This window comes from Canis lupus, chromosome 9 (genome assembly GCF_011100685.1).
Source record: "Canis lupus familiaris isolate Mischka breed German Shepherd chromosome 9, alternate assembly UU_Cfam_GSD_1.0, whole genome shotgun sequence".
In the NCBI taxonomy this organism is placed as follows: Eukaryota; Metazoa; Chordata; class Mammalia; order Carnivora; family Canidae; genus Canis; species Canis lupus.
Window position 1 is genome coordinate 6,822,610 of NC_049230.1, and position 60,948 is coordinate 6,883,557.

General features: G+C 53.1%; 2 protein-coding genes across 20 annotated transcripts; both read right to left on the bottom strand.

Annotated features, from left to right (window-relative positions):
• Nucleotides 1-3,766: 3,766 nt before the first annotated feature.
• Nucleotides 3,767-30,084, bottom strand: CD300A (CD300a molecule). Of its 9 annotated transcripts, none has more exons than XR_005364221.1 (9): nt 29,889-30,072; nt 19,195-19,405; nt 15,836-16,159; nt 14,943-15,111; nt 12,296-12,447; nt 8,453-8,490; nt 7,945-8,052; nt 6,276-7,133; nt 3,767-4,718 (listed from the first exon to the last, which is right to left on the bottom strand). XR_005364221.1 is itself a non-coding variant. In XM_038546685.1 (9 exons), the coding sequence occupies exons 2-8, from the start codon at nt 19,253-19,255 to the stop codon at nt 6,996-6,998; spliced, it is 990 nt and encodes a 329-aa protein (XP_038402613.1). In that variant the 5' UTR covers nt 19,256-19,405; nt 29,889-30,078; the 3' UTR covers nt 6,129-6,743; nt 6,967-6,995. The 9 variants fall into 9 exon arrangements, 8 of the variants coding, with proteins under 8 accessions (XP_038402613.1, XP_038402611.1, XP_038402616.1 ...); XM_038546685.1 differs by lacking the exon at nt 3,767-4,718 and having other exon boundaries at nt 6,129-6,743; nt 6,967-7,133; nt 29,889-30,078; XM_038546683.1 differs by lacking the exon at nt 3,767-4,718 and adding an exon at nt 20,700-20,808 and having other exon boundaries at nt 6,129-7,133.
• Nucleotides 30,085-37,304: 7,220 nt separating this feature from the next.
• On the bottom strand, nt 37,305-59,436 carry GPRC5C (G protein-coupled receptor class C group 5 member C). 11 transcript variants are annotated; one of them, XM_038546692.1, is made up of 5 exons: nt 59,282-59,436; nt 45,305-46,387; nt 42,664-42,758; nt 40,380-40,529; nt 37,305-38,745 (listed from the first exon to the last, which is right to left on the bottom strand). In XM_038546692.1, exons 2-5 carry the CDS (start codon nt 46,353-46,355, stop codon nt 38,713-38,715), a joined length of 1,329 nt encoding a protein of 442 aa, XP_038402620.1. In that variant the 5' UTR covers nt 46,356-46,387; nt 59,282-59,436; the 3' UTR covers nt 37,305-38,712. The 11 variants fall into 11 exon arrangements, with proteins under 11 accessions (XP_038402620.1, XP_038402623.1, XP_038402628.1 ...); XM_038546695.1 differs by lacking the exon at nt 59,282-59,436 and adding an exon at nt 56,551-56,716; XM_038546700.1 differs by lacking the exon at nt 59,282-59,436 and adding an exon at nt 54,049-54,237.
• Between the last annotated feature and the right edge of the window lie 1,512 nt (nt 59,437-60,948).

The window sequence follows — 60,948 nt, forward strand, 5'->3', positions numbered from 1 at the left end:
TTTTGTTTTATGCACACGGGTGCACATGTGTGTACATGTGTGTGTGTGTGTGTGAGTTGTGTTGTATGGGAAAAGAGCAGTGGACAGGTCCCTAGTAAAAGAAAGACTTCCCCTAACCCTAACCACAACCCCTCCATTCCCACAGGAGAAACGATTCTAAGTTCACGGATTCCTCTTTCCAGGTTAATGCTCTGATCCTTCAGCATCTTCAGCATCAGTTGCTTGAGTGTAAGAGGGATTAGCAGAGGTCAGTGTAGGGCGTGATGGTTTGACTCAGAGGACTATGGAGTAAAGGCAACAGGGGAGGAGATTGTAGACTCTCAGTGGGCAGGGGCAGGATTTTATATCAACTGCCTTTTATTGTTACTGTATCATGTGATCTAAGCAAGCACCCTGCTATATCATTGTATCCTTACCACCAACATAGGGAGAATTTAGGGTTTTTTCAATTATAGGCTTATTTCCCATTTACAAATGAGAAACTGAAGAGGGATATATATATATATATATATATATATATATATATATATATATATATTTGTGTGTGTGTATCATATATATGTGTGTATATATATACGTGTCATGTCATATCGATGATTGATAAATAGATGATAGCTATGTAGATAGGAAGGTACAAAGAATAGAGATAAATGTTGTATAGATGTATGCTATTTTTAAATATCTCAGGGAAGAAACATAAAAAATATTAACATTATTTCTAGTTGACTGAGGATAAGAATAATAGCTACACTGATTTTCATTGTCCATTCTGAAATTTTTACAGAGAATGCCTGTAAATTTTTGAGTTCTGAATCATGTAATACATTGCCTAATTTCCAATAAATAAAATTTAAAATATGGAATCAAATAAAATCTTGGTCGTGGCATTTCCTGACAAATCGCCCTAGAATGAATCTTTGTTCAGGGAAAATTCATCAGGTTGCTACTCTTCATGATGTGATTAGAAGATGCACATCCACAGGGGCCCTGGAAGAAGACTATAAAATAACTTTTAAAGAAATCTGGCTTGACAGAGATTGTTTTTCCCAAAGTCCTTTGGTATGCAGAACTTCCTGAAAGGGAGCTGGACAAATTTGTGTAGATTAGGGTGACAAGACCTCAGGGGGAAAAGATGAAGAACCAGCACACCCCCTTGTGCCATTAGACTTTCTCTGGAAAATTGGAATGGTCCTGAGACCCACTGTCGGGAGTGATATTAAGGACTCCCAAGGGGTAGCCACCACAACAGGTGGTCTACACTGGGAAATTTATCCCATACCATGCCTTAGAGATTCATGGGGCCGGGGAGTGGGGACAGTGTGTGACTATGACAGAAATACCCTCTTGATCTAGCTCCTACTGTCACTCCATCCAATTTTGTTGGATGGTTGTGGTTGTTACAGCAGCTAGCATCAATTACACTTAATTATACCCTAGAACTTTGCATTTTACAAAGGATTTCTTCCTAATTGGTGGAAATTAAATAAAGATTTAAAATCTACTGAATTTGAAGAAGAGTCCTTCAAACACCCCCTTAGGTCTTAGATCCTACCTTCTACCATAGCCCTCTCTTTTAAATCATGTTCAGGTTTATTTCTCATACAGCATAAAGTTGGATAGGAAGTTACAGCAAGAAGATTTAACAATTATACATATTTATGCACCTAACAACAGACAGTTAAAATGTATGAAGCAAAAATTGACATAACTGAAGGAAGAAACAGATAGTTCTGTGATGATAGTTGAAGACCTCAATAGCCCACTCTCAATAATGGATATTATTGAGATAATATGACAGGAAATAAATGAGGAAATGGAGGACTTGAACAACACAGTAAATCAGTGGGATCTAACAGATACGCACCCAACACTCTACCCAACAACAGCACACACATTCTACAGTGCACGTGGGACATTTTCTAGGATCAACCATATGTGAGGCCATAGACTACATCTCAGTAGATTTTTAAAATAGATATCATACAAAGTATTTTCTCCATTATGGGATGAGGTTAGAAGTCAATAACAGAAATATATCAATACAGAAATAAACCCCGAAAATTCACAAATCTGTAGGAACTGAACAACACCCTCTTACACAACCAGCGAATCAAAGAAGGCATTAAGGGCAGCCTGGTGGCTCAGCGGTTTAGCGCCACCTTCAGTCCAGGGCCTGATCCTGGAGAACCAGGATCGAGTTCCACGTCAGGCTCCCTGCATGGAGCCTGCTTCTCCCTCTGCCTGTGTCTCTGTCTCTCTCTCTCTCTCTGTCTCTCATGAATAAATAAATAAAAATCTTTAATTAAAAAAACAAAGAAGGCATTAGAAGTACTTGTACACAAATGACAACAAAAATGCAACATACTAACATGAGATGGATAAAAAGCAGTGCCAACAGAGAGATTTATGGCTATAAAGGCATATGTTAAAAAATGAGAACGATCTAAAATTAAAAACCTAACTTTATAATTTAGGAAACTAAAAAAAAGAAAAAAGAAAAAAAAAGAAAGAAAGAACAAAACAACCCAAAAGCTAGTAGAAGGAAGGAAACAATGAAGATTAGAGCAAAGATAAACAAGATAGAGAATGGAGGGGGGGTTACCCAGAAAACTAATGAAATCAAAACCTGTTTCTTCAAAAAAAAAAACAACAAAACTGACAAAATTTTGCCTAGATAGACAAAACACACACACACACACACACACACACACACACACAGAAAGAAAACTGAAATTACCAGAATTGGACTTGAAAGTGAGAGCATGGCTGCTGACTCCATAGGAACAGATTTACAAGAGACTGTTATGAACAGCTATACATCAACTAAATAGGTAACCTAGGTGAAATGGGCAAATTCCTAGACCCTAGCAAAACTAAGTCAAGAAAAAGAAAGTCGTGGGGCAGCCCAGGTGGCTCAGCGGTTTAGCGCCACCTTCAGCCCAGGGCATGATCCTGGAGACCCAGGATCGAGTCCCACGTCTCCTTCATGGAGCCTGCTTCTCCCTCTGCCTGTGTCTCTGCCTCTCTCTCTCTCTCAATCTTTCTCTCTCTCTCTGTCTCTCAGGAATAAATAAATAAAATCTTAAAAGAAAAAAAAGAAAGTCTTGGGGCACCTGGGTGGTTCAGCCAGTTAAGCGACCAACTCTTGATTTCAGCTCAGGTCATGATCTCAGGGTTGTGAGACTGAGCCCCACAGTGGGCTCTGCCCTCAGCAGAGAGTTGGCTTGAGCTCTCTTTCTCTCTCACTGGATCCCTCCCCCTACTTGCATGAGCTCTCTCTCTCTCTCTCTCTAAAAGAAGAAGAAGGAGGAGGAGGAGGAGGAGAAGAAGAAGAAGAAGAAGAAGAAGAAGAAGAAGAAGAAGAAGAAGAAGAAGAAGAAGAAGAAGAAGAAGAAGAAGAAGAAGAAGAAGAAGAAGAAGAAGAAGAAGAAGAAAATCTGAACAGACTAATAACAAAATAAGGAAACTGACTTGTAACTGAAAATATCCTGATGAGATAAGCCTAGAACCAGATGGCTTCCCAGGCTAATTCTACCAAATATTTAAAGGAGAATGAATACCAATCCTTCCTACAATCTTCCAAAACCCAGAAAAAGAAGCATCATTTCCAGACTCCTTGTATGAGATCAGTATCATCCTGATACCAAATCCAGCCAAAACACTGAAAGAAAAAAAATACTATAGTCCAATATTCCTTATGAACATTGATACAAAAAAATCTTCAACAAAATACTAATAAACTGAATTCAGCAAAATGGTAAAAAGATTACACACCATGACCAAGTGGGATTTATTTCGGGGATGCAAAAATGTTTCAATGGAAAAGCTGATCAATGTAACACACTACATGAATAGAATGAAGAAGGAAAAAATGATCATTTCAATTGACGCAGGAAAGCATTTGGCAAAATTCAACACTCTTTCATGATCAAAAATACTAACAAACTAGGAATAGAAACAAACTACTTCAACATAATAAAAAACCATGTATGAAAAGTCCACATCATACTCAATTGTGAAAGTCTAACGGCTTTTCCTCTAAGGTCAGGAACCAGGCAAGGATACCCACTTGTGCTTCTTCTATTCAGCTTAAAACTGAAAGTTCTGGCAGAGCAATTAGGCAAGAAAAATAAATAAAAGGCATCCAAATTGGATAGAAAGAGGTAAAATTATCTCTGTTTGATGATGATATGCTCTTACATGTAGAAAACCCTCAAGGTTCCACCAAAAGAGAAAAAAAGTTAGAACTAATGAATAAATTCAGCAAAGTAACAAGATACAAAGACAACACACAAAAATCAGTTGCATTTCTACAGATTAACAATGAACAATCTAGAAATTATGAAAGCAGTTCCGCTGACAGTAAAATCAAAAAGAGTAAAATACTTAGGAATTAATTAAACCAAGAAAGTAGAAGACTTGTACCATGAAAACTATGAAACTACAAAACTACAAAACAAGAAATTAAAAAAGACACAAATAAATGAAAAGATATTCCATGTTCATGGATTGGAAAGTTTAATATTGTTAAGATGTCAAAACTTAAGATGTTAATACGGAGGTGTCTTAATGGATCATCAGTCAATTAGGGTCTGCCTTCGGCTGAGGTCATGATCCCAAGATCCTGGGACTGAGCCCTGTGTTGGGCTCTCTACTCAGTAGGAAGACTGCTTCTCCCTCTTCCTCTGCCTTCTCATGCTCTCTCTCTCTCTCATTCTCTGTTAAATAAATAAATAAAATCTTTTTAAAAGGATGTCAATACTACTAAAAGTGATCTACAGATTCAATACAATCCTTATCAAAATCCCAATGACATTTTTTGTAGATATAGAAAAACCCATCCTAAAATTTATACAGAATCTTATAGGACCTCATGGAATAGGAAAAACAATCTTGAAGAAGAACTGGGAAAAAAAAAGAGAGCCCACATTTCTGGTTCCAAAATTTAACTACAAAACCATAGTAATTAAAAGACAGTGATTCTGGGGCACCTGGTTGGACTCTTGGTTTCCCCCCAGGTCATGATCTCGGGGTCCTAGGATAGAGCCCTGTGCCAGGCTCCACACTCAGTGAGAAGACTGCTTGAGATTCTCTTTCTCTCTCTCTCTCTCCTTCTGCTCATCCCCCCCTGCACACACGCTCTCTCTCTCTCAAATAAATAAATAAATCTTAAAAAAAAAAAAAAGACAGTTATGCTGACATGAAGTCAAGCATAGAGACCAATGGAGTAAAATAGAATCCAGAAATTAACCCTCATATGTGTGGCCAAATTATTTTCAACAAGGAGGTCAAGGCCATTCAATGGGGGAAAGGACATTGCTTCAATAAACATTGCTAGAAAAACTGGATGTCCACATGCAAAAGAATTAAATTGGTCTCTTACCTAACAGCATATACAAAAACAAACTCAAAATGGATCAAAGGCTTAAATATAGGACATAATTTATAAAACTCTTAGAAGTAAACATAGGTCAAAAGCTTCACAGCATTGAATTCAGAAATGATTTTTTTGGATCTGACCCAAAGGTCAGAAGCAACAAAAGAAAAAATTGACAAATGAGACAGCAAGAAAATTAAAGTTTTGTGCATCAAAAATGCTATCAACAGAGTAAAAAGGCAATCTACAGAATGAGAGAAAATAATTTCAAATTATGTATCTGATAAGGGCTTAATATCCAGAATATATGGACAACCAAAATTCAACAACAAAAAGACTCATTTCAAAACTGAACAAAGTCATGTAATGTAATGAGCACTGGGTATTATGTAAGACTGAAGAATCAGTGATCGCTACCTCTGAAACTAATAATACAGTATGTTAATTAATTTAATTTAAATTTTAAAATATACATTTTTAAAAAACTAGACAAAGGACTTGAATAAATATGTTTCAAAAAAAGACACACAGAGGAAAAGATGCTCGCTGGGGAATGCCAATCAAAATTACAATGAGATACCACCTCACATCCATTAGGGTGGCTACTATCAAAACAAACAAACAAACAAACAAACAAACAAACAGAAAAACAAGTGTTGGAGAGGATGTGGGGAAATTGGAACCCTTGTGGCCTGCTGGTGGGAATGTAAAATGATGTAGCTGTTGTAGAAAAAAGGATGACAGTTCCCCAAAAGCTTAAAAATAGATTTATCTAATGATTCAGCAGCTCTACTTCTGTGTATATACCTAAAAAGAATGGAAAGCAGGGTTTCAAAGAGATAGTTAAATACCATGTTTATAGCAACATATTCACAATCGTTAAAACATGAAAACCAACCGCGTGTCTATCGATGGATGAAAGGATAAGCATAGGGTGATATATCCTCACAATGGGATACTATTCAGCCTTCAAAAGGGAGTTTTCTTTAATACAGGATTGCAGACACATAGCAAGCATGGCTTAAATAACTTTTTTCTTCTCTCAAGATATTTCAAACTGTCTTGATATGTCTTAACATTAAAAGTAAGATTAAGAGTCTAGAGAAATGTGCCACTGGGTCTGGAGGCATGGACAAGACTCTGCTCTCTCTGTGCTTCAGGATCCTTGTCCATGAGACAAGGGAGACTCCATCTTCAGGGCCTTTGTATTCTCCCGAGCTCTCCGCCAGTTGTCCCCATGCCGCAGTGATCCCAGGCACTTCCATGGAGCTGTGATTTATAAAGGTATTTGGAGATACTATCCTATGGGAGCCACGTCTTTTCTCAGAGCCACATGGGAGACTGAACTCCCACTCTCCACATACAGCTGGAAGGAAGCAGAGAAGAGAGGAAGGATGTGACAAGAACTGGTGGGATGGAGGGTTCCTTGCGGGACCCCACTGGAATCCCATTCCCACTCATTGTCAGGGAAGCCAGCCAGGCTGATGGCGCCCAGCTGCCTTGTTGATGACCGTCCAGGGGAGCAGGCTGAGTGGGATGTGGGTGAGGGCTATGGGGGCTGTCCCTGGGCTTCTGTGGCCCACAGAGACCTCCAGATGGTAGGGCTGGTGACACAGACTTATGTGTTCTTGATCACGCTGTACTGTGTCTCCTGCTCCAGGGTCCTCTGGGAGCGAATCCTGTTGGCCTTAGAATCCTCACTCTGGAAGTCAAACACCACAGATGAGTAGTAGGGTTCTTCCCTGGAAGCCTTCTGCTGAGAGAGAGAGATGGAAGGTTCAGGGAAAGATGGGGGAGGCATGGGCCCCCAGCTCAGGATGGAGATGGGGGCCACCCAAGGGGGGTGTGGGGGGATCTTCACAGTGCAAATGGGGATGCATCCTCTCCTACTGTCCCTCCCACACCCCTGCTTCACCCTACCTGTGAAAACACAGCACAAAGTCCCAGGCATCAGACCCAGGCTGGGGGATGGTACCTGGGATCTGCTCATTAATCATTAATCACCAAGTTAGAAAAACAAGGATGTTACTAGTCTCAGGGCCACATGTCTGGTGCATATCTCCCCTTCATCTTCTCCAAAAACTAGCCCCCGAAACTCTCCCTGAACTCTTTCACTAGCAGGTGGGTCCTGACCCCAGGGTGGGGGTGGGAGGGGAGCCTCTTCCATTTTCTGCTTTATAGTCACGATGCCTAAGGGTTGACCTACAGGGGGTCATTGATTAAAAATCTGAAAAGCAGAGTTGATACCCAAGAGATGATGGTACCAAAACAGTGGGAAATCTCAGGCGTTAACACTTACACGTGGTATACAGTGGGTGCTTAATAAATGCAATGCTTTACTGACTGTTGAGCATCACTGGCCACCTCGATAGCCCCGTCATCTCCCACCCCAGCTACAATGACACCAAGCTCTGGCAGGATCGACACCTTCTGTGTGGCCCTGTGCTGGAGGGGGCACAAGATCACCACGCCGGCCTGTCATTTCCCTCTCTGCCCCCTGCCACTCCAGGGTGGTGCCTCTAGCAGAGCCCAGGACCCCCATGTGGGAGCCAGGCCCTGGTACTCACCACTGTGCTATATTCCACCTCCACCTGCCTCGGTTGCACAGGCTCTGCCCGAAGTGGCCACATTGGCAGCTCCAGATTCGCATAGCAGAGCTCCCCTTGCTGAGTAGCCTGGGTGGGCAAGAGATAGGGGGTCTTGATGGGGGTCCACGGAGCCCCTCCATGGTCCAGCCCAGAGGAGCCTCTGTTCTTGCCTGTGTGCGGACATCTCCCCTACTCCCTTTATCCTCTGGGTGCCCCAGCCTCCCCGCCTGCCTCCCCCTTCCCCCGCTCTGGTCTTCTCTGGGCAGTATTTGAATGCCCCCCAACGTCAGCATCGAAGGACTCTCCCTCATTCCACTTTCTATGGCCAGAGCTCCAGAGAGGACCCAATGACCAGATCTTCCGGGGATCATTCTCTCTGCTCTGGGTGAGCACCCCACTCTATCCATCGATGATGCACTCAGCCCTCCACTGGCCAGTGGGATTGTTGAAGCTCCAGCCACCTCGGCACACCTCCAGCCCGTCTTACCTGACCAGGGGTCCGGAGTGGCTCTGAATTCTCACCAGCTAAAGAGACAAGAGAAGAGTTGGCAGTTTGAATCCCAGAACAAGGGAGGAATGGGGATCCCTATGAGCCATCGGGAGGAATAATTTCCCTAGAGACTTTGGCCCTGGGGACCTGCCACTTGGGGTCTGCCACAGGGGAGGAGTTCAAGGCTTTGGGAAAGAGTGAATCGGTTGAAGAGGGAAAAGACGAATGAATGAGTGAGTGGAGGTGTGAAGAAATGAACCAGCGGGAAGGCACCGGCTTGGGGAAAGTGGCCAAACGAAGCTAGTTCTCAAAACAGTCACTCGAAGAATGTTCCCAGGTGGTAAAAAACAGGAAAAGGACATCTGTTTAGGGACACCTGTTGGCAGGATGAAACAGTTCTGGAGATCTCTTTCACAAAAACATGAAAATGCTTAACATCACCAAACTGTAAGCTTAAGAATGGTTAAGAAGGTAAATTTCATGGTAGGTGCTTTATACCACAATAAACAAAAAAAGCAGAACCAAAGGCCCTACCCCAGATGTATGGAGTCAGAACTGCTGGGGATAGGTTTGTGTTTTAGGAAGCCCTAAAATTTTTTTAGGGATGCTTGGGTGGCTCAGCGGTTGAGCATCAGCCTTTGGCTCAGGGCATGATCCTGGGGTCCTGGGATCGAGTCCCACATTGGGGTCCCCACAGGAAGCCTGCTTCTCCCTCTGCCTGTGTCTCTGCCTCTCTCTTTTCTCTCTCTCTCTCTCTCTCTGTGTCTCTCATGAATAAATAAATGTAAAAAAATTTTTTTTCTAATTAAAAAAATAGTTCTATGTCCTTTGGGAGACATAGAACTGCAGCAAACCAGGAGAGGTCACAGGGGTCATCTGTTGTACTCCCTGGCCTGGGGGGCAGGCAGTGCTGTCCCTCACACACAGGAGGGTCCCGTGGCTCCAAGGGGGTCACGGCTCAGGGCACACAGCCTCAGGCTTCCAGCACCTGCAGCGTGGCTCTGCAGGAGTCCTGCCTCGGGGTCAGGCTCTGCACATCCCTGGCCCCTGCCACCCAGGGACCCAGGAGCTGGTGGGCCGCGGGGGTGCGCACAGAGCCACAATGCCTTTGGTGTAGCTGCATGGCCAGGCCACCCCCAGAGCCCACCTCACTCCATGCACCAGGAGGAGATACCGCCCGACCCTCCAAGAGCCCCAAAGTCGAAGGTGAGACACATGGACCCTCAGGGGATGTATCCTTGGGAAGTGTTAGGGACCGGCCACCTGGCGCCACGGAGGGATAAGGCTGGTGGGGAAGAGACAGGGGGACCTTTCTTGGGAGGGAACGTGGCAGTGAACCAGCTGGACAGTAGCCAGCTGGACAGGAAGCATGCGGGAGGTGGAGGCCCGTCTCCCCTGGTCACACCCATGTCCCCTAGAGCCCCGCAGAGCTTGGCATCACAGCAGGTGCTCAGGACAGCAAGGTGAGGTGAAGCAACCGCCAGCAGGTGTGACAGGGCAGGCGGCAGGCTGTGGAAGAGGGGCAGGGACCATGAGGGGACAGGGGCTGAAACTTGCAGGGATGGGGCCGAGAGTCAAGATACTTGAACAGAAGCCTTTTCTCCTGTTCCAGAGGATCAGTGAAGCCAGGTGTAATCCCCCCCCCACACACACACATACTGTTAAACTCTGCAGTAAGAGACTTCTAGAACATTTCACAGCAGCAACAGAAATGATAATAGGTTAAATGGAAAAAAAAAAAAGCTGTAAAAGAGAGATTGTGGTCTGAAGCAAACCATAAGGGAGAAATCATATCTGCATAAATAAACACTGAAAAACATCTGAGGGGGCCCCTGGGTGGCTCCATCCGTTGAATGCATCTGACTCTCTATTTTGGCTCAGGTCAGGGTCTCAGGGTCATGGGATTCCCCCTCCCCCCGCCCCCAGTCAGGCTCGGTGCATCATCTGGGGAGTCTGCTTGAGGAGTCCCTCCCCTCTGCCCTCCCCCACATGCATGCACACTTGCGCTCTCTCAAATAAATTTAATTTAATTTAAAAAAAAACCAAGGTGCTTCTATTTTTCTTCAACTCACTTTGTACTTAAATAAACTTATTTTAAGGGGAAGAAAGAAAGAAGAAAGAAAGAAAGAAAGAAAAAGAAAGAAAGAAAGAAAGAAAGAAAGAAAGAAAGAAAGAAAGAAAGAAAGAAAGAAAGGCAGCTGGAAGGACACACCTCAACCGTCAGTGGCTGGTTTTCCCTGCATTTCTTATTTATTATGGGATGTTTCCTTCCTTATTCATTATGGGGGATGTTTTCTTTCTTTGTGCTTTTACTTATGTTTTGAATGCTCTACAACCATCCTATGTCCCTTTTGTAGAAGGAGGCTCTCTGGGTGAAAGGGCAGAGAGGGCTAGAACCCACAGGTCTGAGGCAATCAGGGCTGAGAAAGTCTCGTGGGAGGTCACCACGCATGGGTCCAAGTCAGGAGAGGGCACTCGGAAGTGATGTGGGACGAGCAGCCGGGGAAGAGGAAGTGGTTTTCCTTCCCTGCTTCAGGCACACACATGCTAGGGCTGACTGTGCGTCTACAGGCCTCCACGGTGGGGAGGGGTGTGGGGCAGAGGGGGCGCCTCCCGGCCCTTAGCTCAGCCAGGCTCCCGGAGCACTGCGTCTGCGCTGCACACACCACAGATGCCCCTGAGTCATGGAGTCAAGGCGTTTTAGAGTCGAGAAGGAAATGTAAGGCTCACATGCCATCTAGGAAAGAAATCTGCGCTCCTTTGGGTGACAGCTGGGCCCCCAGCCAGCAACAAGATGGTCACATCTGTTTCTTTCTGTGCCTTGCTTTATTTCATGAGCCCTTTGAGTTTACTAAGTGCTTATTTATTGAGCGCCAGACAGAGTGCTGGGTGCATTACAAGTGTTCTCTCTCTCTCTCTCTCTCTCTCTTTAAGATTTTATTTATTTAATCACGACAGACATGGAGAGAGGCAGAGACACAGGCAGAGGGAGAAGCAGGCTCCATGCAGGGAGCCCGATGTGGGACTCGATCCCAGGACCCCGGGATCACGCCCTGAGCTTAAGGCAGATGCTCAACCCCTGAGCCACCTGGGTGTCCCATGTGTTCTCTCTTTTAATCTGAGCCCAGAGGAGAGCAAGTGGGCACCAGGATGCCAAAAGCGTCTGGGGTGCCCTTGTAGCTGGAGATAGTAAAGATAGGTTAACAAATACCAACTCTGTGGGTTTTCAAGTTATGGCCCCTGACCATGAGGAGTAGCAAAGGCTGGTGGGGAGACCGGCAAGGAAGCAGGTGGGGAGAATCGGTGGTGAAAGGGGCATGATGGTGCATGTACAGAGGTGCAGCCAGGAGGGGCCCCCAGTTACATTTGGGGAGCCAGGAGAAGGAGCCAGAGGAAAAGAAGTCTGAGGGCCTTGGAGGCCCACCAGGACTGAGCCGGCAAAAGGAAGCAGAGAAGGTGCTCTAGGGGCCCAGAGCAAACGCAGGAGAGACTGATGTCATAGCTGCTACCAAGTTGTAGGAAGTCGGGCACAGCTGCCTTCCAGAGTGTGGGCAGGGGGTGGGCAGGACCGGTTGTGGAGAGACCTGGACTTGTGAAGGTGTGGGAGGTTCTAAACAGAAGAGGGTGATGGCTTCACAGACAATCCTCCAGGGAGCCGCCTCCCACAGCCTGCATCCACCATAGCGGGGACACCTCCTCTGGGGTCTGGTCTCTGGGGTCACCCAGGGTGTGCGGTCTGAGGGTACACATTTGATGCCCATTCTGGGGAACAAGGACACAGAGCCTCGAAAATGAGAGAGTGTGCCCGCTCACCCTGCACCTGGCAGGGAGCTGACTCACCTTTGACCCGTCTGTGTCTGCGAATCATCCTCCAGGCCAGCAGCGAGCTTCCCCCCAGCAGAAGCAGCAGAAGTGCCAACAAGGAGAGGAGTACTTGGAGCCTAGAGGGGGACACAGGGCCGTGTCGAGCAGGCAGGGATTTTGTAGGCCCCCCGTTTATTTGCAATAGATAGATAAGGTCACATTTCAAAAAAAAAAATAGTATAGTCTCCTTTGTACACACATGCAGTGTACTTAAGAACCTTCCAGGGGCCCCTGGGTGGCTCAGTTGTTGAGTGTCTGCCTTCAGCTCAGGGTGTGACCCCTGGGTCCTGGGATCGAGTCCCACATCGGGCTCCCTGCAAGGAGCTTGCTTCTCCTTCTGCCTCTGTCTCTGCCTCTTTCTGTGTGTCTCATTATTCAGATAGAAGAAGATCTAAATGTACATTACTTTCCCCTTTCTTTCACACAAAGGAGGCATAATACAGCACTATATATTTTTTTTACTTAGCAATACATCGTGGACATCTCTCCATGTCTGTGCATAAAGAGAACCCCCACTCTTTTCCACAGCTTGCATAGTATTCCACAACAGAGACACACATTCCATTCTTCCCTCTTAATTGGCATTTCCCACAGTCTCTTGCAACTACAAACACCGCTACCAAAGATCACCTTGTAGCTCTATCATTTCTTTCTTTTTTTTTTTTAGACTTATTTATTTGAGACAAAAAGCATGCAAGTGTGTGCCTGCATGAGTAGGGGGAGGGGCTGAGAGAGAATCTCAAGCAGACCCTTTGCAGAGCCGGACACGGGGCTCACTCAGTTCCACAACCATGAGATCGTGACTTGAGCTAAAAATCAAGAGTCGGACACTCAACTGACTGCACCACCCACACGTCCCGCAGTTCTGCTGTTTCACACTTGAACAAGCTGCAGCAGGTGGGAAGCTGACTTTGGGTCCCCCACTTGCCAGGTCCTTCTTATACGTCTAGTTTGCATTCATCACGTTCTAGTCTTTCTCCTAAGATGCACCTCCCCCACACATACCAAATTGCCCAGGCTCCAAGCCACACAAAACCTAGCTCTGCCCCTGCATGTGCATCTGCAGTCAGCTCTGGAAGTGGTGTGTTCAGGCCTTAGCTAATGTTAAGATTGTTGCTTGGGTTAACAGGAGGCCCATGGAAGGGCTTCAGGGTGTCATATAATAAGGAGTCTGAATGGGACGCCTGGCTGGCTCAGTTGGTAGAGCACGAGACTCTTGATTTCAGTGTCTTGAGTTTGAGCCGCATGTTGGGTGTGGAGATTACTTAAAAAAAAAAAAATCTGGGGACGCCTGGGTGGCTCAGCAGATGAGTGTCTGCCTTCGGCCCAGGGCGTGATCCCAGGAGTCCTGGGATCAAGCCTCACATCGGGCTCCCTGCGTGGAGCCTGCTTCTCTCTCTGCCTGTGTCTCTGCCTCTCTCTGTGTGTCTCTCATGAATAAATAAATAGATAAATAAATAATCTGAATAGGCTTTGCCCTGGCTCCTGGAGATGAGGCTCTAAATCCCTGGGAATTCCCTAATAGTAGGCATGCCTTTGTAATTCAAGGACCCCTTGCATGACACTTGAGTTTATGCTAAGAGATGAGGTGAGCCAGGATTGGGGCTGGGCACCAGAAGAACCAACCCCACGATTATAGAAACCTGAAATTCAGGGAGCAGATCCACAGGGGCTGGGGACTGAGTTCAATCACGTGGCCAATGATTCAACCAATCACACCTGTGTAATGGAGCCCCAGCAAGAATTCTAGGCACCAAAACTAGGAGGAGCTTCCTGGCTGGTGAGCACATCAATGCCCAAGGCAGGTGTCGTGCCCCAACTCCCCCGGGAGTCAACAGGGAAGCTCTGTGCTCAGGTTCAACCTTCTAGACCTTACCCTATATGTCTCTTCATTGTCTGGTACTGGCCCTTATTTATCCTTTATGATAAAAGCATATTTGTAAGTACAGTGCTCTCTTGCATTCTGTGAGCTATCTAGCCAATCATCAAACCCAAGGGGTTCATGGACACCTCCAAATTCATAGCCAGTTGGCCAGAAATGTGATGGCCAGGGGATCCCCAAAGTGCTCTGGCATCTAAAGCCAGGCAGTCTTATGGGGCTGAGCCCCCAGCCTTCGGGACCTTTGCTAACTCCATGTGGTCAGTGCCAGAGCTGAATCACAGTGCACAAGGTGATGCCGGGAAAAGGAGTCTGGGAACCTCAGAAATGGTTTACAACTGCACGAGTTTTTCTGGAGAGAGACTCTTTAAGCATTGTGGGATTCTCCTGGGGGTTTATGCTCCAAAAGATCAAGAATCAGAAGTTTGGAGGAAGAACCCAAGACTCTGCATCATATAGCCTGGGCTGAAGACCAGCCTGCCTCTCCTAACTACAGGAGCCGGCAAGCCGCTTAACCTCTCTGAGCCCCTGTCTCCTCCTCTGGAACATGAGGCTGGTAATGTCAAAGTTCTAGTGAGATCAGAACATGCATGTAGGACATTTAGCACCTGCCTGGTAGGATCATCAGCCCTTATTAGAAGTCCCTTTACCTTCCATTGCCATCTCGGCTTCTCCCTGGCCCTGAGCGACTCCTGAGGAGAGATCCCAGCTCCAGGACTGGGGACAGGGGACAGGGCACCTTACCCCAGACTCTGACTTGGCTGTAATTCCTCCTGGCTGCTTGCACTGTGGGTGGCTCCCGTGGTGGTCGGGGCAGGGGATGAGGAGGACCAGTACAACTTGGTCTTCATTTCAGCTGTGATTGTCGAGATCTGAGTTACAGTGATGCTGGCAGATGAGGTAGACATTGTTGCTGGCGTGGAAACACAAATCAGAGCCCGGATAGCTCTCTCGGACTCTCCCACTCACTACTTGCCAATACATTTTTTGTTTGATTTCACACAAAATGCTCACTCAGGGCAGGGGCAGGATGGAGGATCCCGGGGGCAAAGTCTCCCCAGGGCCCTCCTGAGCCAAGTGAGCATTTCCAGAAGGGACATGGGCACTGCACTGCTCGCGCTCAACAGTCCTGATTCCATCCTGTGGAGGAGGGTCAGGACCTCGGGAGAGCCCCTTGGTCACCCCTGCACTCCAGCTTCATCCCCCTCTGGCCACAGCCACAAGCTGCCTGCCTGAGACCTCTGTCTAACCTGCAAACCTGACCATCCTGGTTGGATGCTGCACCCAGCACCTTCACCGCCTGGCGCCACCTGCCTCTCCACTCAGCTCCCACCTGCCTGCAGCGCGGCTCTGGGTGTCCGCAGGGCTGGCACCAGCGCTCTCCCTCTCGTCTTTGTACACCTTGCCTTCTTGACAGCCCCTTCTCAAGATTAAGCCAAAAGGCCAGCTCCTCCAGGAAGCCTCCCTGACTCTCTGTCTCCTCCTCCTACACAGACACAGACACAGACACAGACACAGACACAGACACACACACACATACACACACATGCACAAGCTCGTAGCAGCCATTCCAACCTGAGACCCTTCAGGCAGCCCAGGTACTGGTACTAGGGGGCATGTGAGTGTGCACAGCTCACCTGGGTTCACAGACACCACAACGGAGAAGGTGGGGTCAACCCACAGTGTGTCGATCCCACACTTGTATGTTCCTGCATCGCCTTCTGTGAGGTTCTTCAAGGTCACTGTGAAGGTGAGGTCTGCAGGATGGTCCCTGATGGACACGCGGCCTTTCGTCACTTCTCTCTGTGACTCTGTGGTCTCCACGATCTTCTTCCACACACATGGGCTTTTGCACCAGTATTTGTCATGGTCTCTGAATCCCTCCTTGTACTGACACCGCACGCTCAGGGATCCCCCCACGGTGCCCGACACGGAGTCGGGGCCACGCAGAGACGAACAGCCTAGAAAACAGCCGAGTGTGGCCCCTCAGCAGACGGGCCTGGGTCAGGGGCGCCCTGGGGGTCACCCACCAAAGTTGCCCCATCTCGCATCAGCCACCCCCTTCCAGAACCTCCCCTTCCTCTTCCGTCACTCCCAAGATTTCTTTTATCACAGCAGCCCCTTCCTCCAGACCCCAGGGTCATGAGGTCTCATCTCAATAAACCCCAGTAAAGCCCAGATGAACAAGAGAACCCTCCAACTCAGGAAGTCGGGAGAGGAACACATGCATGTACCCCCTACCTGGGAAGAAAGAATAAGGTCGGAACAGAAATTAGGGAGCTAGGTCTGGGAAACGAACAAGGGGTGGTGGAAGGGGAGGCGGGCAGGGGGGTGGGGTGACTGGGTGACGGGCACTGAGTGGGGCACTTGATGGGATGAGCACTGGGTGTGATACTATATATTGGTAAATCGAACTTCAATAAAAAAAATATATATATATATTTTTAAATATATATATATATTAAAAAAGAAATTAGGGAGTTAAGGAACAGAAAACAGTGGAATTAGCATATACATTGGAAAACTGATTTTTCGAATGGGAGAGACAAACATTCTAGCGGTAGCCAAATCAAGAAAAACAGGAGAAACACATATACAATGTATAAGAAGAATAACCAGGGTTATTGGAAAGCCTCTACCAATAAGTCTGTAAACTTAGATGAAACCGATGATTTTTCTATATTTAGGAAAACATAGATTACCAATATTGGCCTGGAATATATATATATTTTTTGTGAAGATATATATTATCAAGTGAATATGCCTATTATCAAGGAGACCTTTCCTGGTGATGTGTGAGGTGCAGCACATATCAAAACATCACAGGGGGGACGCCTGGGTAGCTCAGCAGTTGAGCATCTGCCTTCGGCCCAGGGCGATCCTGGGGTCCCAGGATCGAGTCCCATGTTGAGCTCCCTGCATAGAGCCTGGTTCTCTCCCTGCCTGTGTCTCTGCCTCTCTCTCTCTGTGTCTCTCATGAATACATAAATAAGAAAAAAAAAAAATCATATTGTGCACCATAAATATCCACAGTTTTTATTTATACCTCAATAAAGCTGAGGGGAAATGCAAAACAAACAAACAAACAAACAAAAAAACCTCTGTCTTTCAAAAAACAAAAAGAATAAAACCTGGACAGTTTTGTAAGTTAGTTCTCTCAAACCTTCAAGGAACAAATAATTTCAACTTCATTTGCACATTTATAGAGAATATAGAAGCAGGAAAACCTCCCTAATTCTTTTCATGAAGACAGCATGATATATTGAGACTAAGATGCAGCTGAATTTCTTTTTTTTTTTTTAAGATTTTATTTATTTATTCATGAGAGACACAGAAAGAGAAAGAGAAAGAGAGAGAGGGGCAGAGGCACCTCGATCTCCATCCAGGCATCCCTGAATTTCTTTTTTTTTTAAGATTTTATGTATTTATTCATGAGAGACAGAGAGAGAGAGAGAGGCAGAGACACAGGCCGAGGGAGAAGCAGGCTCCATGCAAGGAGCCCAATGTGGGACTCGATCCCAGGTCTCCAGGATCACATCCTGGGCTGAAGGCGGTGCTAACTCACTGAGCTACCTGGGCTACCCCCTGAATTTCTTAATAGAATTCACCACTTTAATAGATCAAAGAAGAAAAACCAAAATAAGAAATAAAATAAAAAGAAGAAAAAATAATCATCTGCATAGATAGTGTGAAAGGATCCAACACCCATTGCTACCATTTTTAAAAACATCTTGTAGGGACGCCTACCAGTGGGATTATTCTCATGAATAAATAAATAAAATCTTTAAAAAGAAACAAACAACAAAACAAAAAAAGTCTTGCAAAGAGGCACAAGTGGATGCCTTCTTTACACTTAATGCGAGACACTGGACACCTGCTCTCACCAGGGACAAAGCAGGGATGGCCACCGCCACCTCTGTCGTGGGCATCATTCTGGCTGTGCCAGCCTGTGGCCAGTGAGAGAAACAAAGGAGACAGACGGATATCCAGAAGGAATGACAAACTCCCATGTAGGCAGACCCCAGGAAAACACAAGGACTCCCTGGAGTGGGTAAGGAACAGACTAGCCGTGCTGGGGTGACTGCCTCCAAATTAATACACAAAAGGAATAGCTTACCCGTGGACAACTAGTCAGCAAACAGAGTCGAAGAAAATGTGCAATTTATAATCGAGATAACCAAAAGGAATTTAAGTACCCCAGGGACAGACCTGCCAAGGCTGGCCCGCTGGTGTGTGGAGAGCTCCTGAGAGGCTCAGAGGCCAGATCCCCAGAAACAGAAAGCCCCTGCTCCCTGGAGAAGCCCTAAATCCCGGGACGCCCGGGTGGCTCAGGGGTTGAGCGTCTGCCTTTGTCTCAGGGCGTGATCCCAGGGTCCTGGGATCGAGTCCCGCATCGGGCTCCCTGCAAGGAGCCTGCGTCTCCCTCGGCCTGTGTCTCTGCCTCTCTCTGTGTGTCTCTCATGAATAAATAAACAACATCTTTACCAGAAGAAGAAGAAGAAGAAGAAGAAGAAGAAGAAGAAGAAGAAGAAGAAGAAGAAGAAGCCGCCCTCCATCTCTTCCCTCCCCGTGGCTTCTCTGCCCTCCCCTTCGCTCCCACCACCTTCTCTGCTCTGTCCCCACCTCCTTGCCTTGGGGAGACAGAGACCCTGGCCCTCAGGCCTGGCCTCTCCCCATCACAGCCTGCTCCTGCCAGTCCCCAGCCCTCCCTGCACAAGACACGGGTCCCTACCCTCAGTGGCCTCTGGGGCCCTCTCCTACCCACTCTGCTGCTACCTGCCCTCTCTTCCTTCTTCCTGTAATAATTCATCTGAAACTTCCCACAAAGCCCATCGGGGCACCCGCTGTGGCCCATGGAAGGTCAGGTGGATGACCTGGGCCTCGTCTGGCCCCTCCAGGGTGCAGCCCTTCCATCCGTCCACATCTGTGCTGGACAGAGCACACCCCGCTCTGAGGTCTGGGGGACCGCCGCCTCCCCTGCAGCCCTGCCCCTCACCTGGGACCCAGAGAAGCAGCAGAGCCCAAGGCAGCCATGCAACCCCGCCGTTCCAGACCATCTCTCTGGCACAGATGTCACCTGCAGCAGAGCCAGGCGGCTTCGTGGCGGCTTCGAGGAGGAGGAGGGCCGAGTCTCCAAGGCTTCCACTTCTGCTTTTCTTCGTGCCGGTTGCTTCCTTGTTCAATATCTTTAGATTCTATTCCTAGAGCTGGTCAGAAAGTGAAGGGCACTGAGGGAGCAAAGCCTCTGGGGACGGTGACGGGCGAGCCCCACAGGACCCATGCCCCGTCCTACCCATCCCAGCTGTGTCACAGATCCCACAGGCATTTCCAGTGCCGGGAGCCCTCCTGCTCCCCCAAGCGGCACAGGCCTGCACCCTTCCCCCCTCCATCACAGCCCCAAGACCACAGGGCCCAGTTTCCTTCCTTCTGGGCACAGTAATTCCTCTGGTTTCCTTGCGGTCAGGGTGAGGAGCCAGTGGGGTGGAGCCAGGGCCAGCGTCCTTCTCCAGGCCTGGTGGCACCTGCAGTGAGGCCGCCCCAGAGCGCTCCCCTACTATGAGCTCCCAGCTCAAGGCCCAGACCCCCAAGCTGGCACAGGGACCTCAGAGTCCCAATGATTCTTAGTCTTGGACACATGTCCTCAAGCTGTGACCTTCCTTCCTATGCAGTTTGTACTGGTCCCAGCTCAGGGATTCAGCAAACTTGCAGGGACCCCTCTCACCCTGGTTCACCTGGACCTTAGACTCCAAACACAAGTGCACACACACACACACACATCCTTGTGATGAGTGCCCTCAGCTTGCACAGTGTGGCCACATGAGCATAGGAAACCAGTCCTATCATGTGACATGTCATCTGAGAGCTTGTGGTTACTCATTCCCAGTACCACTCAGAGGGAGCCCTACACTAGCTCTGGAGGCCCAAGAATGCCCTCCCCCCCTGCTCCTTGGGGCATTTTCACTTTCCTGCTCCCTTCTGGCCACAGGAGCACCTTTCCCGGGAAGGTACAAGAGAACCAAAAAGACTCGCCCATTCTCCTTTGCAAGGTTCCAAGCACGGAGTTAGGTAGGCACCAGAAAAATTTCTAGGACAATGCAGTCATAAATTAAAAGACTCATGAAGGGACGCCTGGGTGGCTCAGCGGTTGAGCGTCTGCCTTCGGCCCAGGGCATGATTCTAGGATCCCAGGATCGAGTCCCATGTCAGGCTCCTTGCATGGAGCCTGCTTCTCCCTCTGCCTGTGTCTCTGCCTCTCTCCCTCTCTCTCTGTGTCTCTCATGAATAAATAAATAAAATCTTAAAAAAAAAGAAAGAGAAAAGACTCGTGAAGCTCCAAGATCAAGATCTTGAATGGAACAGGAGACTGTAAGAGAGGTGTCATCCTTAGTGGTGTACTTAGTCTAATAATTATCAACTCTCCCCAGAGGTGCACCTTTTCCAATTTAACCACCAAAAGGCACTGCTATGGTCTCGAATGTCAAGGTTAGGAGGGGGACCCACCAGACTGAGAAGCAGGAGGCTAGGATCTCCTGTGGCTTGTCCACTTGGTGCTGGCACAATTGTCGGTAAAATATGTGGCTCCAGCAAAATGTCAGTGATCACAGCTGATCTGTGGTAGTAAACAGTATAATAATTATAAAAATACTCGAATGGGAGGTAATAATGTTGTTAGGCCAGTCTTTCCCCAAGGGAATACATCTTCACTCTAATGGAAGGCAATAGGGGAGTGCCTGGGTGGCTCAGCGGGTTAAGCATCCAATTCTTGATCTCGCCTCAGATCTCAGGGTTGTGAGTTCAACCCCCACCTTGGGCTCCATGCTGGAGCCTATTTAATATATAAAAAAAATTTTAAAAATTAAAGAAAACAAGAAAGAATGGCAACAGGAAAATAGGGTTCAATAGGGAAAGAGAGATGTGCTTCACAAGTCTGTGGGGTGCGACTCCTCTTAGGATCACAGAGAAACATCTGGACTCCTGGAGGAGGAAGGCAGGGGTATCAGTCCCTGCTGCATCCACACTGCTCACCCCAACGGGTCCACAGACATGAAGGAAGAAATGAAATGATGCATAATTGCCACACGAGGGGCACCTGGGTGGCTCAGTCCAACCTCAGGTCATGATCCCAGGGTTGTGAGATCAAGCCCCATGTCGGGATCTGTGCTGAGTGTGGAGCCTGCTCAAGATTCTCTGTCTCCCTGTCCCTCTGCCCCACCTCGTGCTTACTCTCTAAAATAAATAAAATATTTTTTAAAAATTGCCACACGATGTCAGAAGATTAGGGAAGTGATACTTTCCCCATCACACCCTAATAACCACATGTCTACACGATTTAGGGGAAGACAAGCCTGAGAGCCCCAGGCCTGAGCCCCCTTTCTCAGGGTTGAGGTGTGGGGGGGAGTCCTACAACCACAGGATCTTTCATCAAGTTCTGAGCCTCTTCCCAGTGTGGACGCACATGCTCGGAGGTCCGAGGGACAAGGGTGGACAGCGTGGGATGGGGACTCTCTGGGCGGACATGGTAGCAGCAGCCACTGCATTGAGTCCCGTGAATGGCAGGGGCCCCAGAAAAGACTTGGGGGCCATTTAGTTGTGAGGCCACTCGGCAGAACTTCCCTTTCCGATCCTTCACAGTCCCAGAACTGCCCTCTCCCCGGGGCAGTCGGTGGCTCCCACCCCTCTCCCTCTTCCTTTCTGGAGCTCAAGGCCCCTCCCGCACTGTGGGTGCCCCTCAAGCTTGGCCAAGAGGCCAAGAGGCTGGGAACTGAGGGCTGACCAGCAGGAAGCAGCCACATGACTGGCTGCTGTAGAAGAGGAGCTGACAGTTGGGGGAGTCCGTAATGAGAGGGGAGGGGGGACCCAGCACCTACTATGTGCCAGGTGCTTCGTCTCCAGGGGGTTAATATCTTCAGGGATCACTGGAGGTAAAAGGGTAACAGGGAATGAGAAGCAGTGGGGGAAGCGCAGCAGGGAAGGACCGGGAACTGGAAGCATCTGGAATCCGCCTGCCGCTCCGCTGGACTCCCTGGGACCACCTGCACCCACCTGTCTGTCCACCTCAAGGGAACCCACTCCCGCATGGCTGGACCCTCTAGGGACCCAAGCAGCTTGGCAAACCCATATTCCAGTGCATTCCATAGCCCCAGGGTCACATCCAACCAGCTAGTCATGGCCCATAACACACTCCCCTGCTTGGCCCTGGGCACGCTGTGTTCTAGACAGAGATGGAAATGTGGGTGAGCAGCTGGGTGGTGGTCCAGGCCAGAGGCCTGAGTGCGCAGTCTGTCCCCCAGAGGGCTCCTGAGGCTTCCTGTTCACAGAGCTGCTGCTCTCACAGGTGCCTAGAGCTGGAGGGAATGTGAGAATGTCTGCACCCCGGAAAGAGGACCAGCAAGGAGACCTGTCCCACAGGGGTCTGCGGAGCACAGCGGAGTATCCACTCGGGGCCTCCTCCTGGGTGTCCCCGGAGGGGCGCCCTGGGGCTCCTCGGAATCCCAGCCAGGGGGACTGGGGCATCAGCAGTGGGAGGGGCCTGGGTCATCCCCCAAGGTCATTCCTTCACCTTCAGCCTCCTGCACGTCCCCTACTCATTCATTCAAGGCTGCACTCAAGTCATCCCCTCCAAAGGCACGCCTGCCTCCTCCAGGTGCCTCTGAGCCCCTCCTGCACCCCTGTCCCCCGCAGTGTCTGTTTCGGCGTTTGCTTGCCCAGGCTGGGGTGTCGCTGAATACCCTCCTTCGCACGGTAAGACTCCTTGAAAGCAGGGAGCCCCAGGCTCCATGCCCACCGCACTGCCCAGGGAAGGGAAACCAGGACTGGGGACAGGTACAGAGAAGCCAGGCCATCGAGGCCTCTCCCGTCCTCATGCCAAACTCCATCCTCAGGAGGAAGAAAGGGATAGAACTTAAAAGGGTGCGAGTGTGTTAAGATCCATCCAACTGAGCCCTGAGGATGTGAGCTTACCCTAAACCACTGCTCAGCAGAAACTAGGTCCGAACAGAGGCCAGCAGCCGGCACACCTAGAGGGGGCGCAGGGGCAGCATCCGGCGCTTGTGCCTGTCCTCTTCCGGCTCCCCAGGGACACACAAAGTGGGCAGATGCCCCGGGGCAGCCTCCTGCCACCACTGGACCCTCATGTCTCCTGCATCACTGCTAATACCCTAGGAGGTGGGGGAGGGGATCCAGCCCCGGAGGATGCACCCCACCCTACCCTCCGCACCCCAGTGGTGACATAGGGGGTAACGCAGGCTGGTCTGGCCCTGAGCTGCCTTCCAGCTGCAGGTGTGTCTCGGGTCAGTGGGTTGGCATTTCCTTCTGTGAAGTGGGAGCAGTACTGCAGGCCCTGCGTCCCCTCCTCCATGGGAGGCTCGCGGTGACAGCAGAGACAAGGACGCACCTGTCCCTCACTTAGGCTGCTGTTTGCTGAACTCATGCCCTGAAACGTGCTTACCTCTGCTCCTCACACTCATGAGATAACTCACTTGCAAGAACCCCAACTTCTGTCCACCATACCACACCTCTCGAGTGATTGACTGCCCAGGGCAGGGGGAGAGTGGGTGCTAGAAAGCAGTGGAGGGCACCAAACTACCACCCCAGGGCGTGAGACAAGGAAGAGGTTGTTGGGTAACTGAGGTTGACAAATTGATGGGCTTGCCCGGGAGTCCTCACTCCGTCGGCCTCCCCATCATCGGCTTCTGCTTCCTCCTCCTCCCTCACCCAAGAGCAGCCCCAGGCCACTTTCTGGGTAGAATGATGCCAGACAAACATAAAACAGTTCCTGTTGGCTCTTGCCCCTGTGCTGACAGAGGGTGGGGTGGGATGACCAGCAAGCTGTCAGTTCAAAAACTTCTAATATTGGCTTCGGGAAGCACATTTGGCCTCGAGTTTGACCATGTGAGCTTCTGACCCCCTGGGAATGACCCTACCTCGGGAAGGTCAGAGGCTTCCTCAAATGCACACACATGCACCCCTATAACCTCCTTGACCCCACTGCTTATCTGTCCCAGCAGCCTTCCCACAGACATTTCCAGAAGCTGATAGAATGCATGTGTCTCGAAGGGCTAGAGGAGGCAACTGAGAGTCCATAGGACTTTGCAGTAGGTGAGCGCTAGTTATAGACGTGGCCGTGTCTCCCTCCTGTTCCAAGGAGCAGGTAAGGATTATACGTGCTGCCTGCTGGTAAACGTGAAGCTAATTGTGTCACCTCACTTTGCCTGAGTCTGGTATTTCTTTCTGGTTTTCTGTACCTCCCTGAGATCCAGACAGGTTGGAGCCACTTTCATTTCCTGAGTCTCTTAGTATATCACAAAATGAAGAGTGTCTAAAAAAGGATTAATGAAAATCAGAGCATTTAACAAATCAAAGCTTTTCACATGCAACCTACACACACACACACACACACACACACACAATTACAAAGTTTATAAAAATATTAACTCACGGTGTGGGCTGGCGATGGGACCCAGATGCAGAGTTATGGGAACGATACTTTCCTTCCCAGCAGAGGAAGTCCCATAAACACCGGGACTTTAAGGACAAACTCACATAGGAATAAGGTCGAAACTAAGTTTGAAGAAGGGTTCTAAGGGGCAACTAGGTGGTCAAGTGTCTGCCTTTGGCTCAAGGCGTGATCCTGGGGTCCTGGGATCGAGTCCCACATCGGGCTTCCTGCAGAGAACCTGTTTATCCCTCTGCCTGTGTCTCTGCCTCTCTCTGTGTGTCTCTCATGAATAAATAAATAAAATCTTAAAAAAAAAAGAAAGAAATCCTCTAATATTGTGTTCCGGTAATGGTTGCACAACTATAGATTTACTTATAATTACTGAAATATACATAAAAAATAAGTTTTATGGCGTTATACCTAATTTTTAAAAAATAAATTTAGGGACACCTTTGTGGCATAGTCAGTTAGGCACCAGACACTTGGTTTCGACTCGGGTCATGACCTCAGAGTGGTGGGATCAAGTCCCACTTTGCACTCTGCACTCAGCATGGAGTCTGCTTGGGGTTCTCTCCCTCTCTCTCCCTCTGCCCTCCCCACCGCCTCTCTCTCTCTCTTTCTCTCTAAAATAAATAAATAAATTTTTAAAAAACAAATTTGAGGGATGCCTGGGTGGCTCAGTGGTTGAACATCTGCCTTTGGCTCAGGGCCTGATCCCAAATCCTGGGATCAAGTCCCACATCAGGCTCCTTGCATGGAGCCTGCTTCTCCTCTCTCTGCCTGTGTCTCTGCCTCTCTCTCTCTATGTCTCTCATGAATAAATACATAAATCTTAAAAAAAAAAATTTGAGGCCCATGGTGAGTGTGAGCCCAAAGACCTTCTCTCTACTACCATCCCCAGCCATTCGTCTCTATCTCTGTAAGTCCTATCTCCCTCCTTCCTTCACCTGCCCCAATCTCCCTCAGTCCCTTCCTGGCACTGACCAAATGTCAATATTTCAAAGAGCTGATTCCTTCCTTCCTGCAGTGTGAGAGGAACAGGGAAGGCTGTCAACAAATCAAGTAGCAAAATAGTTTAAAAAAACTTCCAAGAGAGGGAATGGGTGTCTCCCTCTCCCCAGGAAGTGAGGGATGAAGCTCGGTGGTGCAGGGACTGCTTGTCAGTAGCGCTTGAAAGACGAGGTGTGCCCTGACCTGCCCTGGCCCAAGTCATTCCTACCTGGCTCCATTGCACCCTGAATTCCAACACCTTCCATGTTTCAACTCCTGGCTGCCCTCTCCCACCTTGGCTCCCTCCCAGCCCATCCCTGCCTGTCTGTTCCAGCTCTGGTGGGCCCACAGGGGACACCTGAGGGCTCCAGAGGATGGGGTGGTGGTCCAGAGTGAGCATAGACTGGACAGGGTAGAGCTGGGGCGAGCCCGATGGCAGACTGTGGGGCAGTGCCAGGGAGGTCCACCCGTCCCGGTCCTATTCCCAAGGTGGGGGGATCCAGGGAACACAAACCCGGCAGCGGGACCCAGCAGGCAGGAGGCAGTGCCCTCTGCACCCCCCGTAGAGAAGCTGCTCCCCCAGGACCCAGGTCAAGTCGGAATTGGCCAGCGACGGGCGGTCCATGTCGCCACCTGTCGGTGGTTGCCAGAGCTGCCGGCTTTGTCGGGCAGGTATAACTGGTCCATCTCTGCAAGCGGGGAGGCCCAGCGGCTTCTGTACACATAGCCAGGTGTGCGGCATTGATCCTTCCAGATCCCCCAGCCAGCAGACCAGGAAGAAGGGGAAGGCCCCGCCCCTTGGAGAGAGAATGTGGAGACTTCAGAGAGTGGAGGGGGGGCCTCTCTGTGGTGGACCAGGAGCCAGGGAAGGCAGGAGAGGGAGAAGCATGAAGAAGGGAACAGGACAGAGGCTGCCCAGGAGGGATGGGAGACGCTGGAACTCAGACTCTGGGATGTCTTGGACTCCTGGTTCCCAGCCGGTGAGACCCAAGGGACGCTCAGACACCCATCCAGGCAGCCAACTCTAAGCACCACACCCCCACCCCCCTGGGACTGCCCAGCTGCCTGTTAGGTTGAGCAGGCTGTTGCTCTACTTGCCTCAATTAGACTGTTCTAGAAGAAGGGTGGGGCTGAGGCTGCAGGTGGGGGTGGTGGGGCAGCAGCCTCACCTCTGGGACTGAGAAGTCAGAGGCAGGGAAACTCGTCAACCTCCCTCCCCTCTCTCCCAGTTAAGTTCTCTACCGTAAGGCTCTGGGTTCGAGGCCCAAGCACCCCAAGGCTCCTCGCCAACAGGAGCCCCTTTCTGAACGTATGTTTTGGCCACACGGGGAGGAGACCCAAGGATCTGGTGTCCAATCCCCAATCCTTCCACAGGATCAGATCCACCAAGTTGGCTCAGAAAGTGAGTGAATTCTGACGATCATAAAGAGCAGGGACTCTGGATGTCTCACAGCCTGGCTTTGAACCCCAGTCCTGCCACTGACAAACTGTGCCATCTTGGCTGAGTTATCAACTTCTCTGGGCCTCAGCTTGTTCACCCGTGAAATGAGGATAATGGTCACACCAGTCCCCAGTGTCCACACCCCAGAAAGGTTTGGAGTTGCTATCTCTACTGGCTTTATCGCATCAACACCACCCTGCTGTGCTCCAGGGGAAGGTGAAGTGGGCCACAGCTTGTGCCTCTTCCTTAATCTCCAAAACCAACAGAGTAGCCTTCCTGGTCCTCGCTCTTCTGCAAGACAGCTCAAACTTCTTTCAATCCTTTTCCCAGGTCTTCTTTCCCCAATGACTAGGTGTCCCTTTCTCATCTGTCCCTCATCATCCTACAATAGCCATATCTTTGGGACCACTTTGCTGGCTCTGGCCCCACATGACGTCACACTTGGATGGGCTGCCCAGAACCCCAGGGTCTGGACAAGTCACTCCAAATTGACTTCAGGACAAGACCCGAGACACCGCCATACTTCTGAATCCACCAGGGGGCACTCTATGCCCAGGCATGGTTTATTAGTTTAGTTGGCAACTATTTAATGACCACCTACATTGTGCCAAACCCAGAGATGGGGACATGAAGATGAAACTATCTCAATTCTCCTTTCTGGGAGTTCACATTTTGGTGCGAAGCACATAAACAAAGACGGGAAAACAAAGGATTTCCTTAAAAGGTAGAAGTAGTACTCAGATCAAGGCAAAAGTCCCAGTGGCCTGGGTGGGAGGGGGCCTTTCCCTTCCATCAGACACAGGAAATGGTGCAGAGAAGTGGCCCCAGGGGTCCTCAATCCCAGCCCTGTGACCCTGCCTATGTCGGTCCCATCTGATTTCTGTTCTCCAGGAATTCTGGGAGAAGGATGAACAGAGCCCTTAAAAATTCCAGTAGGATATCCAGCCTGACCCCAAATAGAGCCTCAGTTCTTGGGAGGTGTGAGAGGACGACAGGCCTCAGGTCCTTCGGCTCTCCTTCTTTCTACCCCACACACCCTGCCCCCATGGCAATCCCCAAAGTATGGAAAAGTGACGGAATGTTTCCCTGTGGGCCAGTCACCCAGCTGGTCCAATGCTCCCCCAGCAGCCTTTATAGGACCATCAAGGAAGTCAGGGGTGGGGATGGTATACAACTCATCCAGGTCCCCACCACAGGGCCCCCAGGCTTGACTAACTGTAACAGTCAGTGGGGTCCTGGTTAGGAATACAGCTTCCCAGGGCCACTTCAGACCTCCTGCATCAGGATTCTAAAGGGCTGGGACTGGGGATCTGTCATTTCAACAAGCTCCCGAAGATGATGCATACAATCAAACACGTTTAGGAAACTCTACTGTGCAGAATTTGGAATGCCCGGGACTCTATTTGGGCTCAGAGGTGGTGGATAAGAAAGGATTGATTAGGATAGGATAGGACAGGGGTGCCCGGGTGGCTCAGTCAGCCAGGCATCTGACTCTTGATTTCGGCTCTGGTCACAATCTTAGGGTCCTGAGGTCGAGCTCCACCTCAGAGCACATGTGAGCTCTCTCTCTCTCTTTCTGTCTCCCTTCCTCCCTTCCCTCCTTCCCTCTTTAATTAATTAATTACTTAATTAAAACCTTATCTTAAAAAAAATAAAAAGAAAGGGCAGCTGGGTGACTCAGTCAGTTAAGCGTCTGCCTTCGGCTCAGGTCATGATCTCAGGGGCCTGGGATCGATAGACTTTAAGAGTTCTTTATACCCATGCAGGGGGATGGAGATAGGCAACTCTGAAGCTTCCTCCAGACAGATTTCCCTTAGGCTCCCAGAGGTCAGGGCCATTAGGGTGAGAGTCCCATTCGGGAGGATGGCCTTGGAGTCCCAGTGAAGAGTTTAATGCTGCACTCATTGTGCCTCTGCGTCCTTGAGCATAGACGTATTTGTTAAACCATTGTGTGAGCGACGGAAAGATATCTAATGGTTATGGTTCTGGCAGTCCAGATCCTTTCAAAACTGTGTTAAAATTAGGGAATGGCGGTCCCTGGGTAGCTCAGTCAGGTAAGCACCCAACTCTTGATTTTGGCTCAGGTCATGATTTCAGAGTGGTGAGACTGAGCCCCACATCCTGCTTGAGGTTCCCTCTCTCCCTCTGCCCACCCCCGCCTGCCGCTTACACTTTCTATTTCTCTAATATAATTAAAATCCCGGGGGGGGAACAGGGTAGGATGGCTCGGACCACCTTTGGGTCATGGGTGAGGTTGCGGCCAGAGGCATCCCTGTTTACAGACCCTACAGCCCTAGCATGTGTCTTGTCTGGGGATGCTCGTAGGCCTGAGTCCTGGCAGACTGTGGATTAGGAGGGAGAAGGGCCTGGGAGACCCCAGAGAGGGGCAAGTATGCCCCAGGAGGGCAGCTAGAGGTGAAGAGGTTATGGCCTCTTTTTTTTTTTTTTTTTAAGATTTTATTTATTTATTCATGAGAGACACAGAGAGAGAGAGAGAGAGAGAGAGGCAGAGACACAGGCAGAGGGAGAAGCAGAATCCATGCAGGGAACCCGATGTGGGACTCGATCCTGGGACTCCAGGATCATGCCCTGAGCCAAAGTCAGACGCTCAACCGCTGAGCCACTCAGGCATCCCCAGGATGGTCATTTTAGAAGGTATTTCCTCAGTGCCTTGCCCCCAGGAATGACGGGGTGGGGGACCTCCCTCCTGCCCTGCAAGGCTGAACTCCCTTTATGATCACCATGAGCCAGAAACTGGTCCAATGGACCAGATGTCCCTTATGCCCTCCAGGGGGAACCCAATATTGTGTTCAGGTGTTACCTGAGGTCCCTGTTTCCTTGGAAGATGGGGTTCTCCAGCCTCCTGCCAGGGGTTCTTGGGCTCAGAGCTGGTCGGTGCGGCTCACTCCTGGGGGTGGCGGACACTTGGAGCAGTGCCTCTGTGACCCAAGGTGGGCAGATGGCCCTGGCTTTATAGCTTTCCTAGGGGGTGATTGTGGGCCCATCGTGACATCCAATCACAGCTCTCTTGCCTCATTTGGGATGATGAGGGGGCAGTTTCTTCCTTATTCTTTTATTGAAACATGAAAGATGAGGAAGCACACTCTCTCACCAGAGGGAACTTCACTCTTCATGATTGCTCACCACCAGCCCTCTCTTGACCCAGATCTGTAGCCCATATCTGGGAAGGGGTACACAGATCTCAGTGTTCTTGGCCTACAGACAATAGATAATTGTCTCCATTTATTAATGCCATCTGCTTTCCTGGAGGAGGAAAAGAATCTCAACATGGTGCCAGGGAGACTCAGCCCCCATGTGGGGGTATCCCACAGCCTGCCTGAGAGAACCAAGCAACCACATTTGCAAGACTACACTTGTGAAGGATGCCCTACCAGCACATGTCCTCTCCCTGGGGCCTGCTGCATTCCTCAAGCGGCCTCGGTTCTGGCCTGCGCTGACAGACCCACTACCCTTCCGCCTTGTCCAAGACCAGCCCAGGGTTTCCGGCTGAATTCCGTCTCCACTCCATTCAATATGGTAGAGCCCTAGTACCTCAGAATGGGACATGATTTGGAGATAGGAGTCTTGACAGGAATAATCAAGTTACCATGAGATCATTAGGGTGGGCCTTAATCCAATATGTCTGGTGTCCTTATAAAAAGGGGACATTTAGACACAGGGACACAACATAAAGGAAAGACAGCATGAAGAACCACAGGGAGAAGACGGCAGTCTGCAAGCTGAGGAGAGAGGCCTGAACAGATCCTTCCTGCGGGGACCCTCAAAAGGAGCCAACACTGCCCACACCTTGATTTCGGGCTTCCAGCCTCCAGAACTGAGGCGTCCCATTTCTGTTGTTGAAGCCACTCCGTCCGTGCTGCTTTGTCAGATGGCTCTGGCAAACTAATGCACCAGGCGCCCTGCTCACTGGTCTCCAAGAGGACGGGACCTCCTAATGACTCAGAAACTCCCTTCTTGACTTCCATGTTCATGATCAAGAGAGAAACTCTCAGCTGGCTCAGGCTGCCTCAACCCCCGACACAAATACATTGGCACATGCACACACATGGGGTGGCTTTGTCAGCCAAGAACAGGCCAGGACCTTATCAATACGGTGAAGCAGGTGCAGAATTCACACGGGCTGCTCCTCCCAGACACACCCGGCAGACAGCAGCTGATGTGACACAGGAGGTGGGGTTCACGGATGACAGGGAGGGGGAATTGTGTGCCAGGGTTCAGGGTGGGGACTGATGTTGACAGGGTGGCAGGGAACAGGTTTTAATGAATATTGATGGAGAACTGATGAGCGAATGAATGAAAGGGTCAAACGTCATTCTCATGTCTGTATTCGCTGCCCTGAAGGACACGCCAGGCTTTCTAGTGATGAGCCACCTGCATAAAAACCCTGCAAGCGGTGTTGGCGCTCCTGTGTGTTCCATGGACACAAATCTAACCCAGTCTTCTCAAAATTGCAGTTATTTGGTTAGGTGGAGGTGGAGAGGGGGCGTTGGGGGTCCCACGCACCTACGTGTGGCAAACACACTCTGTCTTCCCAACCCCCCCCCCATCTTTAGCCTCCTCAAAAGTCCGCTCAAGGGGAGAAAGCACTGGAAAAAATCTTGGCTGGGTGAAAGCTGCCTATCTTTCTTGGAGGATGTGCAGAGTGAGAGGTGTGGCCAAGGACTGCTGGGGTCTGGCCTTTGTGAAGGGCAGGTGGTGACAACACCTGTGGATGAATATAGGGTGAGCTCACCTTGGGGTTCCTTTTCTTTTTCCAGATTAATTTTTTTAAATATGTAATAGATTTTCATGGAGAAGGAAAGAGTAAGAGGAAGGAGGGAGAGAGAAAGGAAACAGGAGAAAGTCTTCTTGACCCTCATCTGCGGGACCCCAGTAACCGCCCTCCCCCCAGATTTTAACCTGTTATGGTGTCTTTTGACTCTGTGCAAATACAGGTATATATGAATATCCAAGGGAGGATGACACTGTTAAAAACCTTCTCTTTTTTTATTATTTTTATTTTTATTTTTATTTTAAAACCTTCTCTTTTAAGTATGGGATTGAGTTCTTTTGAAAATTCTACTTTGCCTGTAGGGTGGGGGTGGGGAGGTGGCAGTGGTGCCAAGAGCATCTGCCCTCACCCTCTTTCTGCCCAGCACCTGGCTGTGATGACTACCCCCAAACAGTCCTGGTTAAGGATCAGATGGAATCTTCTCTAGCTGGAACTGAGTCATTTTTTTGTCCGTCTCTCAAACCCTGCTCCCCTACCACCTACCTCGATGCGTATTGCTAGTGTGTGTGTGTGTGTGTATGTGCACGTGCACATGTGTGTACGTGCCTGGTTTTTGCTTCCACTATGGGAAGAGACAACAGAGACCGAGCCCTGCCACATCTGGTCAGCCCCCAGGGGTCCATATCTGAACCCCAGCTGACCAGGATGCTCCCCTAACCCTCCGAGCTGACAGCCCCAGGACTCAGCTGGTGGCCTCAGCCCACTGCACCTGCTGCCCCACCTCGGATCCAGGAACCCCTGAGGCTGCTTGATGGACACATCCTGTCTCTTTCCCATGCCCAACTGTTAACAGGATTTGTGTGCCGTCAGTGCCAGGTACCTGGTCGTGCTTCTTTGAAGAATGAAGAGGTAGACCAGAGGAAGAAGAGAGGAGCAGCAAAGTTTATTGAGTGATAGGATAAAGCTCCCAGAGACGGAGGGGACCCGAGAGGGTTGCTGTTTTGGTGTTCAAAGCTAAAGGGTTTTGTAAGCTCTATGGAGGAACTATCTCGAGCATCCTGAGTGGGACTCCTGTGGACAGGGCCGCTGAGGTGTGCCCATCAGGGCTTTGATCGCGAACCTGTCTACCTACTGGGTTATTGTTCACTGTCGCTGGCCTTTTGGACTGACATCTGGAGACTAACTGCCTCAACTTGTGATAGTGACCCACGGTTTACGGTGAATTGTTTTGTCTTAGGATGTTTTGCAAAGGTCACTCCTGTAGAGGCAGTTAGACAGGATGCTATTGTGGTGCTAAGCTGTAAAACAGGATGCTAGTGCGGTTTTGTCTCAGCTGTCCTGGCTTTTTTGCTTTCTAGCTGGGGACCCTGGGCTGACTACCTAAACGTCCAATCAATCTCTAACACATCTACACTGACTGCTAGTGGCAGAAAAACACCGGAGTTTTCCTGTGCCAGGGCTCCGCTCAACACCCACATCAGGGCAGGAGCCCAAAAGGTGTTTGCACAGTGAGAGGAGCTGGCTGGTCGCATGCTGCCCAAGTGTTCTCAGGCTTAGGGTCACAGTCTCTAGGTGGGCCTTGGGGGGGTCTGTAAACCAGGGTGGAGAAGGGGATCCAGGAATACCTGGATCACAGAGTCCTGGCTGGCAGAAGCTCCCTGTTTCAGACTCAGTGCCCTGCTTACAGCAGGCTTTATGTCCCCTATAATCCCCCAGAGGGGTGTTTACTCCACCCAAGTGACACTGGGCAATGTCCGGGGACACTTTTGGTTGTGTCCAAAACTAGGGGATGGTATTGTTGCTGAGCACCGAGTGGAGGGGAGGGATGCTGTCAGCATCCTACAATGCACAGGACGACACATGGCACAAAGAATGATCCGGGCCCAATGTCAGTGGTTCAAAGCTGAGGAACCCTGTCCTACAGGCAGACTCAGGGCAGCACTGGGGCACCCTGTGCCCCGAGGCCCCAGTGCACCCACCATGCAAAGAGCCCAGCGGGCCTCTCCGAGGGGATTCCTCCTCTTGGGAACCAAGACCTGCAGGCCTGGGCCCCCGCTGGGTGCTGGCCCAGAGACACAGGGATGACCGCTGTAGGTGTCGGCCTGGGTCGGGGGCTCACAGCCTAGGAGGAAACAGGAAAAAGGTCGCAGGCGACGGCAACCCCCCCTGCCCTGACCCGCCCCGCCCCGGACGGGGGGCTGAGCCGGAAGCAGAGGGTCTGGGCCAGGCCCCAGGCCGGCGAGCCCTGCCTCCGCACCAACCCCCAGCCGCCCGCGGAAGCGGAGCCAGCCGGTCGGGGCCGGCTCGCCCGGGCGGCCGGGATCAGGTTGCAGGGATGTCGGGGAGGGGCGCAGGGGGGCGGGGTGCGAGGGCGCAGGGGGCGGGGCGCGAGGGCGCAGGGGCGGGGGCGGGGGCGAGGGCGCAGGGGCGGGGGAGGCGGGGCGGGGCGCGAGGGCGCAGGGGGCGGGGCGCGGGGGGCGGCCTCAGGTAGGCCGGGGGCTGGGGGCGGACCCCCGCAGGAGGGCCGTGGGAGCCCCGAGTCGACCGCACCCCCACGTCCCAGCCCGGCGGGCTGGGTGCAGAGGGGGGCCGGCGGGCTGGGTGCAGAGGCTGCGGAGGGAGCCGGGCACCGCGCGGTGCGCCCCAAGCCCGGGAGGGCAGGGCCGCGGCTGGAGCGCTCGGTTAGGGACCCTATAAAATCTTGGCGGGCGCCGTCGAATGCTGAAGCTGACTTCTTCGTGCCCCCCGGGGGGCGGTGAGCCAGAACGGGACTCCCCGGGGCCCTGGTTTGCAGGGGCCCCCGGTGCCGCTGGGACTCGGCTCCCCGCGGCTGCGCGTCCACCCAGCTCTGGGCCAGCCCTTGAGTCCGGGCCCCGCAGGCGCATCCTCAGCACAGCGTGTGCCTCGAGGTCCCCTTCAACAGCTGGGGGCCCCGATTCCGGGGCTAACGCAGAGCTGGAGGCTCAGGATGCAATTTATATATATATAATATATATATATATTTTAAAGATATTATTTATTTATTCATGAGAGACACAGCAGAGGGAGAAGCAGGCTCCACGCAGGGAGCCCGACGTGGGAATCGATCCCAGGTCTCCAGGATCACGCCCTGGGCTGAAGGCGGCGCTAAACCGCTGAGCCACCCGGGCTGCCCAGGATGCAATTTATGGATGAGGAAAGCGAGTCGGAGGAGCCAGCAAGAACGAGGTCCACGAGGTCCGCTCTGAGGAGCGAGGAAGCGTGGGGGCGGCTGGTGGAGGCGGGATGTCAGACCGTTAGGGATCCAGGAGGGAGCCGGCTCTCCCCGTCCACTCAGCCCTGGCCTGGAGTGAGGCTGCTAGCCCCCAGCGGGCAGGGACCAGGCCGTACTTCTCTCTGTCCCCAGATCAGGAGCTCAATAAGCATTAGCTGTTGCCTGAAGGCGGTTCAGTCGGTGACCCTCTTAAACACCACACCGACCCCTGCCAGTCAGGGTCTGTCCCTCTCCTTAGCATCTCCCTCCAATCCTGGCAACTTGCTATCCCACCCACTCTGGGGACCTCATGCCTGAGGGACAACAGAGAAAAGGGAAAATGGCACCTCTGGAGGCCAGAACACAGTGAAATCTGGCCTTGAAAGCAGCGGGCAGAGCCCTGGACAGCTAGTCCTGGATGCTCTGTCTTGGGGGACTCTCACGGAGTGACCTTGAGGAACTAGAAATGAAATATGAACTCAGGCTGTTAGTACCTCCATTTTACAGACCAGGAAACTGAGCTGCCCAAGGTCACAAAGCTGGGAAGCAAGAGCTGGGATCCAAACCCATAGCTGTCGGGCTCCTAGGTCATGTTCTCTGCAGAACCGCCTCCTGCTCAAAGGGCAGTTGGCTTCTGGTCCTCGCTTCCTTCCCTGGACCATGCAGTCACCCACACCCCACAGAAGGACCCACCACCCCAGCCTTCATCCATCAATATCCCTTCTCCAAGGAGAGGAAGGTCAGAGCCGCGCCCTCAGCCCAAGGATGAGGATGAGGTCAGAGCATTACCCAGCTGGAGCAGATGCTAAATAATTCATGTGGCTGCTGTGAAGCGGGGGCTGCAGCTTCCGGGAGGGCCCAGAAGGCACGCAGCAGACAGGAAACAAAATCTGGTCTCTTGCACCTGAGCCTGATCTCGGCACATCCCCATGGGGCTGGAGAAAGTTTAGTGACAAAGGGTTGGAGGGCATGACCCCGGGCAAGTCATTTCACCAGTTTCTCGCTACTCTTATGTGAGGAGTGAGCAAGTGCCTGGAGCCAGTGTAAACCAGTATAAACCGGAATGCTGGGTGTGGCCCCTGGCAGGTCCTCAGCAGGGGTATTGATCATCACCTGACCCAGCTCTGCCTTCCCACAACCCTAGTATCTCATTCAGTGGTGCCCCTCCAGCATGCCAGGCCAGCAGCAGAACTATGACAGGGGCTGTCCCCCTCTCTTGCCTCATCCCTATTTGCCCAGACTTTGTGGGGGCAGGGATGGGGATTGGCATACATCTTGGCTGTTTCCGGAGGCCCGGTTTCCTCCCTTAGAATAAATCTCCAACCCAGAAAAAAGTTAATTGGAATCAAACAGGCTTTGTTGGTCGAGAAGGGAAAGACTGGGTTAAAAATACGTGTTAGGGGGCAGCCCGGGTGGCTCAGCGGTCTAGCGCCGCCTTCAGCCCAGGGTGTGATCCTGGAGACCCGGGATCGAGTCCCACGTTGGGCTCCCTGCATGGAGCCTGCTTCTCCCTCTGCTGTGTCTCTGCCTCTGTCTCTCATGAATAAATAAATAAAATCTCAAAATATGTGTGTGTGTGTGTGTGTGTGTGTGTGTGTGTGTGTGTTAGGGACACCTAGGTGGCTCAGCGGTTGAACGCATCTGCCTTGGCTCAGGGCGTGATCCTGGGGTTCTGGGATGGAGTCCCACGTTGGGATCCCTGCAGGGGGTCTGCTTCTCCCTCTGCCTATGTCTCTGGCTCTCTCCCTCTCTTTCTCTCATGAATAAATAAATAAAAATCTTTTAAAAATATATGTATTAAATCCTAGAAAAATTCTCAGTGAACACATGGGGATTCTGTGATAGTCATTCCTCTGAAACAGGCTAAGGCCCTTTAATTCTGAGCAGTTAGGGTCCAAACCACCCTGCTTGGAGCTGAGTGGCTTGACAGAGTGGGCGTGAAATGTATCGGTGTCATTCTGATATTCCCTGCAATAGGTTCTGCTCTCTGGTTTTCTTCCATTCCAAGCTCGTTTGTGATATAGCTGGACCCCTTGGGAGAAAGCATCTCTCTGCTGAAAAACACACCTGTCTCCTCCATTTGGCCAAGGACTAGAGGGAGCGGGGCCACTGGGCATCCCTGAGCCAGGCGGGCCTGGAGCTTTCAGGAGCCCATCCTTCCCAAGCCAACACTCAGATCACCAGAGGACTCAGGACTAGGAACAAACCCACATTCACTGCAGGCTGCTCTTCGTGGCCACCTGGCAGGGCCAGGACTCACATGAGACTATTGCTTCAAAAAAAGCAAGACAGTGCCTTTATTATTCACTGTAAGGGATCTTGGGGCCACTAACCTAGATCAAGAAAAGTCTGAGGTGCACAGAGCTCCCTCTTCCCCTCCATCAGAGGGAAGTAATACTCCGTTCATGGAGCTGTGATCGGGCAATAGTGGTGATGGGGGGCATTTAGGGGGGCTGTCACAGGCAGCTGTGTGGCCCTACTCTCTGTAGGGCGTGTTAGCCCAATTTAGCTCTTTAAAGATTCTCCAGTAACAAAGGCACAGGCTGCTGGGGGCAGGAGGGTGGCGCTGGAGAGCTGCGGGTCGATGGAGGGCAGGGTCAGGCCCGGGTCTTGTTCTCTCTCCCACCCTGGGCATCCAGAGGGGACTCTGCGCTGAGCACGGAGCTCCAGGGGCATACCTGGGGAGGCCCCTCTGGACCAGCCAGCTCTGTCTGGCTCCCAAGTGCAAGACAAAACCGGGAGACAATGATGCTATAGAGATCTCATTCCTGTTAGTCCGGAGCTGGGCACATCTCTGTCCTTAGTGCCACCATCATCGGGTCCTAAGGATGACCTCCACTTCCCCGTGTGGCTGTCAGGACCCTTTGGAGCATGTCGTGGGAGAGAACAGTGCCAGCACGCTTGGGGTGCCCGAGGTGAGGCAGAAATCTGTGCACCTGCCCGGCAGGCAATGGCACGAGTCGCAGTTCTGTGAGCAGCTGAGCCCCCCAGCCCCTGTGATCCAGGACTCTCAGCTGGCCCCTGAGAATGCAGCCCCAAGCCCCACCTTGTGTCTCAATGGGCCCCAGTTCGTTGCAGGTGGGGAAGGCATGGGGCCATGGCGTGCGGGGGCACGTGAGGGAAGCACCAAAGGGGCTCAGATCCGGCACCCACGGGCCACGAAGAGAAGCAGTGTCTGCCTAGGCCTCGGGCTGAGCTGTCCCAGCCCGGGGGCCTTCCTCGGTCCAGGTGGTGGCAGGAGGCCCTGATGAGAAAGCCCACTTCCGCCAGGGCTTGGCTCCAAACACCCAGGTGCAGGCGGGACAAGCTGATGCTGGACACCAGGACAGCCAGGAAGGCCCATGGTGGGAAGACGGGGCATCTGAGGATGGCCATCTGGAGAACCACAGCATGGGGACGCACGGGCTGACTGGGGGCAGGGCGCCGAGGGGGACAGAGGCGGGCTGGCCAGTTCTGTAGATCCTCGTGGCCTTGTCACTTGGGGTTCAGGAGAGGCCGGGAGGGGCAGCAAAGGGAATGGCCTAGGGCCCCAGCCCCACACCTCCGGCATCTCAGGCCCCCCCCCTGCTCAGTCCTCGGCTTCAGGTTGGTGGCCTCCGGTCCCTCCCAGCTCCAATGACAAGGACGGGAAAGGTGCTGGGCCCTGCCCAGCCCGGACCTCGGGATGCCGGAAGAGGGCTTCTACCATCTTGTTTTATTTTGCGGGGACTGAGCCTAAAGTAACCAGAAAGAACAAGCGTCAACGGGGACCCTACTGCTTGGGGCCTTTTACTAAAAACAGTGTCCGAGTCCCAGCGGGGCTGGTGCAATCTGACATCGAAGGGAAACTCTGGGAGAAGTTTGTTTTTCTTCCGGCAACCTTTCTCTCCCTTCCAACAGAGACATTTTTCTCCCCCCTACGACCGGCGTCAGAAAATAGCTTCTGACTCGTTGCGGAGAAACATTCCCAAGCTCGGGAGGGGCGGCCTTGGCAGCCCCTTTGCGAAGCCCGGGGCCGGTGTCCAAGGGTCAGAGCGCTGCTGCTCATCCAGGCCCAGGCCCCGGGCCGGGTCCCAGGGTGGGCCTCGGAAGACAGGGCTCAGGAAAACCGGGCCGGTCTTGGTGTGGCCACCTCGGGGGCCGCTGGGGCCTCTCTGGCCAGGGGCCGGGAGGGGGACACCGCTACCCTGCCTCTAAGGCCACATCCAACCCTAAAATGGCACGATTCTGGGATTCGGACTCTGGATAGAGGACAGAATGCTGTCCTGTCCACCTTTTGGCAGCCACGAGGTGTAAAAGGAGCTGATGTGGAAAGGCTTTGTTTACCATCAGGGCCTGAGCCAATGGACATGTTAATAACTGCCCAGGAATGAAGCCGACCGGAACGGGCCGACCCTTTCCACCTTTGGAAACCCACTTTGTAAACAGGTGCCGGCGCTCTCTGAGCCATGCACTTCCACCCATGCAAGCACAGCACGACCTCATAGCACAGGCCGGTGGTTCTCCACCGTGTCCCCTGAAGGAGCTGAATGGCCATCCTCCCCCAAGGGGGAGGTGAAGCTGGTCTACACCCCCACTCCCACCCCAGCAGAGCCACCTGATGGTGGGCCTGCCCTGGCCTCACACGCATGGCCAGTGGAGGGGATCCCGGAGGAAAGCTGCCTCATCTCAGATAAACCCAGATGCTGGACTAGACCCTGGACAGGAGCTGGGCCTGAAAGGTCACTCCAGTCACACACGACATGATACCCAGGCTCAGCTAAAGACACCTTCCCTGTAGGCAGGTGTCAGCCACTCAATTGCACGGGAAGAAAAAGGCGCAGTGGCTTTCACGTGAGCCGGTTTTGGGGGGAGAGAGAGGAACCACCCACGGCCCATGGAGGAGGAGGCTCATCAGTGGCCCAGAGCCCAGGTCAGAAACGACATTCCCAGAGGAAGGGCTCGTAAAGCAAAAACGTGTTTATTAGGCACCCTTGCTCCTCACAGAGGAGCAAGACCCAGGACAGACGCGCCTGAGCAATCTCTCGAGGCTGCAGGAATCCCTCGGAAGACTCCAGAAAGTGTTGGCACTGACCGGCCATCACCCAAGAAGAACACTATCTGGCTGGAGTACAAAGCCGGGACTGGCTCCTGGACTCCACAAACACTAAGGAATGGGTGAGGGGGCCTCCCGGGGACACCCACCCAGACACTGGCAGCCAGGGTTGGCCTTCTGGCTCTGAGGCAGTTTTCCAGAGCCACTGAGGGGCCGGGAGCCGTAGGAGAGCAGTGGGCTTCTCACCCAGGCCACGTCCCCAGCGCCCTCCCCCAAATCTGCCCGCCTCCTTCTGGCCGCCGACTCAGTCCCACACGTAGGGGTTTCTAAAGACCTGGGAGCTCTTGCCGTCTCTCGGTGGCGTGGCTGCCTGGTGGCTCTGGGCCGCATACATGTCTTCGGCCCTCAGGGTGGAGTTGGCACTGCCCATCACCTGGCTGTTGGCGGTGGCTCGTGGGAGGATGACGTCGTAAGCTCCTTCGGACTGGAAGGAAGGACAGGAGGTCTCACAGCCGGGTTCCGCCAGGGCGGACACACAAACACTCTGCTTCCTGCAGGGCTGCGCCTGCCAGCTCCCCCTTCCCTGCCCCCCTCACCCCCCAGCAGGGCCCCAGCTGTGGCCTGGGATGGGGGACTCCACCTCTGGAAGCGGAGGGGCTGGCCTGACCTCGAGCCCCCTCTGGGCATGGGAGTGCCAGGCCTCTGGGCATGGGAAGAGGCTTCTGGTCACCTCGGATGGCCCTGGGGCTTCCTTATTTTCGGAAGGATCCTCTTCTCAAGCCCCCTCCCTCCTGCTCCCAGTTCCTGAGGGAAATCCTGGGGCCCAGTGGACAGTGAAGCACAGTGAGTTCTACTACCTGCCTGCTGATGCTCCCAGGCTCCCTTCTCCCCAGACTCTTCCCCGAGTCCTCAAATGGCAACAGGACACCCAGGGGCATCAGAGCTGTGGGTCTGCCTGGGTGAGGACAGCTTGGCCTGCCCACATTTCTTATCTCAAAGCCTGGGTGGGCTCGTCAGATGTGGAGACCTAAAGCTCAAATTCTCTGCCTGGAACCTGGCTAGAGCTGCAGCGGCCCTCCTCCCATGTGGGGCAGACACGGCTGTGAGGTGAGGAGGGTCCAGAGGCACCCATCCTAGCTCCTGACCTGGAGGGCAGGTGAACTTCTGGCCTCACTAGCCTTATCCCTAACCCCTGGCACTACAGGGCTCCAAGACACCTTCCGTCTAATCAGACCCGGGTGGTTCTCCCACTGGTTTGCAGTCGCCTTAGCTTGCCAGCCCCTAGTAGCTCCAGGAACATCTGGGCAAGTGGGGCTCAAACCTGGGTGTGCATCAGAATCCCCACCTGGGCACTTGGTTCAGCTCCAGCTGCAGCCACACCTAGTCAGGCTCCACCCAGTGGTGGCTCAGTAAATGTTTACCTGGGGTGGGGAGGAAGGGAGCCCCCATCTATGGTCTTTGCTGATCTCTGGGGTGGTTACTCCCATCCTGGGAGACTCCAGCAGATTCCGTGTTAGATGATACTACCGGAGAGATGCTAACCAGCAGCCCCATCCCACCACTGGCCTTACACAATTTGCATTTTCAGCAAGTTCCCAGGTGATGGTAATGCTGGGGGGTTTGGGGACCACGTCTGGATCCTTCCCCCCTTCCCCCTGCCCAGGAAGCAGGACTCTATGTGCTCAGGAGTGAGGGGTGGCAAGGGTGGGACAGCTCCTGGAGGAAGGATCCTGGGGTGGGGGGGGTCCACAGCGTGAGTGACTGTGACCAGGAGACTCTGCTCCTGTCCTTCAGAGAGACTCCTTGCCCCTCCCAGCGCTTAGCTGTAGGTTCAGCTTAGGGGCTGGAGCTGGAAGTTTCATATATTCACTGTACCTGCCCCCCACCCCCAGGGAGGGGGGTGCTCACGGCAGGGAGAGGGGGTGAGAACACCACCCTGCCAGGGAGAGGGGGTGAGAACACCACCCTGCCGACCTCCTTCGTTTCCTGTTCCCAGAGTCCTGCCAAGGCAGGTCACTGACCTCTCCCCCCAGCGACTGCCAGCCCGGGAGGAGGAACATATATGGAGCGAGTGAGAATCTAACCCACTGTCTTCCTGTTCCCAACCCCCCACTGGCTAATGGAGCATCTGGTTTCCAGAACCCAGGGGAGGCGTGAGGTCGAGAACTGAGAGCTGCCGCCTGCCTGTGCGGGGAGGGGAGCCAAGGCCCTCCTGGGACAGCTGTGGTTGAGGAGTAAGTACTTACCCAGACCTGCTTTTTGGTCCTCTGTGCCTTTGGGGGGCACCAAAGAATGACACCCCCCCACCTGGCTGAAACCTTGCTTTGTTCCTCCCTAAGCTCCTGTGGGTAACGCTGGCATCTTCCACCAGCCCGGGGCCCGGGTCATTGTGTGATGCCCCATAACCCAGGGCAGGTCCCCCTGTAGTGCAGCTGAAGGCGACGTATATATCGGCTCCAGGAAGCGGGCATCAGGAGCCGAGGGGTTCCGTTCCCGAGGCTGCCACAGCAGACAGAGAGGCCTGCCTCCTCCCTACCACCTCCACCCCAGCCTGCACCAGCCCGCTCGGGCTGGGCTCCGTGGCCCCGGCAGGGTCAGACATGTGGGACCCGACTCACCGGGCCTTTGTGCATCAGGGCCATCTCGGTGGGCTGGTACACGCTGGTCAGCAGCTGCCCGTTGTACCCACTGTATGGTGACACCGGTCTCTTAGCTGCAAAGAAACGCAGGTGCGGTTTGGGGGCTGGGCTCTCAGGCAAGGCTCCCAGGGGGCACGGGCAGGGAAGAGGGGGCTTGTCCGCCCTGGCAGTACATCTAACCCAGCAAGGAAGCCTGGCCAGGGGTGGCCAACCTGGGGGTGAGGCTGCAGGTGTGGGGGCCCCTGCAGAGACCAGAGTGCCTTTGTCAGGAGTCAAGGAGAGCATGATGCTGCCTGCCTTCCGCTCTGGCTTTTCTGCAGTGTGAGGACCCCCCCCCCCCTTTCAGCAAAGAAAAATGCTCCTGTCAGCAACCTTCACATCCCCATCCGCCCTCGGGGGCCAGAGGCCAAGAGGGGCACATGGGCCTTCTGCGGCCTTCCTAGATGGCCAGGCTCCAGCTCTGGCCTTTCCTACTGCAGGCCAGCTGCCAGGAGGTAGGGGAAGCAGGGAGAGCCCCCACAGCCTGAGACTTCTCATGTTGTCCCAGGGCACAGCTGGCTGCTGATCCTCCAGGACCCCAAAACCCAGAGCCCCACCAGGAGGACTGAAGGTACATCCTGTCCTGTGGCACCCTGGCAAGTTTCCAGAACTATTTTCAGCTCCGGGAATACCTCCCCACGCCATGCCTTTGGGTATACAGTCGTCCAGATTTGCTTCTATCCTGCTGGGGTTCCCAGGGAATCTGGGGAAAGCTGGCAAGCAACCCCTAGGGGCCCGAGACCAGGCTGTGCCGTAAGGGTGGCAGGTGGGTGTGTGTCTCCTGCAGGCTGATGGCCCGCAGCTCTGAGGGACCACGGCTAGGGCTGGCTTCCTAAGTGCTGGGCCCACTCGATTGATTTTTCCATTTAGATTTAAAAAAAAAAAAAAAAAAAGGAAAGAAAAAAACCCTCACAGCCCAGAAGTGTTTGCCTTGAGAGGACAAAGGCTGAGGACTCCCGCGGGCCTCATGGCCAGGCTCAGGGGGAGAGCAGGTGTGCGTGCACAAGCCCCGCCCCCACTCCAGCGTCCCACTCGGTATGCGACCGCGACCCACTCGGTATGCGACCGCGACCGGGGGCCACCCCGCTGGGCAGATCAGGGCTCAGGTGCCAGGCAGGATGAGGGTCACTCCTTTCTTCAAAACAGAGATGGTGGGGATCTGTTTGTAGAGGAGTTCTGATTCTGGAAGTTCCCCAGTCTCTGACTCAGACTTCTGGCAGAGACCCCAGACCTGGAGACCCACAGTCAAGCAGTTCAAGTCTTAAGTCCCCAAACATCTTGATCAGCCCAGTCTGAGGTTGGGGTCAGGGGTCTGTCCCAGTCCTTCTGACCTCCAGTTCCCAGTCATGTCAGCTAAAGGGGCCTGTAGCCAGCTGGCTGAGGACAGCGTGCCACAGGACACATCAGGAAAGGCACAGCATGTGGCACACAGTAGGTGCTCAATAAATGCCAGTGGTCCTTACAATCAACAAATGCCAGAGAAATATTCTTCCTTTTGGAAGCTGGGAGCTCGAGCAACTGGCCAAATGCCCCAGAGAAGCATCCCCCACCTCCCCCACCTGCTTCTCAAACTTCTCCCCACGGGGGCTTGGCACAGGCTGCAGAAACTTCACCCATTCCGGCCTCTTCCATTTCTAGGACGCCCTCAGCCTGACCCCTCTGAGGCTGCAGGGCTGGCTGGTGCCTAGTGCTGGGCTCCAACAGGAAAGCCCCATCCCATTAACAACGAGCCAGGATAGGAGCTTGGGGACAAGCCAGCTGGATAGTGGGTGCTGTTTAGATCAGGATGTGGCACAGTGCTTTTCTTAAAAAGAACAAAATCGGGGCGCCTGGGCGGCTTAGTTGGTTAAGCGTCCAACTCTCGATTTTGGCCCAGGTCACCATCTCGGGGTCGTGAGATGGAGCCCTGTGTGGGGCTCCACGCTCAGCAGGGAGTCTGCTTCTCTCTCTCCCTTTCCCCTGCCCCTCCCCTAGCTTGTACGTGTGCTCTCGGGTGCACGCTCTCTCTAAAACACATAAATAAATCTTAAAAAAAAGAACAAAATCTTAACTGAGAAGACTTTTAAAGGAAACGAAGACTATGAATATGTGCATAATAGAAAAACAAGTCCTGGAAGGGTAGTTGTAATAATAGTAAAATGACAGTAACCCACACAGCTAATAGCTAATACTTCTAGAGTACTTTCCAAGTGCCAGGCACAGACATTAGCGTAATCTTCACAAAAACCCTATATAACAGGGACCATCCTCATCCCCATTTTGCAGATGAGGAAACAGAGGCACATGGAGGTAAACGATGGGTCAGAGGCGGCACAGAACAGGAAAGAACGGGGTAAACTGGGAAGACAGCTGGGGAGGAATTACCTGTGGTGTTTGAAATTTTATAGTGAAAATACATTTGTGAACCACAGGAGTATAGAGAAAAAAAATATTTTTAAATGGACTTTAGGGACTTTAAGGCAGAAACCTAGTGATAATTCGAGAACCTTCCATTTTGCTTGGGAGACCAGCGCCCCAGTCCTGTCCTGCCGTCAAGGACGTGGAGTGATAGGGGAAGCGGGGAGGGTGTCCCTTCACCTACCTGAGGCTGGCTCATCCATGGAAAATGCCTTGTTCTCCACAAACATACTCTGGCCCTTCTGCTCTTTCAGGATGGTCTCGTAGCCTACGCCCCGGGTGGGGTACATGTCCCCCTGGTAACTTTGCTCTGGGCTGGCCTTGGTCACCTGGGAGACCTCAGGGATGACATAGAAGAGCACAAAGGCCCAGGCATTGGCGGCGAGGGCGATGGCCAGCGTGGGGTCATCCCAGGTGGGGCTGTTGCGCTGCCTGTTGCCGTACGTGTACATGACAATCCACACCACCCATATGGCAATGGAGGTGGCCGTGGTGAGCAGCACGAAGGCCCCGTGCTTCCGCCAGCGCTTGAAGCGGCCACACACGACGGGCCAGGCCCCCGTGAAGGCGCACAGCAGCAGCAGCATGACGTAGATGAGTGCCATGACAAAGTCCATGTTGGCGATGGCGCAGGGGGAGGCTGTGACCCAGGTGGCACTGCCGTTGCCCAGAGGGTCACCCTCGCCACCGCCCCGGACCAGCGTAATGATCAGCCACTCGGTGTTGATGATCACCTCCACAAGGGTGAGCAGCAGAGCCACGGTGAAGATCACCCAGCCCCGGGGCCCGTGGTTCTTCCGGGCCAGGAAGTTGAGGGCAAAGACATGCGCCACCAGGCAGGAGAAGCAGATGGCGAACAAGACTCCGAAGAGGAACCGCCGGGAGGCACAGGTAGAGAAGTTAGGCTTCACCACGCAGGCGAACACGAGGCAGAAGAGGCCCAGGGTCCCCAGCAGGAAGAACACCTGGGTCCCCAGGACGCTCCGCTTTTTGGTGTCCTGCACAAAGGGGAGGCTGGCCACAAGGATGATGGTGAGGACGAAAGTGGTGACAACTCCCGCCCCGGCCACTGCCTCCAAGATAATGCCCCAAGCCCCAGAACGGTCACACAGGTTGTAGTAGAGGGGGTTGAGGTCCGGGCTGCAGCCAGGTGGCACATGGTTCTGGGCCTGGGCCCCTGAGAATAGGAAGAGAGGCAGCCCCAGGCACGTCAGCAAGGCTTTGGGGATGGCCATCCTGGCTCCCAGGCCAGGCTCCAGCTGGGTCCCTAGAGAGGGAGAGAGAGAGAGAGAGAGAGAGAGAGACCAAGAGAAAAGGCAAAATCAGTCCTCCAAGGCCAGACGCTGACACACCAGTCACTTGCTTTCCCCTAGCCTGATTCAAGGCAGACAGCGCAAGCTGATCACGAGACTGTCCCCCTGGGCTTCAGAACACTTCTTGACACAGAAGTCCTGGAAGGCATATCAACTGATCAGGGAAGCATGTGAGATGAAGCCCATTGGTCATCTTCTCTGTCCCCAGTCATGGAAAAGGAGGCATCTGTCACTGAATTTTTAGGTTTCTCTCTCCCCAACCATAACCTGCATCTGAATACCACCCCCCCCCCCAGCTCTTGCAGTTTGAGCTGGGCGTGAAAGGGCTTGGGAGCAAGTCAAAACCAAGCTTATCAATCCATTTAGCACTTTCTCTCTGCCCTGAGAGTCTCTGAGTTCAGCAGGCCGACCACCGTGCCCTTCAACTCCGCCCCGGTGATGCCCACATCCATGGCCAATCAGCCATCCACTCATTCACCCAACAGGCACGTCATGAGCACCCGTGACAGGCATGACCTGCATCTGGAAAAAATGAAGAGACCAGTCCTCTTGGATTCCTACCCACCACCTCCCTTTGCCCACTCCCCACCCCCACCCCACCCCACCCCCAGCCCAGCTCTCCTCTCCTCTTCAGAATCCAAACTTCTTTGTCTAGCTCAGTTGCTGGAGTCAAGGATAAAATAATGTCTCAGCTAGGGAGTTAATGACTTCATGCAAAAATCCTCCTATGAGGCATTAACATTTTAAAAGCAAGAATGGGGAAGGGCAATGAAAACCCCAGAGGAACTCATCTGTCACAGAAGTCTTTAAGGCATTGTAGCTAAAAGGCACAAAAGAGACCTTTCATTCACGCCAGAAAGGTACCCTACGTACTACTCATTTGACCAGTCCCGATGGGCGGCTCTACCAAGTGCTGTAGATGAGCCGCAAAGACACGGAACCCCTGCTCTCGACACCAGCTGGACTGTCCCAGTGTGAAGTGGAGGTAAAGAGTCTGGCAGGTGGGACTTTAGATTTACTTGGAGAACAGAGAATCTCAATGTTCTAAACAGCCAGGTTCAAAAATACTACGAAATCCAAGCACGTACATAAAACCACCCTTATGTTGAACTAATTAGTTCTAACTACCTCTTCCTCCTCTCTCACTTCTTGGGTCCCCAGAACTCTCCAGAAAGATGGCAACCAAGCTTTCCAGGCTGACAGTGACCACTAGTGGCTTGCAGCGGAATGGCATGATCCAACTCTTCCCGCCTTCCCTTCCTCCTTTGGGGGAGGTGATGCTTAGTCTACCCCCTTGTTTTCACCATTCCTAGTTTCCTAATTTCTAGCAGGTGAACAAAAGCCCTAAGTCTGTCAAGGGAAACTCCATAACTGATAAGTGGAAGAGTACCTACTACTGGATCAAGAGAAAAAAAAAATCAAAGATTAAGTGAAGCCGACATAATAAAAGTCATCAATTTGGGGGATCCCTGGGTGGCTCAGTGGTTTGGCGCCTGCCTTCAGCCCAGGGCGTGATCCTGGAGACCCGGGATTGAGTCCCACATCGGGCTTCCTGCATGGAGCCGGCATCTCCCTCTGCCTGTGTGTGTGTGTGTATGTGTGTGTCTCATGAATAAATAAATAAAATCTTTAAAAAAAAAAAAAAGGTCATCAACTTTCAAAGTCCTAGGTGCGCCTTGAAAATATCATAGGTATCTCGACCTTCTCAGCTACTTCATTTTCCAGTTAGGCTTGCTTTTCCCCCAAATACTACCTATCATTAACTCTTAATAAATGAACATCTTTATTATTTTCCAAACTAACTGCATGGTCAGAGCTCAGTTTCTCTGGACTTCTAAGGCAAAAGCATGGTTTCCCCTGCTTGGAGATTTAAAAAAGCTTTTGTCGGGGACTTTGTGTAATCGTAAATCAATAAAGCATAAACTGTATTTACAAGTGCTGGAAAGAAAGAAGAAGGGTGGAGGATTAATGGGCAAGGAGGAACATCGAACCACTCCAGGGAGAGAGGTCATTTGCAAGATTATATGCTATGGGTTCCTAAGCATTCAACCCCAGCTGGGGCATTTGGGGCTCAGAACAAAGCGGCCAGAACTTGTGGTAAAGTTGGAGAGGTGGAAGTAAGCCCTGCCTGAGAAAGGCCACCCTGATTGAGCCCCCAGGTATCTGCACATCTTCAAGCACTTCACCCTCTCCTCGCTCTGGGGGCCAGTTTAAAACAGGCAATTTTTCCAAATCAGAAAATATTTAATGTGCATCTGGGGGGACAAAGGCCAGTAGTTCTCAGAGCTCTGAGAGATACAAGGATGGACAAATATAGCCTCTGACTCGATTGTTTGTTGTTTTCTCCCTGACATGGTTTTTATTATTTTTAAAGATTTTTTTACTATTTAACTATTTAGAGAAAAAGAGTACAAGTACGGGGAGCAGCAGACAGGAGAGGGAGAAGCAGGCTCCCCACTGAGCAGGGAGCCAGATGTGGGGCTGAATCGCAGGACCCCTGGATCATGACCTGAGCCGAAAGGAGCCACTTAACCGACTGAACCACTCAGGTGCCCCTGGTTTTTAAAATCTAGTACAAGGGGCGCCTGGGTGGCTCAGTCCATTAAGCATCTGTCTTGGGCTTAGGCCATGATCCTGGGGTACTGGGATCAAGCCCCACGCCTCAGGGTCCCTGCTTGGTGGGGAACCTACTTCTCAATCTCCCTCTGCTGCTCCTCCTTGCTTGTGCTATCAAATAAATAAAATATTTAAAAATAAATAAATAAAATCCAGTACGAGAAATACAGTAGGTCTATGAGAAAATGATTAAGTGCCACCCAACAGAATTTGCCTCTGGGGGAAGGAGAGGTGCTACAAGAACACAGAGGAGGAAGCTCTTCCAGCTGAGGGGGTCAGAAAGACAGAATGGAGGAGACCTTTCAACGGCATTTTATTCAGTTCTTAGCCCACCTTCATGTATGAACGGAGTCTGTTAGGGGAGACAGACTAGAAATGCTACAGGGAAGGAGGTTGGGGCATTATTCTAAAGGCAATGGGGAGCCGCTGCAAGCTTTTTTTTTTTTTTTTTGGTACAAAGACGGCATAACCAGGGTTGTGGTTTAAGATCTGAATCTGCCAAAAAGCACAGGCAATTGATTTGTTGAGGACACATTCACCCGTTTAAAGATCGAGGCCAAAGGTAAAGCCAGAATGGCCAGATCTGAGAGAGCCTTTCCCAAATAAAATCTAAGGACTGCTTGGAGGTGGGAGGAAAGGACACCAAAGCTTAGGCTACAAGTTTAAATCTGATAACAACCATGTCATTACAAAAAAAAAAAAAAAAAAAAAGAAAAGAAACACCAAAAAACCCCCAAACCAAGCCAGGTCCCATTTAGCTCTGTCACTTACTCTTCTGATCCCATCTTGCTCTTAGAAGTACACTCTTTTACCAGCATGCAGCAACCTGGCAAGCTCTCTGCCCCACCAATGTGGGGAACTTCCAAGGAAGGAAAGAGGAACCTCTTCTGGCCCCTCCTCCCCGCCCAGGTACCGAGCTGTTCAGCTGCCCTAAAACTTACCAGCCCCAGATGAAACTAGCCATTCCCACCCAGAAAGGATCCACGTCTCTGTTCCCAGGAAAATGCAAGGGTGAGTATGGACACAGAATTACACCAACTCAGACCTAGGGCAGTGATCCGTGGAGGCCAGCAGATTTAGAGTAGGGAGCTCAGAAGAGTTGTGCTGGTTCTCTGACCTCCAGGAGTGCAGATTCAGCCAGTCAACACATGCCACCTTCTACACGCTGGAGAAGGGGAAAAGCACTGCAAAGAGCAGGACCCAGCTCTGCCTAAGAGACTCTCCCTCCTGCGAGTCCCTAAAGCCTAGACTTCTGGCTGTCTCTGAACCTTGATGGTTAAAATTCCGTGCATGTGTCTCCCCTACCAGGCTGGAAGGTCTGTGAGGGTTGTGAACAAGATAAAGACGGGATTTATCTTAGCATCCCTGCAGCATCTAGCGCGGTGCCTTGAACAGAGTAAGCATTCGCTGAACAGACTCAGTGCCTGCTTCTCCCCTGCCTTCTTCAGTGTGGAGTCACATCTCCTGTGTCAGGGCTCTCAGTGGGACCAAGGAGGGGAGTGAGAGGGGGACCTCCTCCTGCCCCATGAATTTCTCCTACATCGCCGCTGCAGCACAGCCCAGTCTCTCGGATTATTTCCTGGACAAAGGGGCCCTTTTGCTTCACCTCCTTGGAATCAGTCATACAAATATTTTTAATCATCTCTGAAATCAGCCTCTCCCCAGCTCAGCCACTCAGCCCCCAGCTCTGGTCTGAGTCAGCCCAATCCAGTTCCAGAATCCCCTTCCTCCCAGTTTCCCTCTCCAGGGGGGAAGCAGAGAGGCCTCAGCATAGTGGGGTGGGTTCAGAGGCCCAGCTAGCACTGACTGGCTGGATCAGAGGCAGTCAGGCCCTCTCCCCGTTCCAGAATAAGCCACTCCTCACCCCCCCCCCGCCCTGCCCCCCCACCGTTCACACCGGAACCTGAGAAGCCCTAGGGCATAAGAGACCATCCTGAAGAGGGCACTAAGGGCTTCTTTCTTTTTTTTTTAATTTTTTTTTTTTTTTTTTTTTTTATGATAGTCACACACACAGAGAGAGAGAGAGAGAGGCAGAGACACAGGCAGAGGGAGAAGCAGACTCCATGTACCGGGAGCCCGACGTGGAATTCGATCCCGGGTCTCCAGGATCGCGCCCTGGGCCAAAGGCAGGCGCTAAACCACTGCGCCACCCAGGGATCCCGCACTAAGGGCTTCTAAGCACCGCCCTGGTCTAGAGCTCCCAGGCTCAAGGATATGAGTAGGCTATAGACACACGGCCTGCAGTTACACTGAAGGGTGCCATGACCTCTGACAGCCCCCTCTCAAAGGCACCTAAGCTCACCCCAGGAAACCACAGAGCATCCTCCTTTCTCCCCGCTCCTCATCTGCCAGCACTCAGCAGCCTATCAGGAGAGATGGATGGACCCACCAACAGCCCTCCCACCTCCTCTCCCTGTCCCCCATCCCACCCCACCTTTCTGGAATCCTGTACTTAGGCCCTATCAACTTACCCCTGTCCAGTGGTCTCTGGTGACTAAACTCACCAATAAGAGGGGTTGGAGATGTGCAGTTAGGAGGTACCTCCTACCCAGGTTGGGAAGGGAGGGGCTTCTGGGAACCTCAGCCTAGACTTCCACATCAAGTGGGCATTTGGGCCAAAATTTCCCGAGCATTCCGAAACGTGGAAGCCTTCAAGGGTCTGCTCTGGAATGCCACTCTGGAATGCGCTCCACACCACAACCGCCCCCCTCCCCCACATACACATAGGAAGACGCAAGGTGGGAACCTCCAAGAGCACAAAATCCTATTTTGACACATTCTGCTCCCGGTGGATCAAGATCGTGGAGCTTTCAAACGATTGGCTTTTCGGGGGTGTAACAGTGCGCGGCGGGCGTCAGGATGGAGGGGCGCTACCCAACCCCTGCGGCTGCAAAGGGCCCTAGAAAAGCCCTGGAGGGAGGAGGGGGCAGTGGAGTAGGGATCTAGAAGCCAAGCTGCCATAAGAAGGGGCTCTTGGATGGTCCGATTCCAAACTTCCTATAGGAAGATTCTGAGAATTTCCCTCCTGGTTCCTCGGGTCTACACCGGCCTCCCCATCCCCCGGCACCGGAGAGGAGGCCAGCCCACCCGTGGGGCCCCGACTGTGGGGTTGAGGGCAGCGCCAGGCTCCCCCCACCCCCACCCCGCCGGGTCCCCAGCCCACTCCGGTGTGCAAAGTTTCCGCGCCCGAGCGGAGTTGGCGCGGCGTCCTCCGCCCTGGGGCTCCTGCCCCGGCGCACGGCCAGCCGGCCCGACCCGGCTCTTCCGGGCGGCGGAGGGGAGGGCGGGGCGGGAAGCAGCAGCCCTTACCTGGGACGGCCACCTCCAGCCCCAAGCGGGGCGCGGGCGCGGGCGCGGGGAGAGGGGCTCGGCGGAGGGCGCGGAGCCAGGCGCGGCCCGGGCCCGGGGTGGCGGGGCCCGCGCGGGGGTCGGGGCGCAGGGCCTGCCTCTCCCGGGAACCTGGGCCGGGCTGGCCGCGCTCGGTCGCTCCTGCTGGCGCTGGCCTCTCCCTCCGCGCTCTCGGCTCCCTGCTCCGGGCGAGAGTGGGCCGGCGCCTGCATCACCGTGACATCACCTCCATTCAGGCGCTTATCGGGCGGCCGCCGCGCTCCAGGTATGTGCAATCCGTTTGCACAGTAACAAAGCGCGCGCGGCCCTCCCCCCGCCGCCGACTCACCTCCAGGCTCCGGCGAGGCGCACTTTCCGGCCGGGGAGGGAGCTCGGAGTTTCTGGCGGAGCTGGCCCGAGGGTTGTTGCTGTTTACCGCCACGCCCCCGCACACGGGCGCGCGCACTCACGCGCACTCACGCGCACTCACTTTCAGGATTCGCCTTTCCCTCCGGAAAGCGGTTTGGGGTGCAGCCCAGCGCGCTCCCTCGCCCCGCATGTCCCAGCGCTCACACGCGGACACGCGTGGGGCCCCCCGCGGTGCGTCTCAGCTAGCCTCGGTCACCTCCGCCCCGGCTCCCCCGTGGGGCACACACGCCGGGCACAGGTCGCTGCTCCCGGCTGAAGCGAGGCGCACACTCAGCAGAGTGCGTCTTTGTCACGCCTTCTGCGCCCCCTCCCCTCCCCGAGCGTGCACACGTGGACACACCACACACCGACAGTCCGCCTCCTCCACGAGCGGCCTTGCCCCCAGCACCTGGGTCACCAAACGTGCATGGGGCGGGGGGGGGGGGGGGCGCTGCGAGCGCGCCTGCCGCGGTGGGCCCGGCCGGGATCCACTCCGGATCGTGAGCAGACGGCGCCCCGGGCCCGACTTGCCTGCGCCTGGATTTCCCGCGACCGCCCCAGCACCGTCCAACTGAGCGCGCTCCCCTCCCGGCGCCCCCGTTCCCTGCTCCGACTTGTCCTAATTAGCCGTCACGGTCATGTTCCCCGCGGTCCCCTGCGCTCCGGGACGCCTCGGCCCTGACTCCGAGCCCAGCCCTCCGGCCGCCCGCGGACTCTTCCACGAGTTCGGGTACCCTCCCCGCTCCGCGCCCCACCCCCACCCCCCACTCCCTGCCCCGGGGTCGATCAGCCGGTTGCCACCCTTTCCCCTCCGGCCCCGGGAATCGGCAGAAAGGGAACGACCGAACTGGGCGAGGGGATCCAGTCTGGGACGTCCCCGGCCCAGTAAACAAGAGGAGATTTTTTCCGGCCGCCTTCCCCTGGGGCTGCGCGCTCCGCGGGAGGTGGGCTGCGCGGCCCGGGGGCGCCCGGCGGGGCCTAGTTAGCTTGCACGCCAGGCCCGGAGGGGCCGCGCGCACCGGGAAGGGAGAGGCTGTTGGGCCTGGCCGGGGCCCAGGGGACGCGGAGGGAGGGCAGCCGCCGGGTCTCCGGGGTGCTGGTTCTTGTGACGCCGAGTTGCCTGGGGGATCGCCAGCAGCGCGCGGTCGGAGCCAGCCAGAGTCGGGGCGGGCGGCGGGGCGTGTTTGCACAGCCCCGAGGGCCCCCGGGTGGGGGCGGGGCGGGGGCAGGCTGGGGGGAGGGCGCGGGCAGAGGGGAGGGGTACCTCCGGGGCTGCTGGTGCGCCTGGGTCTACGACAGGCAGGAGTCAGACTCCGGGAATCTCCGGGCGCTGGCGGAGCGATCCACCTCAGGCCTGCCCCTCCCCTCGCGCACCGGCTCCTCGGACTCCGGGAGAGTGTTTGCTTAGCGGCCCCGGGCTGGCGGCGGGGCCCGGGGTTTTCTAGAACCTGCCTCCCTCCCTGTGCCTGGCCCTCGCTTGCAGGTCTCGGAAGTGCGGTGATCACGGAGCTGTTTCCGTTCTTTTTTAAATATTAAGAGGAAGAGCGCGTTCTGGTGCCAAGTTGCGCGTTCCTCTCCGTCTCGCTCCCCTAACGCCCTGCACCCCCGCCCCAGCCTCCCGGACCCTCGCGGCGGGCTGTGCAGCCCCGTCCCGCGCTCAGAAGCCAACCCCTAAATGAGCCGGTTACTCCCTGTGGCCTCCGGCTGTAGCTTTCATTAACCAGACACGTATTGCTGAAATCGGTTTGCTGCGAGAGCTGCCCATTAGCATAAGTGAAAAGGCGATTCCGAGGGCCAGGGATAGGGGCAGGGGAAGCGGGCTGGGAGCGGAGTTGTGGACCCAGCCCATCTTCTCAGTTTGCTTTCAAGCTTCTGGAACTCCAGCAGGTGCAGAAGACTCTCCCAAGAGGCAAGCTTCCCACCCCCCCCACCCCCATCAGTCAATCAGTCTCTACCCAGGCAGGGGTCAAGTTGGGGTATCCAGTGCCTGGGCACCCCCTGGGAGCTGGGGAAGAGGCCCTCCAGCCCTGAGAGGTCAGCACCCCTGGAAATGTAGGGCAGGTTTCTGAAAAGGGTTTGCTGAGTCCCTTTTCACAGTGCCTGTCTCATTCTGGAACAGGATCTGCCTTTGAAACAAAGCAAGGCCCTTGGGGCAGATGACCCAGGGTTTTCAGCCTCCACCATCCCTGGTGCCCTTCCTTGGGCAAAGCCTGACTGGGTGAGGGGTGGTGGGACTGGAAGTCCGGATCCCGGATCTTGAGAGCACCCTCCACCAGCCCCCACGAGCCAGACTGTTGGGCCGCGGGGCTGCTGCTGGACACAGCCAGCCTGCATTGGCTAGAAGGGAAGTTCTGTGAGAGGTGTGTTGTCTTTCAAGACTCCAGGTATGGGGCGTCTGGGTCCCCAGATGCCATTCACTCAGTTTAATGACCCATAGGCATTTAAGCCTTTATGAACTCGTGTTTTCACCAAAAATGAACACTTTGTGAAGTCACCCCATATGGATACTGCCCACCCACCCTTCAGAGAGATCCTGGATTGATGGATTGTGGGGGAGTGCCTGGCTCCCTCTTTCCCCTTATATGGTGCTTGAGTTCCTGCTGGGCCATGGAAACTACTTTGATCCATCTCAACCTTCCTTCTCAGAGCTATCAGAGGCTAAGGGACTGACAAGGCCCAGGGGTCAGAAGCAGCTCTGCCACCTGCCAGCTGGGTGACCTAAACAAGTCTCTGCATCGGCCTGGGCTCTGCTTTCCTCTACTGTAAAATGGGCGTGATAAACCCACCTGGACATTTCACCCTAACATCCAGATGAATCTGATTCTAGAATGTTCCTCGCACAAGCCTGCCCCTCACAGGTGCCCAGAGGTCAGCCTCTCCTCTCCTATTGCATCCCCTGTGAACCTCAGTCCTGTCAAAATTCAAGTCCCATCTACTCTTGCAGAAGCTGCTTCTCTGATCTTCTTTCAATTCTATTTTATGGTTATCAGAATAGACTTATCATGCCATGCTCTGGGCCTTCGCCTCTACTGTTCCTTCTTCTTCCACATCCTGTCCCTCCCATCCCCCCTTCTCTGACCAAAATTTTTACAGAATCACTGTTGCCTCAAAACTCAGCTCCAATGACCCTCTGTGAAGCTTTCCTCACCTTCCCCAGAAAGAACCATGGCAGTTGCTTCTTTACCCACAGCTTTTTCTCTTTTCCAAAATTTTATTTATTAGAGAGAGAAAGAGAGAGAGCGAGCACAAGCAGGGAGAGTAGCAGGCAGAGGGAGAGGGAGAAGCAGTCTCTCCGCTGAGCAGGGAGCCCGATGCAGGGCTTGATCCCATGACCCTGATATCATGACCTAAGCCAAAGGCAGATGCTTAACCAGCTGAGCCACCCAGGCGCCCCCCACCCACAGCCTTTTATGCATTCGTTCACTTATCATTACCCCAGTATATCTTCATCAGGCCTGACAACTGTCATCTCCCCAGTTAGACTGTGCCCTCAAGAGGGGGACATGTCTCATTTTGTGGCCCCAGGCATCTGGCACAGAGCCTGTCCATTGTTCTATGGTCAGGACAGTAGCAGTAAGAGTAGCGATACAGCCCCTGGAGGGTAGTCTGCTGCAGATTTTCCCCTGGTAACAGGGGCCCTGCCTACAGTTAGCACCCACCCTGCACACCACACCAGCCCAGCCCACTGCACCAGGCCTTCCTGGGGAGCAGGCAAGCCCCAGTGCCTTCTGGAGAAGTCTACTGCCCCAGGCCAACAATGCCTTACCTTCAGAGTCTGGGCAGGGGGCCTTGGCCACCTGGCTTGGGGCACAGGGGTGAGGAGGCTAGAGGTCAGTTTTGCTCCCTAGAGGGACTTCCTTTTGCATGGGTAGCAAGAGTCGGGGATTACAGTTGCAGCTGATGGACTCCTTCTCTCAGGAGCTATTTCCTTCTGCGGGGAGTGGGAGGCCTGAGCCTGGCCCCTGGGGGGCAGCGGGAGTTGAATGCCCTTGGTCTGGTGGCCTTGCCCCAGTGAAGTGAGAACAGCCCCTCCCTGATCTGAGGGTGGAGGCCCTTGGCTCCCTGACAGGTAGGTGCCTGGAATCTTGTGCCAGGCAGCTGGGTGCCCCACAACTGGCTGGTAAACAGATTTTGCATTTGATTTTTCCTTGCTCCCAGGCTCCATATTAACTCGTTACTGCCCAGCCTATGGTGTCTGGCTAAGTCTTCTTTTCTCTTAGGTTTGTATGCCTGACCCTTGGAATAGTAGGTACCCCCTGGTTTTTATAGTAGGAAGCCAGGGGCCTGGGAGCAGGCAAGTTAAACACTAATTCACCACAACTGGCTGCCCATGGGTGATCCCCCTGGAAATGTACCCGGAAGTGGGCCTTGGGCAGAGCCTGCTGGAATGTCACCTGATGCCAAGCCCACCCACAGTGGCCACAGGTCTGCTGCTCCCCATCCCCCCTCCCTGTCCATGGCTCAATGGCCACTAACCAACTGTCTGTGGAGGAGAGAACTGGATTTTCTGAGCTGTCCAGGTCTGGAGAATGTCCATGAACAGACAGTGGATCTAGGAACCAGGGTTAAAGCAAAGGGTCTGAGGGGTCAGGCCCCTCGGCCCACGAACGCCTTTCCAAAAACAAAAAAGAAACGTGTACACAGTACTGCACTTAGTACCCCTCACCTTCAGGAGGGGTCTCACCCCTGTCTGAGAACTTTTCAGGGACGGGATACCTGTTACCTCACTCCAGCAGCTGCAATGCCCCAGACTTATTACCTCCGTTACAGTCTACTCCCACTCCCCCCAACACCTCCAGTCACCCTGCAAACCCCCGTCCACTGGGGGACATTCCCTGACTTCACCCTGGTGCTCTGCTGACACCCTCACCAGCTCCCACTGCCTTGAATTGAAAGACGAAGCTTGCTTGCCCAGCATTCAAGGCCTCTGCAACCTACTCTCAACCTCGGGTGCCAGCCTCATTCCCCTCCTCTTCCCCACAGGAAATGGAAATGGCCACTCTAGCCCGAGAGGTCGGCTCCCAGTCTGGCCACTGGATTTGCCTTCCTGTGGCTGTACTCATGCTGTATCCCCCACTCTTCATTTGGGAAGCCCCCTTTGGGCCTCTCTCAACCAGTCCTCTTTTAAAGACCTGTGCTCCACCCAGAATTTTGGCTAGTGACCCCACCCTAGAGTTGTCCTCCCTCTGCTCCCAGAGCAAGCTCCCCTTCTAAGGCGAATTTGCTAGCCTAGCACTGTTCTGCATCGTTAATTATGAGGCTTGGTGGGGATCAGATTCTGATTTCATGTCTAGCCTTCCCTGCAGTCCCTAGGAGAGCGCTTTATAAACACAATTTTAAAAACAATAAAGGGGCTCCCGGGTGGCTCAGTAGTTGAGCGTCTGCCTTCAGCTCAGATCATGATCCTGGGATCCTGGGATCAAGTCCCGCATCAGGCTCCCCATGGAGAGAGCCTGCTTCTCCCTCTGCCTGGGTCTCTGCCTCTCTCTCTGGTGTCTCTCATGATTAAATAAATAAAATCTTTTTTAAAAAAAAGGCAATAAATACCAGTGGAATAGTGGGCTGACTGGCCAGGAGCTGAGAGACACCGCCTTCTCAAAGGGTAAGGGCAGGTCCAGGGTCTAGCCTTGGCCTTGCTGCCATCAGGAACCCACCACTCAGATCCCTGGCTCCCAGAATTCCAGGCCAGGAAGTTAAGAGAAATGCTAGCTAGTCTGATAACGCAACACTCCTAATAGCTTGCCTCTGTGTCACACTGTGCAACTTTCAAGTGTCTTTGATATTTGATCCTTGCAACCTTACAAGTTCAAGAAAGCAGCTATTACCTCCATTTCGTAGATTGAGAAACTGAGGTTCATAAAAGCCAAGCGGCGTGCCACGGACTAAAGCCTGTTTGTTTTAACTCCATGGCATGCCGCAAAGCGCTTTTCTCATCTCCCATACAGCTCTTACCTTTTCTGCCTTAACTAGTGTACGTGTCTTGTGTCCCCAACCAGGGTGTGAGCTCTTAGAGGGAAAGATGTGTCTGTCTCCGATCTACCTTTGTCCTCTCGATGCCTTGCCCATAGTAGGACCTCGATAAGTATCTGTGAGGGAGTAAATAGATGAAGGACCTGCACAGGCCCACATAAGAGAAGGACGGACGTTGGCAACGGAGCACCTAGTGTGGAGCCGACGCCCTGCCTTGTCCCCATGATCCCTTTGCTTCAGAAGCCAGCCTCACGGCAGTGCTATCTACACTAAACAGTCCCCTGGCCTAGGCCAGGGCCACGTGTCTCCCTCTCCAACCCCTTCTTCCTTCTCTGACTCTGTTCTCCAGGTGGCCACTAGCCCTACAGTCACTCACGTCCCCTCTGCACACACTGCCACCTGCCCCTCCACCAGCCCCTCCAGCCATGACACAATTCTGAGCAGCATCCCCCCCACCAGGATTTGAGGGCACCCTCGCTCGAACTCAGCCGGGGGTGTCCCTGGAGGGCCAGGCTCGCCGCACTCACCAGGGATGGCGCTCCACCCGCAGGGCAGGACCAGCCAGCTGGCTCCTGGGCCTCGCCGCCGTCCCAGCTGTTCCCCTCTTGCTGCCTGCTTGGGGCTTGACTCTCTCCCTTGCCGGAAGCCCAGCTGCGGCGGCCGAGGCTGCCGGGAACCTGGCCGGGCTATTCTGGGAGCGGGCTGGAGCTCCGGGCCGCCTGGCAGCAGCTGAAATTTCAACCCCTTTGGTTTCCACACTGTTCTTCTCCTCCCCGCTGATGAGAAGACGGAGTTCGGTCATTATGCAAAATTCAGAACCACGGATGGCGCATTTGAGGGTCTTAATAGCGGCTGTGGTTACGCTAAAGTGGGCCCTGGCCATAAACCACGTACCCTGCAGCCGCTGATGCAACGGCCTGCCCGCTCCCTGCGGTCGCCCAGGCGTAGCCGTGCTCCTCTGTCCCCATGCCCACCCTGCCCCTTAACCCCTCCAGACAAAGCCGATGGTGGAATTCCTCGGAGACCCTCTTCTCTTCCTTTTCTTTCTTTCCTTCTTCTTCTTCTTCTTTTTTTTTTTTTTAATTAAGACTGCAGGATTTGATTCTGCAATGTAAGCAATAAAGTATGAAGACTGAGTTTGGGTGACACGATTAGAGTCATAATTAACCCAAAGTTAAGCCCCCCTCTCTGATTAACCTGTTTCTGGATAGCCTGCTCTTAGAAGGCCCCGGAGATGATGGGCCGGCTTCATTATCCTCGTGGGGGGGTTGGAGGCCAGGATGGGAAGAGGGCCCCCCCACCCCGAGATCACACGGTGATGGACATATGGCTTAAGTGTGGCGTTGGCCCTCCTGTCATGAAACTGTGCTTTTAGAACCAAAAGGACCCCCAGAGTTGTCCAAAGGGCACAGAACTTGCTCGTCTGTGAAAGGGGGTAATAATTCCTGCCCCATGTGATTGCTGCAAAGATTATGCCAAACCACAGACCCGAGAGCTCTTGGCCAGAATGCCCATGACTTGGGACCTTCTGCCCCCAGGCTCATCTCCTTCCACTGCTGGTCTGTGCGAGGAGAGAGCGTCTCACAGAAACAGTGGTGAGGCTGGCTCCCTGGCTTTCTCCAGCCTCCGCACCCAGCTTCAGAACCAGTTCTATTGTTTAAAAAGCAGATTTCGGGGACACCTAGGTGGCTCAGTGGTTGAGTGTCTGCCTTCGGCTCAGGGCATGGCCCTTGGGGGTCCCAGGATGGAGTCCCACATCAGGCTCCCCGCAGGGAGCCTGCTTCTCCCTCCGCCTTTGTCTCTGCCTCTCTCTGTGTCTCTCATGAATAAATAAAATCTTTTTTTAAAATAAAAAGCAGATTTCGGGCTGCCTGGGTGGGTGTCCCTCATCCACTCCCATGCACTCTCTCTCTCAGTAGATAAATTAATTAGATAAATCAATACAATCTTTAAAAAACAAAAAACAGATGTCTGGACCCCATTCCTAATGTAGAACCCAAGTCTCTAGCCAAGAAGCCCAAAAGCCTGTTCTACAAGGTGCACAGGTGTGATTAGTGCTGCACACTGACCTTAAGAACCAGGGAGGCAGGGTTAAACCAAGAATTGTTCGAGTCAGCTATGAGGAAAGGAAGGGAAAATGCAGGCAAAATACAGAAAGCACGCATGCTCCGTGAAGGATCAGGTTCTCTGCTTC

What these genes read in the sequence shown, in the direction of transcription:
- CD300A (XM_038546685.1), bottom strand. Translation starts at nt 19,255, where the DNA reads ATGGTCTGGAACGGCGGGGTTGCATGGCTGCCTTGGGCTCTGCTGCTT. An exon ending in TGTGGTGTCTGTGAACCCAG is followed by an intron (nt 15,112 to 15,835) that starts GTGAGCTGTGCA and finishes TTTCCACGCCAG; the next exon opens with CAACAATGTCTACCTCATCT. An exon ending in CACTCCGGACCCCTGGTCAG is followed by an intron (nt 8,053 to 8,452) that starts GTAAGACGGGCT and finishes TTGCCCACCCAG; the next exon opens with GCTACTCAGCAAGGGGAGCT.
- GPRC5C (XM_038546692.1), bottom strand. Translation starts at nt 46,355, where the DNA reads ATGGCCATCCCCAAAGCCTTGCTGACGTGCCTGGGGCTGCCTCTCTTC. An exon ending in CCCTGATGCACAAAGGCCCG is followed by an intron (nt 40,530 to 42,663) that starts GTGAGTCGGGTC and finishes CCTTCCTTCCAG; the next exon opens with TCCGAAGGAGCTTACGACGT. An exon ending in GAGACGGCAAGAGCTCCCAG is followed by an intron (nt 38,746 to 40,379) that starts GTCTTTAGAAAC and finishes TGGTTACTTTAG; the next exon opens with GCTCAGTCCCCGCAAAATAA.